Genomic DNA, 52,708 nt, shown 5'->3' on the forward strand with positions numbered 1-52,708 from the left:
TGTATACTTGTATTATGAACTTTGGCCATTGACAGGAAACAGGGAGGAATCATAGTTGCAGGTCCTGGCAAGAGTAACATCTCATACATTCACAAGGCACGTGTAACCCTCTAATTTGATCCATCTTTTATTTATTGGAATTTTCTTGATAGCTCAGCTGCAGCTCATCCTCCTCAATCAAACAGAGTATTCTTGGTCTGTTTCATATTATTTAATAAGCATGTTCACATTTTTCTGATATCATTCTCTAATTGTATGAAAATGCACGGCAAGCAGGACAAAGAGGCAGGGGATGACCCAGACATTGAAGATATATTAAAAGCATGTTGCTTGTGAATGTTGGCAGTGAGGATCTTCTCTTTTCTTCCTATATGTAATAGATGTAGGATTTATGGACACGAGTATAATTGTATAAATAAAATGTAAGGAAAATAAAATAAGAACGTATATGTAACCAAAACCCCCCCTTAAAAAAAGTCCCTTGCCCTGAATTTGTAACATGTTCGATCCCGGAAATAAAAAAAATCTCTTGCCCTATCACTTAGTTAGGTACTTCGGTAGCTAGATTTTACTACCCATGTGATGCATGTTGAGGTCATTCATTAAAGGTTATTAAAATTGATCATAATTCCACATTCAGTGCTGTCATATAACACAATACACTTCTCAAACTATGCTTCAAACTCACTGTGTGTCCAATTTAAATATATTTACCATACTTTTCTACGAATGACAAATTTCATCATACAAATTCAGTAACTAAATAGTCATTGGACATCTTCTATGATGAAATTAAGAGTACAACACGGGTTGTCTTGATTATGAAGTAAATTTCTAAACAACTCTCTATAAACATTGGTAATAATAGTAACTATTTCTTTCCCTTCATTGTCAGGCAAGAATATCTTCAATCCACCAATTGTTCTCACTCATGATAAAACAATATATAATTGGTCATATGTAAAGACTGGTTTCAATAAATATAACCTGATATATTTTAATAATTGACCTTGATTGTTATTTATGGTCATGGCAAAAGAGTAACAGGGAACCAAATGATGCACCAGTTGACTTGCATACAGAGTTGCAACTTAAATACTCAACAGATCACTAGTCAATAAAGAGCACATATAATTATTTACTTGAATAATGCTTTCAATTATTGGCCCTAGAATTGCCCTATTATTAAAGTACTCAGTGCTAGATATATTATCCAATATATTAGGATAAGTAGACATTACAATTCCTTCCATAACATTTTTGTATCCATCAACAAATGCCTTGGAATTTTAATATCGGCTGCTCCATCAACTACTTGGCCTGATTTTTTATCACTGACATTCAACAACCATTTTGAAAATTTTTTCAACAAATCATTATCTTTGGTTGAAGAAGATGAACATAACCACATATTTTTTGCCAAATTGAAAATTGTGCAATGATGCCAAAGGGGTGAAGAGCTTATTAAATTATAAAAAAAATATTTTTTATAAAAGGTATTTAAAAGAAGATTTAAATGACAATGAAACCAAAAAAACGCAATTGATATGAAGAATACCAAAACAATTGATAATGTTTAAAAATTCAGTTGTCTAAAGTTCACCGAAGCCATCAAACTCCTGATCTTCCATGCAAACTAAATATAAACTAAAGTAGTTAACTCCCTCACTTGGTGATCATGAACGAAGATAAGAATTCACTTGATTAAATATATCTATTGTTGGAGCCAAAATTGCTCTTTTTATGAAGAACTTAAGATCAAAGTAATTCCCAAACAACTCTAAATAGGCAAAAGATAGTCTTTCTTTAACAAGATTTAAGAAATCAGTTATATCAATAGTTAGGGATAGTATTTTAATCTGAGAGGTCCCATCATGTGGTAACCTCAAGGTACCATCACCCAAGACTTACAAGCCACTCTATTTCAACCTCGTGGCTTTGATTAGCGTCAATCTTATGTGTTGCACGGTTGTGAATGAAATAGTTTTATGATCTCTCATTAAACCCAAAAAAAAAAAAAAACAAAGAAGAAGAACAAAAGGAAATAGAGCTGACCAATTGAACTTATGTTAGGTTTGAATGTTTAACTTATCCACCAATCAAACCTAGCAACATTGGAAATCATGATGGAAAAGTGTGTAAACACTTTAATTCTACTCCATCAACTTGAACAAAGATTATTTATGCAAAAATTAAATTGATAAAACTACAAATATATCAATATAAGTTGAAACAGATTGTTAGAAAATTAATTTTTACATATGATCATATTACAAAACAATGTAGTTTACATACTCCTCAATTCTTCTAAGCCTTTATTGCACGATGATTAATGAAAAGAGTTTCAAGAAATTTGATTGAACAACAAATCTAGCATAAACAAACTATGTTTAATATCCGTTGAAATAGATAGATAGTAGTACTTTATTCAAGTATGAATATGAATATTAAATATTAAATGAAGAAGCTTGATTAATGTTTCTCATAAACATTATTGGAACACCAACTTTTAGAATGACCTTGTGAGGAGGCATGCTAGAACAGTTAATAATATTTAAAAACTCATTTGTGTAAAGTTCATTGAAGGAATTTGACTCCTAATTTCCCATGCAAATTGAATTTGAACTAAAATACTTAACTTCCTCTCCAGGTAATGATGAGCAAAGAAAATAATTCACCTTATTTTCAATTTCAATTGTTGTCCCTAGAATTACTCTTTCATGAAGAACTCAAAATACATGTAAAGAAAAAGTATTGTGTGAGCATGTTAGACCTCTCTTTTAAAATTCTATAATATATATCTCTAAAATCAATTAGCTAATAACTTCGCACGACATTTGAAAAAGGAAATCCTTGGAAAACGAAGACAAGTTATAAAGACGACTGCTTTAACATCTCAAGCAGGTCTGATGTGTAACAAATAATGAGGAAATACTGGGAACATTAAATCATTGGAAAACTATGCCCATTTTTAAAAGTCACTATCCTTTTTTTTTCCCAACAATAAAGAGCCACTATCTTAAACATAGTAACACGATAGGAAAAAAAAACCCATAAATGCAAACATTAAATTATGGAAATGATTAGCCATCTGCCATTTGCCAATTTATAATTAAGGATGACTTCCTTATACATTTCTTTTTCTTTTTTTGCCAGCAACTTCATTATACATTTCCAAAGCATGGAAAAACTTTAATTTATTAATTACAGACTATACGCTCATAATTAATGATCACCATTAATGATTATAGAATATGAAATCAATTCATCAAATTATCAATTATCAATTATCAATTATCAAAATTACAGTTTTAAATTTTGAAATTATCAAAGACAAAAAATGAAATTATCAATTATTAGATTACCGGTTGTTAATTTATCAAATTTCAATAAAATATTAAAAATAGAAATTATTATTATAAAATAGTTTTGATAACTTCTTTTGGGGAAAAAAAAGTTATGCAAGGTCAAACAATAAAACTTGATGATACATACGCATGACTCATAAATTGAAAACATTTTCATTGATAACACGCTCGAGTATGGTAATTGTAAGTAATAATGGAAAATATAATATAGAAAAGTTGTGATTATATATGATTAATTAATATAGATATCTGAAGTTTCGCATACAACTGTACTCAAACGCATAATTCATGAGTCATGAAGTTGTGACTATAAGGAGGTCGTATGTCAAATGCTTGAATAGTAAAAGGCTGCAAACATGCACCTGATAAAGATCAGAGATCACCATCATCATATACGGGTACCCCCCTTTTTATACAAGGGAAAGCACAAATGAGAAACAATAAAATTAACTCAAACTATCAGCACCAAAGAAATCTTCAATGGAGTAAGCAGCAATATGATGAAAGCCAAAGGGAAAAGACAAGGCTCAACAACAGAGATTAAAACTTGTGGAGAAGGATAGACTTTGAAACCAAGTTGGACTTCATGCCATAGCCACCAAGAGACGCTCCAGCAGAAGGGCACCTAGACCAGAACCAGTGCCTCCACCCACAGCGTTGAAAACCAGGAAACCTTGGAGATTAGTGCAGTTGTCTTCAAGCTTTCTGATGCGATCTAAGCAAAAATCAACTATCTCTTTCCAACTAAAACAAAACCAATGTAAGAATCTGACATTCCCCGGAGTGACAATTGCTAAAGAGGAAAACTCCTAAAATGAAAGAAACGGGCAAAGTTGGCGATATGTCCCAGTCCTAACTTCATCAATGACTGTTGGCTCAAGATCAACAGAAACTGCATGAGGTACATGCTTTCCAGCTCCAGTTTCACTGGCGAAGGTGTTGAATGCGACACCGCCTCCACCCATGGTCTTATCACTCGGCATCTGGCCATCAGCCTGAAATACAGATAAAAAAAAAAAGATTAGAATATCAGGGAACACGATGCCGAAAACCAAGTGATTAAGGCATCACATTAATCAATTGCATTCACTCGGAAAGTAGTACAATAAAATGCGAAGATAATGTGCCAACAATTTAAAATCAATAAATAAAACCAAGCAAGGAAATCTAAAATCAAATCAAAACACATATTAACCACATAGCGGCAAATATAATTTCATGAATCAGAAATTCTGTCATCGTACATAGAGATCTGTGATATATCTGATAACAAAATCTTAAGTATAATTTGTCAGGGGCTTCCAGGATATTTGTAATGCCATAATCTCAAAAGCAGGGACAGGTATATAAACCAAATTATGGAGAATTTCAGTGTCTTCAGGGCATTGGGAAACACTCAGTCCACCAAACTTGTGACGGATATTCCAATCAACATAAAATTGATGCTCGCACATAAAATCATCTCTCTTCCAATGAAAGTATCCAACTTTTTTGGAAAAGATCCACGCCTACCTCTCTTTAAAATCAGAATCAAATGAGGAAATGGAAAATAAGAATACAGTACAGGCATAAAATAGACAGATAACCTACAGACCGAGTGTAAAAAAATGAAGGAGTGAAGTAATCAACATGAGCCGAAGCTACTTGAGAGATATGTCTGCGAAGCATTATATTTAAAAAATCCTGGATCAGCCAAAAATCCAGGAACACAATAGCATAACATCCATGAACATAATACTTTAAATTTGCCCTAGATAAAAAGACATAAATCCCATTTTAAACATAAAAAATAAAACAGAAATTAATTTTTAAGTAAGCCCGGGGATGCAGCTGATGGCTCGTTAAGATCAAGCATGAGACGATGATGACGCCTCAAAGTTCCTTTGAAGTACTCCACGAGATCACCATCAACGTCGAAAACAACTTTAATTTGGTACAGTTGAAGTAATTCTTGAGGAGTGAGGACCTTATCGACAGCAAAAAAATAGAATAAACAAAAATACATATATTTTAAAAAGTCCCCCACCCAGAAGTCACCGACAGTCAATTTCTGTAGGTTACCAACATCCACATAAGCCCAGCGACATCGAACAAAAATTATAAATGAAAGGGAAAAAGTTAGAACAAATAAACATGTGGTATACGAGACTTTGGTTATAATAAGGGATGGGAAATAGGAAATAGAAAAGTCAATAAGTGCAGTAAAAAACATACCACTCCGTTTTTATACATAAAAGAAAAAAATTATATCACACGATTTAAAAAAATTAATTAATCATAATAATTATTCTGAAAATAAAAAAATTAAATCAAAATGTCCTATGTTAATCAATATAAATATGTATTAATTATTTCTTGCTAATATAAATTATGAGGGATAATTTAAAAAATGTATAATAAATGCTTATTGAAATATGTGATTTCACTTATATAAAAAAAATAAGTAAAAATGAGAGTTTCTTTTATAAATAAAAATGGAGTAGTATTAATTAGAAGCTTTTCCATTCTCATTGATTCAATGAGAGAAACGACAGGAGAAGTCTTGAGAGCAGGCATCGGGACAGATACGGGAGAAACATTATACGATAAAAGCCCCGAAGAAACAATCCCTAGAGCGAAAAGAAGTTAACCCGAACAAAGCACTCGAAGATACAATATAATCAATATAGAGTGATAGGATTACGAGAGGATATAAATTTCAAATTTCAAATAACCTTGAAACGGCGTGATTCAACCAGTGGAAAGGACAAGTCCAGATGGCTCGGGACATAGTAACACGAGAAGCAGATGAAGGGAATAAATTTTGCTTAGGAGGGATACTAAAAATGAATAAAATGGCAGGAGCGCAGAGAACGTGACGAATAAGTGTGGGGAAGTTAAGAGACGCGTTTTGGAATTTGAAAACCACCTAAGGTTCATAAAAAACTAGAGCGGGAGGGGAAAAAAAAGGAAATCAAAATATCAAAATACTAATCAAATGAGGAGGGAGGGGTAAAAAATATACGAATGAATGTTAACACAATATGCCATTAGAGTGAACGTATAAGGGTTATCTCAGGTTTAAACACTAACATTAAAAATTTATTGGTAGATGCAATTAAGACTTGTGAAGCAAATATGCTTAGGCTACTTGAGAGTAACCCCTCCCAAAGAAAAAAACAAAAAAATGGCTCAGTTGAATGATGTCTGTTTGCTTAGGCTGTAGAGTTAGAATACTAAATTCTAAAACTATAAATTTAGCACTTACCCATTGAGATTTATGTTAATTCAACAAAAAATAAATAAATACCTCTTGTATAATGATCTATTATATGATTCCTATCACAGGAAGGGGCAGATCCATGGGGAGCAAAAAAAATGCTATCTTTTATTGGTAAAAAAATGTAAGAATTAATTTTGGGCCCCCAACTTCCATTTAGGCTTTTATTTTGGCCCCCCAAAAATGTGTTTCTTTATTTGTCCTTGATAATGTATACCTCATCAGATCTAACTTCAATGGGGTCTAGTATATACAAAGTGGCTGCCATGTCATTGATTTTCAGCAAGAAAACTAATCATCTCTATTTGGTCTATGTCAATAAATATTGGCTTACCAAGGAAAAAAAATACAAACCCTATATTTGTTTTTCATATGTACAGTCAGCGCCTGCTCCCAATGAATCTTACAATATCACCAATAGATTAAAATGGATGAATTTGTGAGCGATCAAATTGGGACTTCACAATGAGATGACAATTTTTTACTTTCTTAAGAGTGATCAAAATGGATGTACACAATGATAAATTTCATCTGCATATACTCTTAGAAAGGGTGGGACTTCACTCTAAAAAATTTTATGGAAGTTACTGAACATAAACAAATAGGCAAGTTTATATTGTCTAAAAGATCGAATACACCTCACAACTATTAGAATCACTTGTGTTTGTTGTGGGTAGGATAAAAATTTCATACCTTGTTCAATGGGGTACTCCTACATTTGATGTTGGCCATGCTTTTGGAATGATGGCTGTTGTTTGAGTCTCATTAATTAAGGTATTGCCATGTCACATTTGCCCTATGTATCTACTTTGCAAGTAAAAATTCATTAGTGGTTAGTAATGAAGAAAAGTAATCTTTTATTTGACAGTTAATTGAGACATATAAAGCTACATCATATCTATCACATCTAGTTAATTTCACCTATGTATATCTTCAAAAAAAGCAAACTAAAACTATATTTCACAAAATTGGTATTATCACATAAACCAATAAAATAAATGTATAAGAAATCATATTTCTTACATGAAGCAAAAGATAGCAAGCAAATTAAGATAGTAGTAATAGTTTTATAGAAAATTTAAAAAGTCACTGTCAAAAGCTTAAATGACATATCACAAAAATGGCAATGGTTGAGAGGAGAGAAAGCCTGCATTAATACTTTAAGTAAAAGTTGGAACTTAGCATAGGGAAAATATATTATTGTGTGCAGAAGCTAATGGTAACTTTGAATGAACATTCCACATTAAAAATTAGAATAAAACATTTATTTTTAATTAGGGAGATACTAAAGTGCATACTTACATTTCAAAATTAGTATATAACGATTAAGAAAACTCTATCCAAGTGTGTTTTAAATCTGAACAAAAGTTGAGAAGATTGAGTAAGAGAACTTGGTTTGGGTGTTATCACTTCACTATAAACCAAATTCCATGCAAAGCTCTTTCCTGTAAAAACCAAAATCTCACTCTTTATTTCTTTTCCAAATAGCTATAGCACAGTATCTTTTATTTTAAATTGACATATAAATTTAATCACCAATTATCACAAATAAATCATTTTAAAAGACAAGGTATTTTGTAATAAAGCAAACCATTCAATTTCATAATAGTGAAAATAAGAGTCAGCCAAAACTCTTGCACAAAAGAGGAAAATAACAAAAATTACAAAGAAAGAAGAAGTGAGATTTTTCTTTTTTAAATGGAGCACTTTTCACACTAATTTTTGAATGGAAATTTATCATTTAAATTTCTTTATATCTTTAATCAAACTTGCATGCTCTCCTATTTTGAAACATCACTCTCTCTACTTTTAAACCTTTGAGCTAAAGTACATTGAAAGCTAGTTAGCTTTTACTGAACAAAACACAATGATTTAACCTGAAAAACACATGGTGTATAAATATAACATAACATGCTTTCAAAATATTTTATTTCATTTTGGTGTATAAATATTAACATCTTTAAAACTTATCCATATTGTTAATTATAACATCTCAAGTTTCTAATTTGAAAACCAATTGCTGATTAAGAATAAATTAATGAATTAATTAAGTTAATCATATTTTTGGGTTGTTAATTAACATTCTGGTTCATGAGTAGCTTCAAGATCAATCTAGGATGGAAGTTTGATCAAATTAGGTTTAAATGGCATAAGGTAATAGTGTAAGTTGCTCATTATGCCACATATCGCGCTTGTGCAAACACGTCACGGCATGTGGCATAGCTTCAATATTAAGAACTCATGGATCAATTTGAGAAACCAGAAGGAAGGTTGGGGTTTAGGGAGCTCAAAGGAGAAAACAATATGCTTTGCTAGGGATTCAATTTAGATAAACTTGGAAGCTAATTTAGACTTTCAAACTCTTTAGTAATCTTCTTACTCCTTTCTTCTACCTCTCCATCTCATCTTTCATGAAATTTGGGAGTGTGAAGAGTTTATATGAGTTGGAGAATGTAAGGATCCATGCTTAAAGGCTTACGTGTGATTCTAATAGTCTAATTTAGGTTTCTTAGATTTGGGGCAAGTGCTTTTATGAAGTGTAGTAGTTGGAGGTTGGAATTTGATTAAAGCCCAACTAAATTTTTAGGTTTTGAAGTGGTACAAGTTAATTAAAGGAATGATTTAGTTAAGAGGAAGTTTAAGGAGATAGGGTGAGTTGGTTATAATTTTCAATAGCTCAACTGCTGAAGCTATGAATTTTTGGGTAGCTAAATTTAGTAAAATTTAACTAACACTATAACAAAAAGGAGAATAAATGACGGTTATTTTTACTTATATATGACGGGTATGAACCATCATATATAAGCGTGTCATTTATTCCCATCCCCTTTAAATGATGGTTATTTAACTGTCATATATAGTACACAATGTGTCATAATTATTAGTCCCGTCATATAAACATACCCCTGTTTTTGCCTTTTTGAGCTTAACATGACAATAAATGACAGTTGTTGATAATAACCGTCATATATGAGACCCCAATATATGATGGGTATTATCAATAACCGTCATATATTGGGGGATCAAATATGAAGTTTATATCTAACAACCGTCATATTTGCTTTTGGGTAGCTTTTTTAATAGGGGTTGCTTCTATGTGACCCTTACAACAGTAGACATATATATACTATTATATATGAATTGCATGTATATCATAATTGATGTAAACACAAGTTAAAAAGGAAACTTATAATTAACAAGTTCTATGTTACTTGTATAGAATAAATTAAACAATAAATATTTTCATCAACAACCATGTACAATAACTGCATTCACAGCAACAACACCAATTAAGCTCTAATATTGTCATAACGGATAGATAGTATGATGATATACAAGGAGACCACAATTCTCTCACCAAAGAGAGAATTAGTAATACAAGTTAACATAAAAATATGCGTGTCAGCAGATAGATAACAAATTAGAAGCATCTTTGAATTAATATGCAAACACACTCAAGTAGATGATGACCTCACACTTCTTTCCTTGCATGCATCTTCAACACTTTTGCAGGGTACCTTCAGCCATGGTATTCCCTCTAAATCCAAGGTCTATAGAATTGCCCTCTAAGGTTTCATTGACTAGTCTGCGTTAGAATCAGCAAAAACGAGCACTTTCAAGAAAGTTTTCCATTTAATAAACATATTGAAGCCATGAAGAGTGAAATTCTTCCATTAGTAACAGTATCATGAGAACAAGATTCTAATTGGTATTCATGAACAAGATAGCAAAAAACAAAAAATGCAGATTTTCATAATTTTCACTATATACAGACTTCCTTAAACATAGAAGGTATGACTAATCTTATGTGTATGGGTGCATGTTGTTTATATCTACTTAAAATTAAAAATGACAAGCTCATAAACATGATGAATTGTCAGCGTGTACATCAAACTTGAGCATACTTTGAAATTAATTCTTATCAGCATATGTATGTACAAAACTAATATATATCTGTTACATGAATTTTTAGGAAACTATATCAAAAGATTTAATGATGTTTCATTGAATTACTTGTTGTAATCTATTTTGAAGCAACCTTTTTATTTATCGATTTTCTAATCTAACCCCAAAATTTCATTTAAACTGCTATATATATATATATATATATATATATTCAATTTTGGTTTTCTAACCATGTTTATTATTGATAAATAATCTCAATAATATAAAATTAAGGGTGGTAAGGTTTATGCAAAGAGCAAGGGTTTAAAACCGCGAGATGCAATTAAAGCAAATCAAAATTTCCCAATTTAAATTTTTTCCCAAAGTAGATACAACTAATTTTATTAACCTCTAAAAAAACATGAACGATCCACACATGCTTTAGAAACGTAGTATCATCTGAAAGGTACCTGGGTTTTCTTATTTGTTATACAAAATTATGTGATCCTTGGATGTCACTCACTTGTATAGATCAATAAGTCTTCCCCTCATGTCAAAATGGCCCTGACCTTGTTCTGCACATAAACATTAGTCACCTAATAGAACTCAAAATAAATCAGCTGTAGCAATTGATCTAAAACTCACAGTAAGATCACAAAAATGAGAGGGGGGAAATTAGTGTAGCTAGATCTAGAAGGAAAACAGAAAAAAAAAAACCCTTGAAGAAGCTCAGGGGTAAAGCACTTAATTAGATTTGTCGAACCCATAATGGTCGTGAGAAGCTTGATGGAGATCTTTGGTCCTCCTAAATGGAGATGCTGTGGCAAATCTATACACAATGGCAACGGTGGCAGTGATAACGTTAGGAGGCGAGGTGGGGCTCTTCGATAACGATGAAGATGGAAGATGATAATGGGTTTTTGGGGTTTCTGAGGAAAGAAGAAAAAAAAACCGAGCAATCACGTTTGATACAAAATTTGATTTTATATTTTTAAAAGTTAGAAAATATGACGGTTAAGATCTTAACTGACATATTTTGGTGTTCAAATATATGACCGTTAAGGTATTTAACCGTCATATATTCTATTATTAATTTTATTTTTTAAAAATTTAAATTTTAATGTGTTATATGACGGTTTTATAAATACCAGTCATATATTGTAAAACATATAAATGACGGTGATTTAAAACACCTGTCATTTATTGTCTAACCATCACCCACCTTACCATTATTTGACGTATTTTTTTAACTGTCATTTTTCTTAGCATCTTATATCCAGAATTCTGTAGTAGTGTAATGAGTACTTATAGTGAGTTAATAAACTAACATATAGTACTTTATATTATAGATTTTGGCAATTGAAACTTTCTTGAAGGTAAGGAAGTGGTAAGAGCTTGCGTTGGCCACAGGTGACCCTTTTTATGTCAAAAGAGTTGAAGTAACCAAATAATTCATGTTATTTATTAATTTGTTTAACTATTTACGAGAATAAAGAATGTTATTATATATGTTAGTAACATAAGTTAGAATTCTAAAGAGAAAAGAAAATGATTGTAGAGAAAAATATTATATTTCTTATGATTGTATTCCTAACTAAATGATAAGAAATATAATTATGGTAAGTATGAACTATGTTATATATGAAAGTATGATAGTGAATTTGAATGTGTGTAAAAGCCATGATTATGATATTGCGAGTGTGAGTTCATCCTAGGTAGAGTAGTATTTTAAAACCATATAATCGAGCTAGTACCATAAGATATCCAGATGTTCACGACATGATTATGAGCTCCTTAGTACCTAGAACCGTGTGTTGGAGTATACAACACCCTAATTTTGTGTGATAAGAGGAATCTATAGTTTGGAAGTGGGATAAAACATCTTTAGCCAAATAGTTTCCTATGAAAGGTGAGCTCAAATCATTTTATATAGAATTGGTCTAGTTGGCAGTCTACGGATTTAGTCAGAAGCAGATATGGAGGTTTGGATGGATAATATAATCATGCATGTAATATTGATTATATAATTATGTTTGTATAATGGCAGGTGGTTATAATAATGTTTTATTTGCTTGTTTATGACTTTACTTATTAACAAATAGTTGTGGATTATTTTGGTTGCTGATACTTTATCTCACGTCATGGTTGCTTTCCACGAGACTAGAGACGGAGAGGAGATAAGAGAAAGAGTTAGACAAAGAGTAGTTGTCTACTATTAGCAATGCTTTTATTTTAAGTTTTGTGTACTGAATGTATATATAATTATATGGTTGCTAATTAGGAATTTCATGTATTTTGCATGGTTCTTACAGGAGTTGTGTAATCAATATTTTAGCTCGAGAATGCATGTTAGGATACATGTGTAAGGGCTAAAGTATTAGTACAAGCACTAAGATGGCATAATGCATGTATGGTTAAATAGCACCTGTATTATATATTGTGGTATTTTAACCTAACGTGTAAGTTTATAAGACACTATAGAAATATGCTAAAATAAGAATACAGGTGTATGTTGTAGTGACTAAATATGATGTGTGATGATGATTTACCAAAATAGTGATTATACATACACAAGTATTTTAACATTGGCCCTGCTATGTAATATCGAGGTATTAGGTGGATAGATCTTATGTTTTATGTAATATTATATGATTGTTTGTTTAATTAGGTGTATATTGGTCCATTAGATTTAATTTAAGTCTTAAGTTAGGCTAATAGTATAAGGTGTGAGATTTCAGCACTTTGATGCACTAATTTTGCTTTAGAATTTAACTTTTGGCATTTGATTGTCCAAAATTCTCATATGATATTGGATCATAACAAAATTTATACCATTAGTTAGATTATTGAATAAGTTTCACATGAGCTCTTAAATCACTCCAATCAAATATCGAATGTTAGAGGCAAAAAGGACACATGTTCGAAGTTCTCATCGAACAGTTGTCATGATGGCATGTTTATGTAAGTCATAACACATGGCATAGGGGCTAAATTACCTACTTTGTGCCATATATAACAGCATATGGACCCTCATGCCCTAGCATATGTGCCAGAATATGCCAAAAGGACATTCTTAGCCTTGTTTTCTTATAGGTTGTTCCCATTTATGTTTTCTTGCTTCGTAAACTTTTAAATATTAATAAGTTTAAACTCAAATTACATATTTGAAGAGTTTTTTGACTGCTAAATATTTTCAATTATATAACGAGTATTCAATTGATTTAACTCTTCTATTATTACAATAAGTTTAGGAGAACTTAATAACTCTTAATTATCATTTTAGGGTGATTGATTGCAGTGATATGTGATAATGTTAAAGCAGACATTACATTAATCACAATAGCAGTGGAATCAATTTGATGTGTGTTCATTGATGCTATAAATTAACCCTCGTAAGAAAACACATTTGACTTGTACCTACACCTCAACCAGCATAAAAAAAAACTAAGCATACTATATAGCTTAAAACAGGCCAGTTGCTATTGTTTTTATAGTCAACTTGAAGCTAGGTTATATATTTTGATTACTATCAATACTGATTTGTCCCTTCATCAAGCAATATTTGATCATAGATAACATAAAATTTCACATATGTCAAATTGATAAAGTAGATTGAGTAAAAAAAAAGAGCTTGAAATATTGAAGAAACAATGAGCAAAGGTTGAACCTTTTTAAGCCCATCTTAGCATAGGTAAAAAATATATAATACCAATTGTCATACTCAAAAATGCGATGTGGACGGCGTGTGAGAGAGGAGGTTCGGCCTTCAGGGTGAAAATTGGTTGAATGGGAGTTGCCACTAAAATTTTGAGAGAAATATTGGAAAACCAATTAAAGGAGGTAAGGATGGTATGTGAAATCAAAAAATAAGTTCAAAAGTTAATTGAGTGTGGGAAAGGTGTTAGGCACCCCATAACACCTGTTTGTTAGAACAATTACCTAAAGTTAATTGCGCTAAATTAATATAATTTTAAAGTTCTTTTAATTATTCATTTCTTCTTCATATGTTTGATGTAAAATGAAAATAATTAAGTGAGAAATATTTATTTATTTACAAGGGAGGACTTGACTCAAAATCAGACTTTAAGGCCTACGTACCCTGTAATGAGGATCAAAGTCCATATAATTTGGGTTTATAAGTTTGTTGGTGAAAATATTTTTTAAAAAGAAATTAATTAAAAATAATTCATTATTTTGCAAATAAATAATTTTTTAAAATTTTGATATGTATGTTTTAAATTGCAAAAAAGTAATTTAATTTTAATTATTTTCTTAATTTTTGAAATTTTGGAATAAAGAAAAGAAGTTTAATTTTTTTATATTTTATGATTAAAAATTTAATCGTTATACCTGCAGAGCCTTATTGACTTATATGATAATACAATTATTCTATATATCTGAAAAGATTCTAAAATTTTACATGATAAAAGAATTTAATAACTTAGTTTATTTACTTAAATTTTTAAATATTAATAATATATTTTAAGCATATATATTTTTTTTAAAGACTCTTAATCATTATACCTGTAAAGCCTTATTGACTTTTATAGTTATGCAATTATCCTAAATATTTACGGAGATTCAAAATCCTCACATAATAAAGGATTGAATAATATGTATTTTAAGTATATTTTGATACATAATTATACAATGTATATTTTTAAATATAGAAATCTTAATTATTATACCTGCCAAGTCTTATGGACTTATACAGTAAGATGATTATTCTAGAGGTCTATAGAGATTCAAAAATCTCACATGACTAAAAAATTTAACAGTTATTATTTAAATATATTAATTTAATTAATTAAATTTTTTAAAAAAATTATTATTTTATTTACAAAAATTATTTATTTATTTACTATATAAATTGAGAATCATGACATCTACGAGGACTTATTATCCTACACAATAATGTGATTAATTTTAGTCTCTATAAAGATTCTTAAAATCTCACATGAAACTTAAATATCTTATTGAATCAAATTATAAAAAGAGAGTTAATTTTAATGATAGGCCATTGGGACCTATATTTAATATATAAATTTCGTTCTCATACCTGTGAAACCTTAATGATTTACATGGTATGTGATCAGTTTGAATGCATTGGTGATTCTTAAAATCTCACATGGTAAATAATAAAACATATTTTGATTTCATAGTTTTAAGAGAATTAAAAACCAAAGAAATATTTTATCTATAAATATAGATCCATATCCTATGTGCTCTTCACTCAAGAAAGATAATACAAGCCTCTTGATTACAATAACATATATGTTATAGTGTATGCGTTTGAATAGGAGCCACCAACAGAAAAATTGTCATCTTAAGCATCAATGATTTATACATCTATTTTCCCATCAACAGGCTAAAAGTATAATAAAATTTGTGCCTTTTTATTCCTTAACATATAATTGGCTGCAAGCATTTATCCAAAGCATGTGACCACTGTTTGAGAGTAAGATTTCTCTAAATTTCAAACACTCTAAAAGCAAAAGGCATATGGTGTTTTCCTTAATGAGTTCCATTTGTTATGATTAATTAATGAAATATTAAGGGGTCTAAAGCTTTAGGGAATTACATATTTTGGCAAGCAAGAATAGCAAGATTAGAGAAATGCCCAACCATCTAAAACTCATCATAGCTCATAACAACCTAAGAGATCTAACACAGACAAAACCAAATCATGATTAATATCACAAATACCTAAACATGGAACAAGCAGATTAGATGCTTCAAATGCCTAAGTCCATAATAAAGGATCAAAAATTTCATCACCGTATATCCAAATGTCTAACTTCCTGTATCATTTTTTTTAATTAATATGTTATACACCCATAAACACACACAGTACATCAACATAAAGAGAAGGATGAACCTAATATCCTTCTTAAAGCCATCATCAACCTATAGTAAGAAATTTTGATAAACGTCAAACAAAATGTTTTCAACCTTTTAATCCATATATCCATTCAAATTCATAACCCAAAAAACAACGATATTCCTATGGTTAAGCCATACAAGAATATAAGTAAAATCTTTGCAGTGTTCATATGCAAGAATGCTCCTAGAAACACAAAACAGAGCCAAGAATTCTAATAAAATGCAAGCAAAAATCAAATGCAAAACATTTCAAATCTAAAAGCAAACATATTAGAGAACCTGTGCAGTACCTCTTCCTCCTATTGATATCTCAAATTTGCCTCTCTGTTTCTGCTCGGATCACACTTGATTTCAAAAATTTTCTCAACTCTCTCTCTAATTCTCTCAGTTTACTCTCCCAAAAATACAAAGCTCTTGAGCTCTCATTCCTCTCTAAAAACCTAGCTCTTTTAAAAAATTTAGAAATCCCCCCAACCCTTCAATCAATCTCCAGAAATTCCTCAATCTTCGGTCTCCCTCTCAGTTCCTTCTCCAAAAATCCTCTAGCTCAATCTTCTTTTTTGGTCTTCCTTTTACGTTCGGTCCCTGTAACATCCCAAAAATATTTAACCTAAGATTAATTAAGTTAATCAAGGGCAAGTTAGTAATTTTGAAAAAATATTTAAAGATAAATAATTTTTGTTAGGAGATTATTGTTGGATTTAATTTAAAATAAATCCAAATCCTAAATTATAATTTTAAAAAATAAAATTATTATTATTATCATTAAAAGAGAAAAGGGATATGAAATGAAATTAAAAAAAATAAAATTGGGAACAGACTTCATCCGTTTGTGCATGCATGTGTAATGGGTAATATTATATAAAAAAAAAGAGGAAAGGGAGAAGGGATATAGACGTTGAGGTGTGTGTGTGTGTGTTTAGTCTATAAAAAAACAAAAAAAAAGAACAAGAGAAAGAAAAGGAGATGGGAGGCGGAACCGTGTGTGAGTTAATATGTATATATATATATATATATAAAAGAAAGAGTGGTGTGAATTCTTGACATGGAACCGACACTATTTTAAAAACAAGCCAACACAACTTTTTGGCTTTTCATTTCCTTCTTTTTCCTTTTCATTCTACATCTGTGCACAGAGAGCAAGTGAGAAAGAGAGAGAGAGAGATCATCGCCGATGGGAGCTGATTTAGAAGGTAAATTTTTATAATAGGATATTTCAGTTGAGATTTCAAGTATTCTAAAACTATGTAAGTATTTTAAATATTTTTCTTAGTTAGATTTTCTCTTAAATTTCTAATTTGTAGATCATGAGAAACTTAGAATTTGAAATAGGGATGAATTTTGATAAGTAAATCTAGTTATTGATAGTGTAATAAATATTTTAGAGTATTATTTTATTGATAGAATTAAAATTTGAGACCTTTGAGTTTATCCCTAAATCTTTATAGCTAAATTTTTGATTAAATTTAAAAATATAAATTGATTTGTTAATGTTTAGATGATTATTTAGGATAAAAAATAAATTATTATGACTATAGAATAATGATTCAAGGCTTGAGATCAAGTTTGTAATTTTTGAATATTTTTAGGTGAGAATTTTTGAAATAAAAAAGAGAATTTTGATATTAAAAAATTATTTGAATGATGTTTTTAGCCAAACTTCAATGAAATTATTCTAAAGAAGGCTATTGAACTAAGTAGATAGGTTCAAATATATGAAATTGAATTTTAGAACTCAAGAGGTTAAGACTAAAGTCTTAAAAATGAAATAAAATAAAATAAATATTTAGGTGTTAGAATATAAGTAAAAATTGTGTTAATAATATCATTAACACATTGTGATATGATTTAAATGTAGATTAATTGTTATTAAGCACCAATCAAGCTTGGAAAAGCTTTGAAAGTGTTGTAATTTGAGAGGTAACCTTTGACATCTCAAAGGTTGAAGTAACCGGGAGAAATCTATTTTATGTATTTGTATGTTCATTAATTATTTATATTAGTGAAACAAAAGAATATATACATATGTATGTATGTATATATATATATATATATCTCTAAATTTTAAAATGATTGTTTGTAATGCATATGTGGCTTTGTTGAGACTCTATGATTTGTGATCAAGTTAATTGTGACTTGGTGTAAGTAATGATATTGATGGTTGATGATGATGTGCACACTCTTGATTATAAATTGTGGATTATGCATAGTGATGAATTATATATAAGCATGTTGAATTTTATATGATGCTAATGTGGTTTATATGGTAATATAAAAGTTGATGCAAGAGGCATGATTGAAAAATGATGATTCTTGATACTTGTTGAGCAAAAAAGTTTATGAGCATGTAAGATAATTATTAATTATATATGTGTGTGTGTGTGTGTGTGTGTGTGTGTGTGTGTGTGTGTGTGTGTGTGTGAGTTTTTGAAATACATTTTCTCACGAGCATGATCATATGGCAAAAATTCACCTTAGTGAAGGAGTTAGCGGTTATGCAAAATCTATATGGTACTTAGCTACTAACCAATAATCCTAGGGGTTATAGCCGTTACTTACCTTGTAAGGTATTGTAGTATTGTTTCTATTAAGAGACTTGACTTTACTAGCCTACCTAGAGTTTTGGGTAGAGTTAATTTTGGGTATGACACCCTATAGTGTATGATTTGGAAAAAAACTGTATTCATAAGTGAGTAAGGTAACCCTGACCCAATAATCCCTCACGATATAATTAAAGTCTCAGGTAGTCTCACCATATGGACGATCCCTTCTAATTTTGGGCCTACGAATTTCATGTCGGAGGAAATAAGGGGGATATGAGGAAGATATTAATCATTCATATTATTATTATCATGTCATTTAAGTGATTGATGGCTATGTTGAGAATATGATTATAATTGTGGAAATGATAACATGTAGTAAATATGCGAATAATGTATATGTAGCCATTTGTACAAATTTTATACTTAACTTTATTCTTGAGATTATTCATATGAGTTAGATGTTAATGTGATTAACATGTTATTAATGTGATTATTTACATGGTCACCTTGATAAATTTATTAGCCACTTGCATTCATGATTAATTATCATGAATTTATATAACTTAGATGTACCTTGGTTATTGAGTAAATTACACTCACTCCTTTCTTTTAACATATTATAAGAGCTAGCTCATTTGGGAAGAATAGAGGAAATGAGCATTAGGCCAAGTCATAATAATCACTTCTGTAGGCCTGTCTCTTTTTATTTTGATATGTGTATTTAGTTTATGATATTGTCAACTAGGATAATATATTCTTGATCCACTTGTATTATGGGTTTTATGTTGGGTGGAAATGTATTTTGAGCCCTTGAGAATGTGGTTTGGTACTTATGTTTATATTAATGGGTTAAAATATTTATGCAAATGGAAATGGTTATTATCTGATTAATTTGAGAACTTGAATGTTGTTATGGAATTTCCTTATGTTTTTTATGTCCAAGGGTGAATAATTGATATTAATTATATGTGAATGAAAAGAGAAATTCATGTATATGATGGGCTATTGATGAATAGATGATATATAGAGTATGATGATTAGATAATAGTTATTGTGACAAATGTAATTGAGACCTTGGCCTCTTGCTACTAGTTATGGAAGGGTTTGAGTGGCTAAAGTGTTATATTGTAAATATGTATATATGTATTATGGAGTAAGGCATAAAGAGAAAATAAAAGGGGAAGCTTTTCTCCAATGTTGATGTGTTTCCTTTATCATGCTTCCGTATATATCTAATTGAATGATATGAGTTTTTGAAATATTTTAAAGACTTGGGATCCCTTTGTTTTGAATCGTTTGTGAAAATACATGTTAAGAATTTATTTAGGTTATTTTTATATTGGATAATCCTTTTAGGTTAGTCTTTGATTAATTATAGTTAGTGTGATAATCTAAATTCTAATTTAGGACGCCCTTTACAGTCCTAGGTCTTATATAGAGACTAGAAGAGATGGACGGTTACTCACCGTTACACACTTCAATCTCAAATCGTTGTCTTTGTCTTTTGCCTTTTCCTTTCCTTTTGCTGTATTTTCATCTCTACCGTGTGTGTGTCTGCTCTGCTCTTCCTCTTTTGCTTTGCGTGCGACTGAAAGCCTTTAGGGCTGCTCTCTGCATTTCTGCTCTCTTCTGCCCCTTTTTTCTACATGTTCGTGTGTGCGTGACTCACCTATGCTCTCTGCTTCCTTTACTTTTGACTTTTTCTTTCTTCTCCACCCTATTTTGTGTCCATTGCATTTTTATTTTGCGCTAGAGGCAAAGCCCTTTAAGGCTGTGATGAAACGCTGATGATTCAGTGTTTCATTCGGCCCCTCATATTTATTATTATTTTTTCTTTTAATGCCCTTTTTTATTAATTAATTTTAGAAATTAGATTAACAAATATATTTTCATAAATGGAAAACAACAAGATTTAAGAATATTGAACTCTCAAAAAATTAATTCTCATGATGTTCAAACTGTTGAGATAATTTGGGAGAGATTTTTTAAAGACTTAAACAAGATTTTTTTTATTTTTAAAATTGATTCTGAAGATATCTTCTTTATTTATTATTATTATTATATATATTGAAAATATAATCCTAAAATTTTTTTTGTATTTTTTATATTTTTTTGGTTATTTTAATGAACTAAAAGAAATAATTTCCTAACCAACAAAAGATTATCTAAGTTAAAATAAAATTAAACCCTATTAATGAAAGATTTTTTTATCTTATCTACATTATTAAAATTTTTTTTTTTGAATTTATCATTATTTTTGTTAAATGTAAAAAGTACCTGAACAAAATATAGTGTTCACATCAATGACTTTTTGAAATGCAATTCCTATGCCTTCTTCCATAAACCCCAATGCATTCCATCAAAATGGCGCTCTCTTCCTTCATCCATTGTCCGTTCTTGTACTCATTTGCTTCTCCTAACTCCATTGTTTTCATCTTTGAAACTTAGAGAGAGAGAGAGAGAGAGTGAGTGAGTGTGAGTGAGTGTGGTGTGTGTGTTAAGCTTTTGCACTAAAAATTGGGCTTTTTCAAATAATACCTTAGACAAGAGTTTTAAGTGACTTCTTACCCTTGAGTTGCTTTTGAAGGGACCGACTAGCTTGAGGTGCCATAAATAAACAGGGATGGGATTAAAGAGCTCTAGCAAATGAAATTTAGGAGTTGAGGAACAAGAACTTTGAGGTTCTAAAGGAATAAGAGAAATCAACAGGAGTAAGAAAGCCATCACTTCAATCAATGGCTTTGTATCTAATCGAAGGTCTTCACTATCAAGCACATATTGAATCAGTATAAACCTATTAGTAGTATTGTCATATGTATATTTAAATCCTCTTGAGTCAAGCATTGAATTTCAAAAACTCTCTCTTTGATTTCCCCCTTCTCTCAACTCTCAACCTCTCCTTAAAATAGGAGATGAAGAAGAATGAAAGAAGGTTTTCCATTCCAACGACTACAATAGACAATAACAAGAATAGAGGTGTGATTTCTGGCAACGACGCATTGAAGATTGAGATTGAGGAGCTTAGGTTTTCAAAAATTTCTCTTTTTTCTTATTGTGATTTTTTTGCCCGTGTTTAAAGTGGTGAATATGAGAATCAAAACATTAAATCTCAAAGATTCAACAAGAAGATAAAAAAGAGAGGGAGGGAGGGAACTTCAAAGACTGAGGAAGAAGAAAGAGGGAAAGGAATAGAAGGAGATGAAATGTAGAGCAACGCTTGTCAAACTAAGTCGCTGAAGAAAATGCATTAGGTTAATGTTTCTGTAGGTTGGGAAGAGGAAAATGCATTCAGTTAATGGACCAACAATTTTTAGGCCTATTACAATTAACAAGACAAATCATCTAAAAAAATGATCAACTTGTTTTATGGAAAGATGAAAATGCCTGTTATCTTTGTATTGAAAGAAAGCCTAGTCCAAAAAAGGATGAAATTTAATGTTTTCATGAAATAGGCTTCTTGGACTCTTTTTGTCACATAAGGAAACATTCATGTCAACACAATTTATTAGAAATTATACAATTCATTTTAAATTAGTGCAAGGTAGGATTAGGTCAGAAAAAAAAACTAGTCAAATCATCTTATCAAATTCTCTTTATCTAGTCTATTTGAAATGGGAGAGGGATCTCTCCATTTTTTCCCTTCCACTTCTCTTAACTTTCCCCATTCCCACCATTCAAATTATTTTATTAAATAATTTTTTTAAATAATGAAATTAATGAATAATAAAAATGAAGGAAGTGAAGGAAAATGGGGAGAAAAGAAGTGAAGAGACTTTTCTTACATTTGAAATAAACGTTTCAAAATGTCCAAAGGCAATTTCACAGGTGGCATGTTATATGAAAAAAGGACAAATTAAGAAACAAACAAAAGAGTTACTATGGCTCAGGATTCCTAAGAGAATAGCATTAGAGATATGTTGATGTTGATTTCATAACTCGCGGAGTCCATGTGCAGCCAACGAAATTGAAAAACGAACAGACTTACTGTGACAAGAGGACAAATGTAATGCAATGATCAAAAAAACAGAATTGCAATTAGTTTTGTTAATTAAAAATGCCTTTTTATTATTTAAATAAAAAAATAGTCTACCCCTCTACTATCACGTCAGACCATGGGCGGAGGGAAGGGTTTCCTTTTTTATAATAAAAAAAATTACGACGTTGTTTAACAATTTATTTTGAGAAAAAATAAAAAAATATTTCATGATGTATTTTTAAAAAATATATTTAAAAAAATAAAATATTTTAAAATATTTTAAAATTATTATTTTAAAGAATAGAAAAAATATTTTCATAACATATTTTACAAAACATTTTCATGACAATAAAATAAAACCAGTATCCCTATAATTTATAAGTCATTCCCTGGCTCCTTACATTTTATCAAAATGATAGATAATGTGACATGTGCCTGCTTCGGCAGTTCTTAAATGATATTCTCCCAGACAAGATAAAAGAAAAACGTTTGCCCTAAAATCGCTCGAGTTTTAGTTTCCCGCTCATCCGCTGGCAGATGAAGCGCTAGGGTGGAGTGGGAAGCAGAGCCAGAGTCGGCACAGGCAGTGGTTATGGCGGACAAGAAAAAGCGCCGTCGTGCAGAGCCATCCGACGACGGAGAACAGCTTCCCTTCAAGAATAAGCTTAAATCTGATTCATTTATTCTCCAAATCCTCAAGGACTTCGGCAATTCTTCCTTGTCTGCTTCGGCTTCTTCCTCTAAAGCCCTAACTCTTCAAGATCTCTCTCTTCCCTTCGCCTGCCGCGAGGTCACCGACCTATCCCTCTCCTCTGTACAGTCCACCATTGAGTCCCTCGTTCTCGGTATTGCTCGATCTATTCTTTCCGGCCAAGGCTTCTCCTTCGACGTTCCGTCTCGCGCTGCAGCTAACCAACTCTACGTGCCCGAGCTCGATCGCATAGTCCTCAAAGATAAAACTTCCCTCCGCCCCTTTGCCAACATATCCACCGTTCGCAAAACCGCCATCACGACTCGTATCGTCCAGCTTATCCACCAATTGTGCCTCAAGAATATTCATGTCACCAAGCGTGACCTCTTCTACACCGATGTCAAGCTGTTCCAGGACCAGACCCAGTCTGATGCTGTACTCGACGATGTCTCTTGTATGCTGGGTTGCACTCGTTCTAGTCTCAATGTAGTTGCCGCCGAGAAAGGGGTTGTTGTGGGTCGTCTTATTTTTAGTGACAATGGGGATATGATTGACTGTACGAAAATGGGCATGGGTGGGAAAGCCATCCCGCCCAATATTGATAGAGTAGGGGATATGCAGAGTGATGCTTTGTTTATACTCTTGGTTGAGAAGGATGCAGCCTATATGAGATTAGCTGAGGATAGATTTTACAATCGGTTTCCTTGTATAATTGTGACAGCGAAGGGGCAGCCTGATGTTGCCACCAGGCTTTTCTTAAGGAAGATGAAGATGGAGTTGAAGCTGCCTGTGCTTGCCCTCGTGGATAGTGATCCTTACGGGTTAAAAATTCTGTCAGTTTATGGCTGTGGGTCGAAGAATATGTCCTATGATAGTGCGAATTTGACGACCCCTGACATAAAGTGGCTAGGGGTAAGGCCGAGCGATTTGGATAAGTACAGGATACCTGAGCAGTGTAGATTACCGATGACTGAGCAGGATATTAAGACTGGGAAGGACTTGCTAGAGGAGGATTTTGTCAAGAAGAATCCTGGCTGGGTTGAAGAACTGACACTGATGGTGAAAACTAAGCAAAAGGCGGAAATACAGGCTTTGAGCTCATTTGGCTTTCAGTATCTCACGGAAGTTTATTTACCACTTAAGTTGCAGCAGAAGGATTGGCTCTGAGCGACGCCTAGCATAATGGTTAAGTCGCTGCTTATCGTAACAAGTTGATGTACTTTTTAATCAGATGTGCATTTAATTCAGTGTGGCAATGCTATAGGATTTTATTTACAGTTTGCATTGCAAGAGAATGAGTGGATTAAAATTCTCTTTCTTCAAAATTGATCAATAATTTCCATTTAGAAATTGTGTCAATCTTATCAGTCTTTGATTTTCTTTTCTACTTGGCTGTCGAATTTGCTGGGGTGATGTTGGCCAAAAAAAAAAAAACAAGAATTTGTTGAGGCGATTTAAATCCCACCATTTCAAAGCTACACACTCTCCACTCTTCTCTGCCTTTTCCTTTTTCTCACCTTTACTATACTCCTGCATTTACACTATTCAAACTGAGCCAGGGCTAACTATAACAAATTTCAAAGCCAGAATTTGTGGCTGCTTGAGGCTGACTTTGCTCAATGCCTTCTAATCCTTAACATAGGGTCGCTATAGGAATGGAGATAAGCACAAGTGCAACTGGTGGTAGAATGTACTGGAGGAATGAGTGCAAGATATGGTTTTATTTCATACATCTGCGGATCATCCATTGTCGGACAGCTCTTATTTTTTGGTTATAGATACATGTACAGTGTATATGTACATATACAGGTTAAATAAGTCGAGCCAGGGGCAGAACTGAGGGGAAAATTGGCATATCCAACATTTGTACACTTTGCTTTTAAATTTCTAAGCAATTAAGAGTACATCAGATCCTATTATTGCTTGTTTTTCTCTGCAACCAGTGGTATAATGACCTTTTGGTTACCTTCAACCTTTGTAGAATTGATGGTCTCCTGGTCTTGAATTGCACTGATATGGGTAAGATATCCTTTCCTGGTATGGCTTCCAAGTTGGGATTTAGCATGAAATGATTATCAAATTTTGCGGTGTCATTTGGCGCAAATCTGGTTCTGGCTGGAATAACTTCAAGCCCCAATTCATCCTGAAGAAGTTTTGTCATCGCATCTTGGACTAATAGTATGTGTTTGGCTGGAGTAGAATCTGCTTTAGTAGCTCCAATGATGATTAGAATATCATTATTTACTGAATGTCCTGGAACCATAAAGACCATAAGTTAGTGTGGGCTTGCTCTATCATATTAAATTGTGTCCTTTTTTTGTACGCCCCCTTCCCTAGTTCACGTAGTTAGGAATAGTACACAGACAATATGACCGTGCAAGTTTGCATTCAACATCTAAGGTTTCCGTTCATACCTAAACCATAGTTCTCTTTGATCATTCGCAGAACAGCAAGAATGACCAACCGAGCTTCAACCTGTTGATAGAAAAAGTTTGACAACAAAAAGTTGAGTTGTGATTCATTGAAATCAAATAGAATTTAAACTACCGTTTGAAAAACACCTATAGATCATGGCATTAAATAAAAAAAATGATAAATAGGTCTCAAGAGGACTAAAAATTAGTCCGTGCCAAACTTTACGAATTTTCAAATTTAACTTTCAATTTCTTAATTGTGTTGTGATAAATTTATAATTTATTTTTTAAATTTTAACATAATTAAAGAGTAAACAAATTTGTTTTCTCTATTAAAATTTCAAATATAAGTTATAAATTTATTACAATGAAGTTATCAAAATAAAGAATCGAACTTGCAAATTCTTGAAATTTAATGCTTGAAATCTAACTTAAATTAATTGATCCCCTTGGAACATCTCTCTCATTCTCCCTTGAATAAAATGTTCTTTTAAATCTGCAGTTAAAAACATCGTATCTTTTAGCCATGCTCAAGATAGATTAATAAAGATAATGACAAAGCAACTAACAAGCACCTTGGTGAGCCCTTGCACATCAATTGCTAGGATGTCTGCCACCCTCTTTTGCAGGTGTGCTGCAATTTTCTCAAGAAGTATACTTTGAGGTCTCTCTAGTTCAGATTTGTTGCTGGAAGTAAACTCTCCTTGGTTGTGTCTGTCATCTCGTATTACTCCTTCACACCACTCCTCAATCAGTTCCTGGAGATAGTAATCTTTGGGTTTGTACCTACAATATGTTTGATATTTAGCTATAAAGTTAAAGTAATGTGCTAATGCCCATCTCAGGATCTTCCCGGTCAATCCCCAACATAAATAGCCACGCGGAATCACTTCTCTATGTCCAAGTCATTGTATGCTAAAGTGGAAGCATATTAGGACATGCTATATCTATACTAAGCATAATGATCAATCTAGAGATCATTGTGATAATGAGAATTCGGAATATCACAACATTAGTCAATCATAGAGAGAATAAACAACTAAAAGAAATATTGAAGCTGACTCTGGCTGGTTAATCTGATCACTTCATCAATCATTGGCTAGTATGATTGTCCTAATGAGGAACCTGCACTAATTCTATCACACACTTGATTTGGTAGAAAACATGAAAACAAATTAAAAGGACGTGGTATTGGAGTATTTCTGCCAAATGTGCAAATCCAAATCAGGTTGATCACATGAATAATTCAAAAGTTACAGCATCTCGGTCACATTGACATGTCTTACAACTATTTTGATCCTAGATAAATTTATAATGATTTGGAATAGCAATGACAATATTTAGGCCTCAATAGCAATCGATTATTTTATAAAGCTTCGGGCACGCCCAGTTTGAAAATATGAACATAGCAATCAATACCCATGATGGATAGATACCTGTGGGAGGAAGTTAAATTTATTCTTCTGGTAACATTCCCAACCTCAATCCTCCGTACGCATAAAATACAGGGAAAAGTTGCTATTCAATGTCAGCAAGCACGGGTGATTCAGGATTCAACCAAAAATAATGGGCTGTATCTTCTTTAAAAGCACCCTCTGAAGAGCCAATATTTTTACAGAAAATGCCAACATGTGACCAGGATATACATATGACAGATACATACAGCTTAGAAAAGGGAGTCAAAAAGGCAAGTTTTTATTGTCAGTGTCCAAGTTAGCTAACATACCCTGATTTCCGCATATCCTGGTATATAGCCAAGCATTGTTGCACTTCATGTAGAGAGCCATATTTAGTGCGTGCTCTTAGAAGGGTAGTGTACGTCACCTGACAAAATTATAAACAAAATAAAAGAAGCATCAATTTGATGAAGCTTTCTCTCTTGCTTCAAACTGTATCACTAATAACTTGTGATTGCAATCACATCATCTATCTATTTACATATATTAAACACCTTCCATTACTTCTTGAAAACAGAGAGTAAGTATTGTTCACAAACATTATATTCATCTTTAGTTGGTCTGTAATTTTGGACACAAGAATTCAAGAGCACCTTTAGCCAAATTGAATTGAGTTTGTAGCTACAATAACAATTAATTTACCATTTGCCAAGAATAGAGCCATCACAACGGTTGGAACTCACCAAATTTGGATGTATTTCATATCTTTTCATTTCTTCATACAAAGATAATGCTTGCTCAAAATTCTTACTTTCCACGCAAACCTGCCATCCAAAATGCACAATTTAGTCATGTTTAAGGCCAAATGATGAGGATGGTTGAAAAATGACCCTTGCAAAAATAAATTGTATAGGTCAAATGCGCAATATGTACAAGAAAGCTATAAACTGAACTCATTTTGACAGAAAAGCTTTGAACCTTAATTGCAGTTGTATATGCAACAACATCAGGTTCAATCCCAGCATCACGCATAGTTTTCAAAATCTGCATTGAAACATAATCAAGTCATCAGAGAACTAAGGGCATTTTGATACCACTGATGGTGTATACAAATCATTTCGGGAGATTGGATGCTACTCTCGATTCTGCTTGTGATATTTCAGGAAGCTGACTGGTTACTAATGTTTTTAGAATAGAGAAAGATAAACCTCAATGCCCGTAAGTCCATAACCAGTTTCCTTGTCCTTTCATTTTCATGGTTGTGATAAATTTCGATGTCACTATCATTTACCTTGTAGCAATAGCACTACATCTTGTGGAGGAATTTCCTGTTGACATTCTGGAAAGCTTTTGTGTTTATATGTTTCTTTTCACTTGTCTAACCTTTTTTCCCTAAATTAATGGAGTGTTACCTCTATAGCATATAGGTACTAAAAAACAAGTTAAACATAAAACCGATACCCGATAAAAAAGAAGTTGAGCATTGTAGGACAAATATGATTTGGTTGACAAATATTTCATTTATATCATCTTGGCGTGGATAAATAGCTCCAACGGTAATTAAGAAAAAAAATCAACTACGATAAAAAATGTATCATTTTGTAAGTTGTGGAGTGTTTCCAGACTACAAATCCTAATTCAGCCTGCATCACTCATGATTATACGTTTTCTTGCCAAAAATTGTGCCAAACAGTTTCTATGATATGAAGTGACTAACACTTTACCTCAAGAGCACCCTCTATATTGCCTGATGCTCCGCATATATCTATCAAGGTTGACCAGCTTATGTGATTAGGAGTCAGACTTACAATTTTCATTTCCTTGATTAATGCTTTTGCACGGTAGTAATCAGTACCACAGGCCTTCAATAAAATATTATACGTCGTTGTAGTTGGTGTAAAAGGGAACCTCTCAGCAAAACTCAATATATGTGAATAAGAAATGCCATTAGGCCCAGTAGGTGACGACAGGCTATCTCCATGCTCTAAAGTGATATTGGGGCCTCCGTTAATGGACTGCAACATCTTATTTCCCTTCCAGGACTGGAAAAGGCGAAAAGCCCTGTCATACTGGCAAGCTTCAACACATGCATGTAAAATGATGTTGAAACACTGTGTATTAGGTTCACAGCCAGCCAAAAGCATTTCTTCAAATAATTGGATTGCCTGCTCCACAAGCCCCACATGTGCACAGGCATTGATTAATGAAGACCATGCAATGGTATTAGGGGAAACTCCAGCAGACAACATATCCTGTTTGATTTTTAAGGCCATTTGCCACAACTTAACATCTGCAAAAACCTAAAATTAGGCGTCTGGTCAGAAGATGCCAGATAATTTGAACAAATATTAGTTACATATTCAGAGAATGTAGAAGAAATTAGGTGCTGAAACATCAATAGGATCACGATGATTCTCATCTATTTTAATATACCTTTATCATCGTGCTGTAGGTGAAGACATCTAATTTCAGCACGCCCACTGATTCCAAATGTTTAACTTCCCTATAAATTTCTTGGGCAAAGTCAACTCTTCCAGCAACACAACATGCCTTCAGCAGGATGTTGTAAGATGCCAAATCTGGCTTCAGACCAAGATTCTGGATTTGTAGAATGTATTAGCTAAGATGAAGGCAAAGAAACTTTTGTGCGCGTCAATTCTTAACATGAAAAATAAAGCATATGCTGTCACTTGATGTTAACTGATATTAAAAATCTAATCAGCCTTCTTTTCTCTCTTTTTGGAAATCAATATCAATACAAAATATTAAATCTATAGTAAGCTGCACTGTTCTTAAGTTATGACAATGAGGCTCACCTTGAACCTTTTTCAATACGTGGAAAAGCGTGCTAGTTGAATTAAAAAAAAAACAGTGACATAATTCAATTGACCAGTAATCATTAATGTATAATATAAAACTATAACACACTGTGCTATTTATAAGTCATGAAAATTATAACTCGCCACAAACTTTAAGCAAATGCATAGGAAGACGTGTTTAGTTATGCATAATAAGGAGCAGCAAGGGCAAGGATTCCCTTGCACAAAATTTTCGGAACCTCTATTATATGTGGAACTTATATCATTAAAAGACTAGGAGACATTATTTTAAAGTCATGAGATTTCAGCATTGAGTAAATGATAGAATCCTAAGCTTGATAAAGCATATAATTATATAAAGGTGTTAAGAACACAAGTATAAGCAAGCATATGAGCTAAACGTCCATCTCTGTTCTTTTGCTTTCTTCTCTCATTTTGTAGGATTGCATGTATGCATGGGTGTGGGTGTATGAACGCCAGAAAGATGGGAGAGACAGACATTACCTGCATATTCTTATATAGATCCAACGTGTAATTAAGATCATGGGCATTCACATTCATAAGACTGTTAAACACGTATATATTTGGATTGATCTTCTGATTGAGTAAATCCTGCACCAGAATGCATGCAAATGGAGGGTGAGGTAAATATCTCAGAAATATTGAGCACTACAAACTTCATTTTAAACACACATATTTGTTGTTCACAGGACAATTGAGTTGAAAAGTTCAAACTTCATTTTGAAATTCTTTAGACAAAACCTAAAGGAAATACCTCCACCTTGATATACTTCAGAGTGAATTATAAAACTCAGAAGTCCTCAAAAGAGAAAACCAAGTAAATATTATGTAAACTGATTGGGAAATACCTCGTATATACACCTAGATTTCTGGTAATCCCCACAAAGACCGCAAGCATCAATTATTGCTCGATATATGTACATATTGGGACCAGTCAAGTTTTTCTTGGATGCTTCGTAAGCTCTTAGTGCAGAATTTAAATCCCTCATTCTTCCAAATTCAGCTATAATGGTGCTGAATAATATCTGTGCATGTGGGAGAAGACATGCATACCTACAAGATGTGATATAATCAGACAGTGGCAAATAGAGAAACAGTCAACATATGAAGCACGCCTTAGGCCGTCAGGAAATAGTGCAATATGAATAACAGGTTTAATAGAGAGAGAGAGAGAAGGTGAAAAACAGATGAAGCAAGGTATTAATTAAGAATATATGGATGCTCAAATTTATGCCAACAACGTGGTTAACAAAATAATAATTGCGTATCTCCTCTAACCAAATAAAAACGTACCTCACAGCTAGTTTTGGTTGATGATTATGAACACATTGTCTTATCATGTCTGATGGATGAACTAGTTCTCTGATTGATAACTGGAAACCTGGATGAAGAGATTTAAATGTTATTTATTACGTCCAGAAATCCCAATCATTGCGAAGCAGCTCCACACTGAAGTAAGGTTAGGACAATGTAGCTGAATATTTTAGAACTCGTGTATCTGAACTACTTGGCTGAATTGTTTTTTTTTTTTTTTTAGTTATCTACCCAAATAAAACCATGAGTCCAGAGATGAAGGTATAATCAGTATAAATGACACATTAAAAGCATAAAGTTATCAAATCAATAACCAATAATATTCATGAAGCTGAAAGATATGCCAAATCATTTTCTGTATATACGTTCAAATTCTGGATACCCTGGAAATTTCCATCAAGTATGACGGATAAATTAAACCGGTGACAAAATAATTACGTGAGAGAACCTCCATCAATTCAACGGCTTCCTCGATTTGCCCGCGCATCACGATTTGATGGCAATCCTTGCCTAGCAAATCCATGGCAGACCCGTCAACTCGAGCAGACAAAGAAATCCCAAGCTCCTGAATTTTCTTCAGAGTGTCAATCACTTCTCGAAGTCTCCCGGCTCGAATGCCCACTTCAATCCCTTTCGCGAGGAGCTCAACGCTCAGAGCTGGAGCAAATTGTGACGCATTCAGGCCGGAATCAATCCCAGCCTCGACAACCATTTCGAAATCTTGGAAACTCGCATCTTGGGCAAATTTGGAGGCGAGGTGGACATAGTGTTTGAGGGGGATTTGTTGGTGAGTGCTGGGAACGGACCAAGAGGGTGTAGAGAGTGAAGAGGAAGAAAATGAGGATAGTGGAGAAGATTGTTTATTAGAAGGTGAGAACTTGGGAAGCGAAGACTTGTAGGGCTTGGTGGGGTGGTTATGGTGTGAAGGAGAAGATGGGTTTGGGGGAGTGACAGTGGAGGAGCCAAGGATGACAAAATCTCTCATTCTTGGCCAACCGTTTGTGCTGTGTATGGAGTTTGGTGATGAGAAAATGAAGCTTCCATGGCTTTTGATACTTGGATTGGATTGCATTTGAATGGCGGGTGTTCTCGTTTCGGACATTTGTCCTTTGGAACGTTAATATAAATTATAAATTATTAATTAATTAAAATTATTGAAAAATCGAAAGTTGCCTCAACTCAATGTGCCAACATTGCAGTTGTCATCCTTCCTCTAAGGTTAAATGACAATTTTATTTTTAAATTATAGATTCAAGAACGATTTAAATCTTAAGACTTTATTTGATATGTGAGTCTAAATTTTGAAGGATTGTCATTAGAATTGAGATTAAGAGTGAGAATAAGGTTTTGAAATTATGTTTGATATTCAGGAATATTGGTAAGAAATACTTTCTCTCATTTAATTTTTTAATTAAACATAAATTATAAAAAAGCAACAATACCCTTAAAATAATAAAAACAATAAAGAAGCCCTAAAATGCGATCCTCCCCATTCAGCCATTTTGCTTCTCCTTACTAGATGAACTTCTACGATAGCAAAGTGGAGAGATCTTCTACTCCCATTTCCAATCATCAAGCTACTTGAAGAGGGTTTTGGTTTTTAGTTTCCTAAAGTTGAAACGATCAAAATAAAAGGAAGGAATGAGGCCTTGCTTAGCATCCAAAGAAGCGGACACCCCTCTACTCAATTCCTTAACAGTACTGATGGAGTAAAGAAGATGAAGAAAAGCAAAATCCAGAAGAGAAGGAGATGAACGAAGTAATAGTACCTGATGGCATGACGATAGATATGGATGGAATGACAGGGAAGATCAATGGAGGAAGTCTCTTGCAGCACGGCAAAAAGATGGTGCTCTGAGGTATGATATGGTGATGAGGTATCTAGGGCAAATATTACAGGGGCACTTTTGTCCAAAAATTATTATAAGTAAGGATAGTTTTGTCATAAAAATTTACAAATCTAGGTCTGATTTCTCAATACCAAGGAGGTAAGTTTGAGAAATCCCACCTAAATGGGTTTAAGCAAATCCAAGTAAGGCTCCAAGTAAGGCTCAATACCTTGTACTGAACATACTAAATTAGGTGTTTCCCAATACCAGTCCCATACCTAACCTTTCATTGTTACATACCAAACATAGCCTAAATTCATATTTGATACATTTTTAATCTTAAACAATTAAATTTGAAGCAATTCCTCCTATTAAATAATATGAGATAAAACGTTCGTTAAATTTTTTAAAGTGGGCCCAATTGTTACCATTTATTTCCTTCTCTCCTTCTTTACTCTCTTGCTATCTCTCCTCCTACTACTACTTCATGTTCTTCTTGTTTTGGGATAGCCACCTAATGCCATCCTCAACTAAGATTATTAGACCTCTTAAATTCGTAATTCCCTAAACTTTGTCTGTAGGTCAGTGTCTTTATTGAAAGAGTTGACCAATGTCTCTTGCGCTAACCCATTAAAAAGGTTTCCACAAAAGGTCAATGATGGTTCTTTAAGTTGCAACAAGCTCATAGGTCTTATCCCTTACACCTTTGAATACTTGAAGGATTCTTTGAGCCCTTACCTCTTATCTAGCTTTCAGGGAAAATCTTGACATTGCTAGGGAAGTTAAACTCATCGACTATTAACTTGTCTCACAACAAACTCTAAGGTGACGCCTCCATGCTCTTTAGGTTTAACATCTCTCTGGAGACTTACTCAAGTTTGATCTATCCCAAGCAAATGTCCTATAGTGCTTGACATGGTTGGATCTAAGTCACAATCACATCTACGGGAGACTACATGCAGGATTGAAAGCATTGCAACTTCAGAAGTTAGGTGGAGTTATAACTTGCTATGCAGCCCTATTCCTATAAGTGGGAGCTTACAAAGGATGGTTCAATTTCAGAAGATAGAAGAGGAGGAAGAGCGAGAGAGTGAAGAAGGAGAGAGACATCAGTGATGGGGCCTATTTTTGACAATTTAATGAACATTTATCTCATATTAACTATGAGAGACAAATTGCTCCAAGTTTAATTGCTCAAGGTTCAAAATGTACCGGATATGAGTTAAGGGTTTAAATCATTCTTGAGCTTATAGTTAAAGGCATTTAACTTTATATTATACTGTCATTAAATCTTTGTAACTTGTAAATTATGGATGGTATTATTATAATACATCCTTTTATTATATTTTTTATTGTTGTTGATTGCCAATTTGTTGATTTGTTGCCTTTTTAGTGATATGATTCGTTTATTGTTTATGTTGATATATTTAGGCTATAATCAACTTTAGCTTTTAATAGAGAGATAGTTTAGATGTTAGGAGTTTGATAACTAAAAGATACTCCATCTATCCTAAATTCTAAGACACTTTTGAGAGAAATTCAGTATTCTAAAATATAAAACACTTTTAACAAAAATAAAATTTCATCAATGATGCATTTTTGACATTACCCTTCACATTATATTCTATTTCTTTAATATTATTTCATAAGTGTAGAATTAAATGAAGGATATTGGTATGTGTAATTTTGGAAGTCTGTATTTTTTGTTTTGAAAAAAAAATAAAGTTATAAAGCATATTTAATGAATTTTATTGATATGCGTGATTTTATCTAAAAGTGTCTAATAATTTGTGACGGATGGAGTAATATTTTTAACATGCATTTAGATTATTGACATTCACATGATAGAATTATTCATAACAATCAAACTATTAGTTGTTTTTAATACTATGTTGGATTGTTTAAAGTTAAACCATGACTTGAGATGAGTTAATCACTTCAACTTGTTTTAATCATCATGTCCATTTGAAAAATTTAATTCTCTAATGATCACGAGTCAAATAAGGAATGGTCGTGTCTTAGTAAGTTATACTAATAATCATGTTTTTCATAGAATTTGCTGAGATTATATCAATTAATGAAGATTTAAGTAGGATTAAGTTATAAATATGCCCTCGAAGTTTCCATGCACGCGCACTTTTTAGTACAACTATTAATTTGACATCGACTTGCCATGTTGGCAGCTACATGGCATATTTTAATAATTAATTTTGTTAAAAAAAATCCAACTGAAATATGAAATTAGTTCTTCTTCTTCCTTGTCAATGAACATCATTCTTCTTCTTCTTGTCCTTGTAACTAGCAAGTCACGAGTTCGATAAGTAAGGAATCAATATCTAGCACTAGAAAAGGGATTAGCTAAAAATCAAGCACTAGATGAGTATAACGAAATCAAGAACCAGAGAAAGGTAAGGCAATACTAAAACACAATTAAACAAGTCAAGTCTAAAAATTGAATATCCAAATAAAAAAGCAAACCTAAATTAGAAAGCAAGGAGAGAGAGGAATTTGAAGAAAGGGATGAAACTGAAATTGAAAAGACGAGGAAAATGACATATCAGTGTAACATCCTAGTTTTATTAGGAATCTAATTATAAGAATTTTAGGTTTGATTGACAAGTTTACAATAGAATTTATATGTTCTCATTAAGGTTGAATTTAATAACTAAATTTAGGACAATTAATAAATTAATGTTTTATTGAGTAAATAAATTGCGTTTGAAGATAATCTTAAGGAATTTGGGGGGTATTCTTAAGGAATTTTTTAGAGGCTTTAATAGGGTTTCAAAGTATATAATCCTAGGGCACATTTTTGGCTTTAGATCATTAAGATAAATGTGATTAATCTTCATTCTACCTCCTAATCTTCCCATCTGACAATGGGTAATGTTTAAGTTTCATTTTTAAAGATACCTAACTATTAAATATGAATTTTTAGTATTTTTTAAGGTTAAATAGAGTTTGTGTAGGTAGTTTTAGTATTGTTTATGATTATAGAATGATTAAATCTAAAATCTTAGGTTTGAAATTGACACATTAATAATGATTTCAAATTTTTAGGGTTAAATCTGTATTTAAGGATAATAGTAAGGTTAATATAAATAAGTATGATGATTTAAGTGTATGGGTGGTGTTAGGGTTAATGAAATTAATTAACTTACTTAATGAAATTAATTAACCTAAACCTATGTTTAGTATGTGATTACGGTCTAAGTCATGTTATTAGTTATAATTAGATTATATTAATGATAAGTATGATTATGTGTTGCATAGATTGTGGTGGTGACAACTCAAAGGGTGGCCATTTGTGTGTTGGGAGAAACTTAGCTTGCAAGGAGTAAAGGCAACCACTCTAACTTATTTTTTATATGTGACTTGTGATCAATGATGTTAAGTTTTAGTATAAATACTTGTGTTATAAAAGCATGTACACTGAAATTAAATATATATGTTTTGGAAAATTTGTGTTGCCAAGTGAGGCTATGTTATGCAAAAATATGTTTTGAACTAAAACGTGTACTTGAAACCATGTGTGTTTTGAATCGTATCGCTAGTGTGTAAGGATTAGAGTTGTGTGTTGGACGATTTTACTAGGTAATATGCCCCCATTAGGCCTAATGAGCGGTAGGTATAGATTAGACTAGCCTACCTTTAATCGGGTGAGTTAGAGTATCAAGCATAGTATAAGAAGGATATAAGGTGATGTCATGCAAAACTATGAAATCTAAGATGATATTATGTCTTTAAACTTGTTTTTGCTTGCTCACTTAGCAATCCATGTTATTAATTATGTGCTTATGTATCATAGCATTTTAGTTTTGTTATTATGACCCTTATATCTTATTCCCCATGGTTAACTATTTTTTAAGGAAGAGTTTAATTGGAGAAGTATATGAGGCATAGTATTGGTATGTGGAACACCATTTAGTTGTAGGGCCTCATCTTTATGTCTAACATGTATACTTGCCAACTTAGGGGTAACCATATAATATAATGAGAATGTGACTTTTGTTTTAGTACAAATGCGTTTATGCTAGCCATGACAATGGTTTTTAATTCTCATGGTATTATTTAAGATATTTTGGTATGCGATGATATTATGAGGCATTGTGATTAAAAGTTATTTTTGTTCACCTTTGACTACATTGGGTGGTTGCAACCCAACTATAGATATATGTTTGTGCTTGAGTAATTCTATACGTATATGTGTTATTATGTGTATGTGTGGTGTGATCAAGTGTTCCACACCTTAATTAATGGTTTTGGTAGTGGTTTAGAATTTTTAGAAAGTGTGATAATGTGTTTTAGAACCATTGGAAGTTTTAATGGATAAGATCTTCATATGGTGAAATTTGTGTGCCAAACTAAAGCCATTGTCTAGTTTACTAAATAAATTTCATGTGAATACTTAAATTACCTAATTTGGACATTTGTACTGTAAGTTATGCAAAGTTAGAGTTGGAAAACTAAAATTTGACAACTTCACTGTTACTGTCACTATGTAATGCACCGCAGTGCATGTACTTTCACCTCAATGCACTGCACTTCTAAGGTCTTGTGCCTCTATGTCATCTGTCTTGGCAAGGACAATGTGCATTATAATGAACAACCTTATTTTGACAAATATGCCCTCATGTTTTATTAAATTATATAGAAAAGCCCTTTTACCTTGTTCACCATTTTTACTTTCTTTTAATTTGTTTTTGGATGATAACGCCTCTTGGGAATCATGCTTCCTCGTGTAAAGCATTTTTGAAAAAAATATTTGATATTTGTTACTTGAAGTTTCGAGATCTTATTCTTGTTATTTATAAATTATTTGAGTTTGAGTCTTTTATTACTATAGTAGAACCTTTTATACCATAATAATTGATTTTATAATACACTTGAAATTATAAGAAAAATTGTTTTTCTACCATGGTAAGCTTTCATTAAAAAATTTCACTCTTATTTATCATAGTAGATTCTTTCATATCATGATAAGGTTTTGAAAATAATAATATTCATTCTCTCTACTAGGAAAGTCTTTTATTCACCATAGTTGTGATTTAAAAATATACTTGACTTTTGATTATTATGGTAGATGCTTGTCTATCATAGTGAGGATTTTATTGGTTATGTTTCGTATCTAAATAGAAATAAACTTGGCATTTAAGTGAGGGAAGTTTCAATCGGCACTAAAGAAGAAGAAATACATATGTAAACTAGATTTTCATGGGTTTTAAATTTTAATGACGAGGCAAACCAAATTTTATGTCATTGATGTTGTATATTTTGTAATATTATGAGGAAAATATATAGGTTGTAGATCTACTATGGTTATTTGAATTAAACATATAATTTTAGTAATACAAAATATATAATAATAAATATACTTTACTATGGTAGGATAGATTATACTATGGTAAAAGGGATTAAAATCATTTAATAGCTACTTGTATATTAGAAAAGATTTAAACCCATTAGAATGCGGTATAATCAAACAAATTCAACAGGGTCCTAAAATTACAAACTTTTCAAAACCTATTAAGGCCCAAACACTTAAATCAGAGTTTCAAAAACATTTGGAAGCATAGGATACCTTTCAGTTTGAACCAATAATGAAAAAAGGGTCCAAAACACATTTTCCCCTAATTTAGGAGCATTCACTACAGCATAATCTCCTCTGTGCCATGTGCCATGGCATACTGCCTAAAATTTGACAGTAGAATTACTCTCATGACACAACTCATTGGGTAAAATGCTAATACGCCACAAGCATCCGTTTGAAGTCTGATTGGGGTGATCTAAGTATTCACAAAAAGTTTATTCAGTAAGCTAGCTAATAGCTCCAGTTTCATTTTAAAATTATATCATATCAACATATTAAATACTCAGAAAAAAAAAGAATACTCCCTTTTCACACATAAACAAACCCACAGTGTCAAAAACCCTAACCAAGTGCTAAAAGCTTTCATAACCACCTAGATCAAACTTTGACAACCTATGAAGTACACCATAACATATATTTATAGTACATTTCACAGTTTTACCCCTCGACCCTAATTCATTAAAGACCATGGGGGAGACATAATGGCTTAAATTCATGAGATATTCACATACATTCATTAAGACAGTTATAACTATATTTGCACCAATATTTAGGCCTTGTTTAGACAACCAAAACTCACACACAAAGCTTAAAGCATTAAATACAACCAAATTAACACATAAATCGTACAATAGTGCAAATAACAAAAGAATTGTCCTAGCTAGCAATATCATTGTCAAAATACACATATAAAAGCTAAAGTAAGAGTCTTATGGTAGGAATGTGGATTCTTAAGCCTCCAAGGCCTTTTCCTATTCTTCTCAGAGCTAATGCTTATAAAATGTATAAAAAGAGTGAGTATTACCACTTAGTAACCAAGGAAGCTCTAAATTATATACATGCAAGTCAAATCAATTGAGGTATACAAAATGGGCATTAAATATACATTGAGTTCACAGGCATTATCAGAGCACATGATATCCAAAAATGTATGATCAATGCTCCTTATTTCCTCCTTAACTGTCGACTAAATCTATAGGCTAACAATTCAAACAAGATTGTGTTCGTGTAAATAGACTAATTTAAGATCACTAATCATAAGGAGTTACTCAATCAAAGGTGCTATACTCATTCTTGGACCACGTATTACTACATTTTTGAATCCCTGGGGTGTCACAAGTCTTAATAATGCATCCAACCCAGGGTGATGTTAAGGACTAAAGGTCTAAGCAAGCTACACTTACACCCATTTTTGGGCGAGATTTAGGAAGACCCAACCTTAAACTAAATCATCAGGGCTACCCATGGTGTTGGTTATATTCCATATGGAAAAAAAAGTACTAACTCATCATAAGGCAAACTCTTGCCTAACATATGATCATTTAACATAATTCATCCACTCACAAGGCATATGATTCATCATTTCATCATCTTTGATCTCATTTATTAGCAACATGTTTAAAAATTCTATTTTTAAATAAAAAGTATCATTTCAACTTTGATTTCACTCCCTTACAGTTATATGTAAGGCACACTTGCATTTAAGTTCAATAATGATAAGTCAAGTTTGCTAAGCTATAAAATACTTTTATCATGTACAAAAACAATCAAAAATTAATATAACAAGCAATTAGCACAGGATAGAATTCTCTCGGTTCCTTAAACCTTTAAGAACTCAAAGGTTACCTTAATATAACTTGCTTCCTGAGCTTGTTATAAGCTCGAATGACATGTCTCACTATCAATTATAATTAATAACAACCAATATTACTAATAATCAACTTAAACACCAATTTCAACTCCCAAACTCATACTCTAACAACCCAAATTTCCTAACTACAAGCTTAAGTCCAGCCTATGAGTTTATCAACTCTCATGAACTTCATTTAGTTCCATTAGCTTTAATAACAATTAATATATCACCCCACAACTCTAACTCTTACATAAAGTGACTAGGGTTCATCCAAAACCCTATACCTAAGTCCATGACCTTGTAAAATCTTCAAAATTAGGTTTATATATGTTAAATAACTCTCATTAATTTCATTAGAACTAATGAGCTCATACTCATAGCCTCGATTTTTAAAAATTCATCACTCATGAGAAAACTTAACTCAAAAGATGTGTAAAAATGGAAGAGAAGGGAAAAGGAAAGTGTAGACAACTTACCCAAAGTGATTAAAGACTCCAAATCATACCCAAGTGCCTTATGAGCGAAGCCTTAGCATACCAAGTCACTATCATCTTTCCTTTTCTTTCTTTTATAGTCATGTTTCACAATTGATTCTTTTAAAATTTCAATAATCTACTGTGACAGATAGCACGGAGAGGCCCAATTCGGTCTTGCTCTCCCTTTTGGGCCCAGGTGGCCTAAAACACCTTTAAACTCAAATCCAAAGGCTGCATCCATCACAAGCAGGCTTCTTGGCCACCTTTAATCTTCAATAAACCATTAGATACTTGATTTTACATAAATACCCTTGGTTAATTAATTTTATCTAAGAATTAAAATTTAAAATGTTACAGATGTTACTGGGAATATTACCTCTTGAACTAGATTTGGACGCGCTGCCCTATTATCTCCATCCTTTTCCTCTTAGATTTTAACCCCTTCCATTCATTCACTCCTTGATCATTGCTATTGAAGGAGGAGCCCATGTGATTCATCTCCATCCATCCTTCACTCCATCCTACCTTCTTCACTATGTATGAGATGTGGTAGGGGTAGGTTGGAGATAGGTTTGACATTAATGGAGGTTCAAGACTCAAGAAATGATGATGGTATTCTAGTTACTCTCACCCATATGACTAGAGGAATAGATATGGGCATTGAAGACATGGCACTTTAAGGTAGGAAGCTAACAATCAAATTTATCAAGTTAACAATACAACTTGATCAAATCCTAATTGCAAGGCGACATTGTATTAAATTGAAAAATGTTAGAATGACATTGTGCCAAAAAAAAACTTAATAGTACTAGGTGTGCCTTCATGGAAATTTCAAAAATAAATTTGTACTTAACCCATTGAAGCATCACCTGGGGTTAAATCTTTACATGATACAAATATAATTGTTACAATATTGCAGCTTCGAACTTCATGCCATTTTTAGCAAAAATAAAAAATAAAAAAATATCAACACATATAAATCTAAAAATTAACAACAATTTCAAAATTCAAGTTAACAACCAAGTAAAAATTAAAGGTGGTCACTTATAATAACTTTCAGTGAATATGGAAACTTAAATTAAAATTATTAAATTCAAAAATTATGAAAATTCAACTTGTGTTTTTCCAAACTCAACTTTAATATGGTCACTTCAATTAAATTCTTTTACTAATTTAGATTCAAATATTATAAAAAAATTACATGCGTTTGTTTATTTGTGAATTTAAAGATTCATAAAAAATCTTAAATTTATTTGGAAATTTATATATGTTAAAAAGATTTAGTTTGTAAAATTCAAATCAACCAGACATGAACATGAATTGTTTAGACATTTTTAAATTTTAAACAATAACGATTGCCGATTTACTTTATCTATTGTTTTTTTTAACCTTAGCCGATTTACTTTATCACAGTATATTAATTTGTAATCGTTAGTTAATACTGTTATAAAAATGTTGGATAAAATTTATTTCAAATCGTGAATCGGGAGATCATAATTATAATCATACATTATAAAATAAAATAAATATAAAAAAATTATATAAACAGTAAATTTTAAACAAAAATTATTGTTAAAACTAAAAACAAACATTTAATTAAAAAAAAGATATACATTAAAGAATGTAAAGGAGTCAAAAAGTTATGCTGGTGGAGGAGAGTCCCAGGCCCATTAGGATTAAGTAACGTGGAAGTCGATGAAAGAGGGTCCCAGGCCCATTAGGCTAAAGCCACAGTAGTCTGCCCATACTGACATACACAGACTTCAGGGGTACATCGGGAATTTCGATATTTCGTAAGCTTCTCGACCTCGTCCGCTCTCCCAAGGGACCAAACCCTAACCTGACACCCTCTTCCCGGCACATCGTACTACAACATCTGTTCATCTGCTAAAGCCCTTCTCCATTGTAACATATTAGAACCCTGATTTTGTACATATTGTTCTTCCCTATTTTCTGGAAAATCGAAGCTTCTTTTTTGGATGCTGATCAGAGATGCCGCCTAAGCAGCAATCGAAAGCTGATTTAGCAAAGAAGCAGAAGATCGTAGAGGATAAAACTTTTGGTCTAAAAAACAAGAACAAAAGCAAAAATGTCCAGAAATACGTTCAGAGCCTCAAGCAGTCCGTGCAGCCGAAGCCTGATCCTTCCAAAACCGCAGCCAAGGTCCCGATGTTTTTCAAATTATTTCCTTCAATATTTTCCTTTGCAATGTTTTTATTTAATATTTTTACAATTTCTAATCAATTGCATGCATCTTCCACTTTGTCAATTGGGTTGTGGAGCAATGTATAAGCTCCAAAATTTGCGACATGGTTCTACCCTTTTTGGACTGATTGTGTAACGATAATAACAGAAAAAGAAGGAGGAGGACAAGGCCAAGGAGAAGGAGCTAAACGAGTTGTTCAAAATGGCTATTACCCAGCCTAAAGTGCCAGTTGGTAAGAATCTTGAACTTGTATCCCTTTGTATATTTAACCATCTTTTTCTCCCGAATAGATTTAGTTAGTTTTATGGAAACTAATGAGAGCATTGTGCCAGGTGTTGATCCCAAGTCCATAGTATGTGAGTTTTTCAAAGCCGGACAGTGTACCAAGGGTTTTAAATGCAAGTTCTCTCATGATTTGAATGTTCAGAGGAAAGGGGAAAAGATTGACATTTACAGCGATAAGCGTGACCAGGGTATTTTGCATCGAACTTTAGTAATGATAGTACGGGTTTTGTCTGGTGTTTTGGACTTTTGATATTGAAAAATTTCCTTCATTAACTTTTTTGTATGGTTATCCTAGAAACGATGGAGGATTGGGATCAAGAGACCTTGGAGAAAGTGGTGGAATCAAAGAAAACCGAGTATAACCAGAATAAACCAACTGACATAGTAAGTTTCTTGGGTTTCGTCTGAACCGTCACTGTCATGATTGTTTGAGTCATCTCCTTTCAGTTATTCAATTTGGTTTTGGCACATTAATGTAATGTTAGGTTCAATTGAGTGGAGGGTTTTAATGAAGGGGGAGGGAAGGGGGATGGAGGGGTTTTTATGTTTCCTTGTTTGGATTGGTTAGAAGGGAGGGAAGAGGAAGGATTTTAATATTATGTTGTTTAGTTTGGAAGGGGAAGCGAGGGATAGACTATTATAACCTAACTGTGTCAAATTTTAGTTGCTTCTTCCCTCCTTCCCTCTCAGTTGGAAAAACAGAATGGTTTGTTTGGATGCATGGTTGGCAAGATGGAGGAAGAAGCTGAGTTGAACTGAACATGATTTTTTTAAAAGTTAGGATAATGCCAATCGTGGAAATACATAAATTAGAAGTTAATTTAATCATAGTGAAATTTAATTGCAGCCCTCCCCTCGAAACCTACCCTCTTCTGGAAGGGAGGGAGAAAATCATTAAAAATTACCATCCCCTTTCCTCCATTTTTTCTAACCTAATGAAGGGGAGCCAAATCCTTCCAACCAAACATGCCATAACGGTCATGCTGCACATGTTGGGTGAAAGTCATTTTTTTCATATCATATTTGCCATTTGACATGCAACGCTTGTTTTCATTTGTGTATTCTGTTCAGGTCTGTAAACATTTTTTGGAGGCAGTGGAGAAGAAGCAATATGGTTGGTTTTGGGTCTGCCCAAATGGTGGTAAGAATTGCCACTATAGACATGCCCTTCCCCCTGGATATGTTTTAAAATCTCAAATGAAGGCCCTGTTGGAGGAAGAGGCTGAAAAGATGCCAATTGAGGAGGAAATTGAAGATCAGGTAAAAAAGGTTTTCTTGCGTAGGTTATGCCATTTGATATTTATCTAACATAATATTTCATTGCTTTAGCGCTCCAAATTACAAACTACTACTCCTATGACTCCTGAGTTATTCATGCAATGGAAGGAGAAGAAGATTGCAGAAAGAGATGCCAATTTGGCTGAACAACAGGCAGAGAGAGCTAAGAATGATCGCATGAGGTATGCAGCGTCATTTTACTCCCTTGCACATGTGATTTTGTATATATGCGCCCAACTATTCAAATTGATGCTCCTCCTGAAAGCCATTTGTGAAAGCTGATGGGCTTTAACTTTTGGCGTCTTTTGCTGATCATGTTTTGTTATTTCCCCTTTCATTTGCAGTGGTCGCGAGCTATTTTTGTCTAATGCTAGCTTGTTTGTGGATGATGTGGAGGCATATGACAAGTATCAAAGAGAGCCAGAATCTCGTGATAATGAACAGAAGGTTGGTTTTCTTCATCTGTATTTGTTTATATTTCGTTTGCATTTTTCATGGAAATGGGGAAGCAGCCTTTGTGATTCCAAATTTGATACTTATGATATTTAACTTCTTGAATTGTAGCAGTAACATACTAGCATGCGTTATAAATGTGTATTGATCATTTTAATATATTAACTTCTTATGGTTATAGTATCCAGCATAATTTGATAAAGCCTTTGTTTTTTTTTTTTTGGGTAGCTGGTCTTTGGTCAAGCTCTGTTTGGGCTATAAATTTCACTTGAATGGGGTGAGGGTGAACTAATGGGGATGGGAATTTAACGCCAAATGTTCTTGTTGATTTGTTAATTTCTTTGCTTGATGTTTTAGATGCATCGTCGCAGGTTGTCTTGGAATTTGTTGTGTTTGCTCTTCATTACTTCAAAGTGAATATGTATTATAATTTAGCTAGATTTTAATTGCCAAAGTATCTTGAAAGACCAGTGGTTAATTTATTTCTTGGGTACTACCTGGTGCTTTCATAGTGTTGACACAAGATACCTATCTGTAATAACGATCCGTAGAATAGAAATGATCAAGGTTAATGAACAACTGATTGTAAAGCTTGGACGTCTGAGTAATTGCCCTGTCAAATCAAACTTCCAAAAAAAATAAATAAATAAAAACCTACGCGATGCATTGGTTGCTGGAAAGGGTCCAGGATGATAGTGTGTTAATTTGGTCATAGAGAAATGTGTGCTCGTGGAGAAAAGGAGCGTAATATAATTCACATGCCTACTGAAGCTCATGATGCAAGGGCTTCTATATATTCCAGGGAAAGTGATGGCTTCCAGATTTAGTTGTCTTTTCTCAATCTCCCACCATTTCTCACCCTCCCTTGCTATATTAAATTTGTGATTAATTTGAGATGTACGAATTAAGTGCATTTTTCTTAAATTGACTGTATATCCTGTTGTGTTTTGTTCAGCCACAGGCAAATGGCGATGCTGATGGTGGTCCTAGCACCTCAACAGCAACTGGTGCTGAGGCTGAAGGAGAAGCTAATGCTGAAGCAATTGATGAAGATGATGATGATGATGAGCTAGACATGGATGAATTGAATGAGTTGGAAGCAAGTTTATCAAAGACATCAATCCAAATAAAGGAGCCCGGAACTGAAGCTTAATCCAGGAACCAGTCAATTTCTGCATGAGGTATATTTTGCCCCTGCTGCGCTGTTGAGCATTTTCTGTCTCCACCTTGCAATTGTTCCTTCAGGAAAGTTTTTCTAAAAGAAGCGCTAGATAAAAGAATGAAATTGTTAGCAGCATCACTATGAATAATTGGCAGTGATGTATAATTCGTTCTCTGCAGTCAATCTTATTGGACCTCCTATCAGACATTTTTGTCGTTTGAAAAGAGGTTAGTCATGTGCAGAGTGTCTTAAGTCTTGATGTTGAGTGTCCTCATCTGCTCTATGCATGTAATTTTATCTTTCGGATGGCCATTGAAGCATAAACCAGAATTGGATATTGCTCACTGTATGCTTTGCTTCTCTTGGGGAACTGAAAGAACCCATTTGTTATGGGAAATTCACGATTGGATGAAGAAAACGTGAAGAACTAACATACACTGGACAAAAATAGAGGAAGAACTAGGGTTAGAACAACGCAAGAACGTGAACTACATGGTATGTTGTTACGTATGGTTCTGCTTCGGCTCGTCAGGAGTGCATAAATAGGAGCGATAATGTATACCTTGTTTTGGGCTCTCAGCGTTATATTTTGGAGCCTGAAAAGAGAGTTGAATTGTTCGGCGGTGTAAATTAGCCAATTCGGTGACTTGCTAAGGAGTTTTGCATGCGTGTGTACTTTCATATTACTACTTCATACTTGGTGTTTAATGATCCCCACTAGACAGAAAATGGAAGATGTTACAGAAATTGTGATGGAAATACTCCCTTGGATCAAGGGATAAAAAAAGAGCACTATATCCTGTGTACGAAAGCTACAGAAGAGCAAGAATATTCAAAAGCGAGACAAAATACCGGTTGGCATGCCGTTCGTAGGGTGGGGGACTACGTCTGATGTTTTTTATACTACCAATATTTTTTTTTTGTATAATCATCATTTCATCGTCATCGTCATCGTCATAATCAGATTAAGTGAAAATATGGCATAATTATTTAAGGTATTCAATTTTTTTAGGTGTTGGATTAGATAATAGTAATGGAACCACGATTGACCCTCGGAAGACCTTTATTTTCATGAATCAGTTTTTGTTTTTTTCCTAAATATGTATGGGAAAATGATAATTAAGGATTCTTTAAGAACATTAATCACAATTATGGATCATAACATTTTAAAATTTTAGTTAAAAATTATGGTCTTTAATTGGGATAAAAAAATGTAGTTTGTAAAATAGAATTTACTAACGTCGTTTGGAAATTTATTAACTTAACTTGAGAAAATTATTAATGTATATTATGAAAATATAAAATCTCACTTAAACATTAATTGTTTAATAAAAAGTGCAATTTAAAAATTTAGTAACTCAATTTGAAAAATTTTATAACATGTATTGTGAAAATATGAAACTTCACTCAGGAATCGATTATTTAAAAAAAAATCGTCACTTGAAAATTTACTAACCAAATTTGGAATAACATATATTGTGAAAAAATAAAATCTCACTTGAGAATCAATTATTTAACAAAAAATGACTTGTTCAAATTGAGATTTTTTATTAAATAATCAATTTTTAAGTGAGATTTTATGTCTTCACAATATATGTTAAAATTTTTTTGAGTTGAGTTAGTGAATTTTTAAGTGACACTTTTTGTTAAACAATCAACTTTTAAGTGGGGTTTTAAGTTTTTATAATATACGTTAGCAATTTTTTAAGTTGGGTTAGTAAATTCTCAAGTGACGTTAGTAAATCCTACCTCACAAACTATTTTTGACCTTTATTATAATTTTAAAATGTTATGGTCCTTAATTCAAATTAATATTCTTAGAGGGTCCTTATTTATCATTTTCCCAATATGTATTCTTTCTTGTTCAAAATATAAGTATTTTTTTTCAAGTTCAAAATATAATTTAGTATTTGTTAAAAAAATTTATTTTATTCCTTATATTTATTTACCTGAATTCTTGTATTTATAAATTTATGATTTTATTTTTATTCATTATAAATTGAAACTAAGAATAAAAAAAAAAATAATATATATTTTCATGAGTATAAGGATTTTATTGATATGCTGATTTTTGTAAAAAAGAACTACTTATATTTTGGATCAAAAGAAGTATATTAAAATGTACTTAGGAAAAAGCTAGATATTCTTTTTAAAAATTATGTAGTGAATTGAGAGTATTATATCTTCACATTTTTTAGACCAATTAGAATATCTCAAAACAAATAAAATAGGAAAAAATTGGTGAAAATAACCTAGTTGAAATTGAAATTGGTCCCAAGGCACAAATGTCATTAAAGGACCAAGGTTATTATTTTATTCATTTAACTACTTCCTTATCTGACTAAAATATCCTTGTGTCTTATTCACTTCTCATCGTGTCTGCGTTTCCCTTTGGTTGTGCCCATTTGTTCAGGTCATCATCGCATTGCCGATAATTCCTTGATCAGTGGTGTTGCCTTGTCCCATAAGTCGAGATGGTATTAACCTCCATTGTAAAATCACTAGCTAAGCTTTGACGAGGCAACTCTGATGTAGGCTAAATATTTTTTCACTTCCTCACTACCAAGTGGTTCCCATCAAACTCACCATCGATTTCATTATCCTCTTCCTCTTATTTCAAGTTTATTGCTTTTGTTTCCTCTTCATTTGGTTCTCAACCATCGCCTTCCTTCGAAGGCAAAGTTGAGGAGAGACTCACCATTTTCGAACACAACAAGCTTGAAAAGAAAAAGCTTCAAAACTCATCCTATCTCATACCTTTCCTTTCTCTTAGTGCTATTTTTCAAGTAAAGCTAAGAAAAAAAATAAGAAGTGCTAGTTTTTTTTTTTGATAAATTATCTTTCAGGAAAGCAAACTTTTGAAGTTCTTGAGTTTTATGTGGAATCCTCTGTCATAGGTTATGAAGGCTGCTGCTATAATGACAATTTGCACTTATATGTTTAGCTTTCAAAGTTCTCATTGTTAAACTTTCCAAAAAAAACTTCTTCGAGCCTCTTATGCTTTTGTTATAAAGGACTTTAATTGTTCCTTAAACTTTTGTATATAAGGGAAGCCCCTTGAAAGGGCAAGACTTTGTGAGTATCATCACTCTACTTCTCATCAATTCAACAATTAGTTTCATTAAGGAAAATAATGCAGGTAATGTTGTAGCCTCTCTCATGCTCGTCTTGCTCTAAAAGTAAAGGTGTCATATTTAGCATTTAATTCCTTTCACATTAATGGCTGCCAACTCTAATTTAGCCTAATTATTAGTTTAGTCTAGTTTTCTCTTTCTATTTTTCTTTTTTTTGCCCTATGAAATCATTTTCCTTATAGTTTTATTTCCAAATTCTATATTGTTCAGGTTCTTTAAGACAGTAGGTGGAATGAGCAAGATGGCTCAATCCTGGTTCTAGGTGATATCATCAGCATGAAACTTGGAGATATAATACCAGCAGATGCTCATCTTCTTGAGGGCGAACCATTGAAAATCAATCAAGTGAGTTTTCTAGTTGTTTTGTCATGTATGTAATATCCATTTCAATTGTTGCATTCCTTTTTAGTTCATTTGTGAATTCAAATGAAATTGCCAATTTAGATGTGATATCAATTATAATTTTGAGCCTTGAATTGAGTAAGCTTTTCTTTAAAACATGATTTCATTGTACATGGAAATTCTTTGTTGATCCTTCTTATTCAAGCATTATTGGTGGTGTCAAAATTTCATTTTTCTTTAAGAATGGTATACATTGCCAAAATCTATTGAAAATTTCTATCTAATATTGAGTTGCCAAAACCATTCTCAAGTACCATTATATGCTTCAGTAAATTTTATTGTGCTATTTACATTCTTGTTCTGAATGAAGAATGCATGTTGTTAACACATGCTACAATTTATAACATGTGATCATAAATAATGTTGTAGTTCATCTCATCGTACTTTCAATAGTTTGAAAGAATCTTTGAAACTATGCAACTGAGACCAATTTCATTTTTTTTCTTTTTTAAATATTTGATTCTTCTACCTTGAAAAGAAGGTTTTCTATATGTCACCCCATAAAATAGTGATCAATTAATGCTTGAATGGCTTACTTATGATGGCTACTAATTTTCATCTCAAGCATAATGGTTTAGACATACAAAAGCATGAGGTTTTATCTGGAGAGGAGAAAAAAACAAGTTCAAGTTAATAAACTCTTGCATAAGTCTCATAAATCAAGTGAACTATAAGGAAATGCTGATTAAGAAATTCTTATGAAAGATTGAATGAAAATTTGATTATATTTTGAAGTGTACTTATGATCATCTTTCTTATTTATTTTTTGTATATGGTAATGTTGTTCACCACAAGTGCACGGGTCATAACAAGTAATATAATGAAAGTAAAGTATTGTTCCTTTGAAGATTTATTCAAAAATAATGATCAAACAAAAGACTAAGTGAGTTCAATTAAGTTGAGCCAAACATAATTAGATGAAAATGATTTTTGCAAACTAAAACACTAGAAAATAAAGAAACAAATTGATTTATAGACTTTCAACATAAATTTGAACCTGAGATTATTTATCTCTCTTGTATCTCACAATACCAAAGTTACCTTCTCTCTTAAATGCTTTTAATAAAAATAAGTGCTAACCTAGGGCTCTAAAAATACTTGGACAAGCTCTCTCAAGTTATGAACAAGTGTTTAGTTAAATTAATTGCCCAATCTCTTGTTACAATTAATAAAACTCAATTTTAAACATCAACTCTAATGTTGCTATACAAGGCTCGCAAGTATATCTCTATCTTACTAGCAAAACCATTCATTCAACATGTAAATATTAAGTTCTTGCATTATTTTACCCAAGTTCTACACTCAACTTAGCCTTCTTAAACATCAAGTAAGTAAACCCAATATCTAAATGGTGGCCAATCACTTAGAAGCATTAAGAAAAAAGTAAAATAAATACATACATATCATTAATCACAAAAAGAGAGGAGGAACATAGTATTAATCCATACAGGAGTTCCAAATAACCTTAGAACAAAGCATTTAGTGCACATAATAATCTAAAAGAGACAAATACATAAAATACTTGGACCCATATCAGAATATAAGAGAGGAAAGGGAAGATGAACAAAAAAACTGAAGAAAATGAGCTTCAAATGTCTTTAAAACTCTATTCTCTTAGACCTAACTCTTCTAATACCCAAACCCTAGCACACAAGCTCCACATAGTTGTTCAAAGTCTAAAGAAAACATTTTGGATTGAGTTCTTTGTATATATATGTCCTAGCCAACCAATTTTTGATAAATAAAACGCAGCATTTTTACGACAGCGGCGAAAGTTGCGAACGAAAGTCACAACTTTGGAACGACTTTGGTAGTTTTACACTGTTTTTGCAGCTAACAAAAATTATCCATTTTGTGCTTGATTTCTTCATCTAAAAGCCTTTCAAAAATATTCACAAAGCTTCAAAAATGCTTTTAATCAAAACTTCAACCAAAATAACATGAAATTAGGCCAAAAATATCAAATCAAAATCAAGAATATAAACTCAAAATAAAATGCACATATTTCTAATTTGGGCAATAAAAAATATACAATTGAGCCAAAATGGATTGGAATTTAAGAAAAATGTGATGAAATAACATGAAATTCTAAATGTTAACAGATAAGATGTAATTCAACATGGATACAATATTATTATTATCCTCCATAATATATTTTTTGGATATGGGGTGCCCTATGATCTTTGTTTATCTTTTAGATTGTACTTGACAGAAAGAGAGACCAAACCGGATGAAATTAAATTTTTTCATTGAAATTATTTTTATTCATTCTCCTTCTTCATATTTACTTATTTTTTAGGGATAATCTAGTTGTCATCCATGTTACATTGTTGAATCTGCATCATTCACATGTTAATTGGCTTGCTATACAATGTATAATACTTAAATAAGAGGAAACTTATTGTGAGTGTTCCCTTATTTATTTTTTGTATGGAGTAGGATGTAGTTTAATATGAGCATGATATTGTTCTTACTTCCCATAATATATTTTTTTGATTTGGGGTATCAGAACTAGAGTGTGTAAGAATTTTGGCTTAGGGTACAAGTGTTCTAACTTAGATGCAAGGTTTCTGACTTAGGATGCAAGGCTTATAGTTTTGGTGTAAGAGGTAGGTATGGCTTGGGTGCAAGGCTTCTGACTTAAGATTATGTGTTATGGCTTAGGGTGCAAGGGATCTGGTTTAGGATGC

The 52,708-nt window shown here is 32.4% G+C and overlaps 4 protein-coding genes and 1 pseudogene across 8 annotated transcripts in view; 3 read left to right on the forward strand and 2 right to left on the reverse strand.

Annotated features, from left to right (window-relative positions):
- Positions 1–540, forward strand: part of LOC129294321 (thioredoxin-like protein AAED1, chloroplastic) — a 3,570-nt gene extending 3,030 nt beyond the window's left edge. For both annotated transcript variants that reach the window (XM_054932592.1, XM_054932583.1), the window contains 2 exons: positions 36–96; positions 277–540. In XM_054932592.1, the coding sequence (XP_054788567.1) occupies positions 36–96; positions 277–336 (121 nt within the window). In that variant the 3' untranslated portion in view covers positions 337–540. The remainder of the gene's footprint in view (positions 1–35; positions 97–276) is intronic.
- A 3,151-nt stretch (positions 541–3,691) lies between these two features.
- LOC129291967 (tubulin alpha-2 chain-like) lies at positions 3,692–5,415 on the reverse strand (annotated as a pseudogene).
- Positions 5,416–23,362: 17,947 nt separating this feature from the next.
- LOC129311193 (DNA topoisomerase 6 subunit A) lies at positions 23,363–24,964 on the forward strand. The gene has a single exon (XM_054953297.1). The coding sequence runs from the start codon at positions 23,507–23,509 to the stop codon at positions 24,770–24,772; it is 1,266 nt and encodes a 421-aa protein (XP_054809272.1). The 5' UTR covers positions 23,363–23,506; the 3' UTR covers positions 24,773–24,964.
- A 343-nt stretch (positions 24,965–25,307) lies between these two features.
- Positions 25,308–32,647, reverse strand: LOC129311185 (pentatricopeptide repeat-containing protein At5g02830, chloroplastic). 3 transcript variants are annotated; one of them, XM_054953263.1, is made up of 12 exons: positions 32,009–32,647; positions 31,550–31,637; positions 31,105–31,309; positions 30,740–30,847; positions 29,850–30,014; positions 29,141–29,716; positions 28,395–28,460; positions 28,160–28,240; positions 27,746–27,843; positions 26,595–26,805; positions 26,020–26,080; positions 25,308–25,858 (listed from the first exon to the last, which is right to left on the reverse strand). In XM_054953263.1, the coding sequence occupies exons 1-12, from the start codon at positions 32,640–32,642 to the stop codon at positions 25,512–25,514; spliced, it is 2,640 nt and encodes an 879-aa protein (XP_054809238.1). In that variant the 5' UTR covers positions 32,643–32,647; the 3' UTR covers positions 25,308–25,511. The 3 variants fall into 3 exon arrangements, with proteins under 3 accessions (XP_054809238.1, XP_054809246.1, XP_054809257.1); XM_054953271.1 differs by having other exon boundaries at positions 32,019–32,156; XM_054953282.1 differs by having other exon boundaries at positions 31,953–32,093.
- Positions 32,648–42,871: 10,224 nt separating this feature from the next.
- LOC129305017 (zinc finger CCCH domain-containing protein 21-like) lies at positions 42,872–47,176 on the forward strand. Of its 2 annotated transcripts, XM_054944925.1 has the most exons (9): positions 42,872–43,261; positions 43,452–43,536; positions 43,637–43,777; positions 43,885–43,973; positions 44,661–44,849; positions 44,919–45,049; positions 45,212–45,314; positions 46,276–46,501; positions 46,662–47,176. In XM_054944925.1, the coding sequence occupies exons 1-8, from the start codon at positions 43,091–43,093 to the stop codon at positions 46,471–46,473; spliced, it is 1,107 nt and encodes a 368-aa protein (XP_054800900.1). In that variant the 5' UTR covers positions 42,872–43,090; the 3' UTR covers positions 46,474–46,501; positions 46,662–47,176. The 2 variants fall into 2 exon arrangements, with proteins under 2 accessions (XP_054800900.1, XP_054800893.1); XM_054944918.1 differs by having other exon boundaries at positions 42,873–43,261; positions 46,276–47,176.
- Positions 47,177–52,708: the final 5,532 nt, after the last annotated feature.

Source organism: Prosopis cineraria, unplaced genomic scaffold (assembly GCF_029017545.1).
Source record: "Prosopis cineraria cultivar Desert tree isolate PC_DT_omini unplaced genomic scaffold, ASM2901754v1 PC1, whole genome shotgun sequence".
NCBI lineage: Eukaryota > Viridiplantae > Streptophyta > Magnoliopsida > Fabales > Fabaceae > Prosopis > Prosopis cineraria.

Excerpts from the sequence above, each read along its gene's own strand:
- LOC129305017 (XM_054944925.1), top strand. The coding sequence starts at position 43,091 with ATGCCGCCTAAGCAGCAATCGAAAGCTGATTTAGCAAAGAAGCAGAAG. Across the intron at positions 43,262-43,451 it reads CTTCCAAAACCGCAGCCAAG|AAAAAGAAGGAGGAGGACAA; the intron begins GTCCCGATGTTT and ends CGATAATAACAG. Across the intron at positions 43,537-43,636 it reads CCAGCCTAAAGTGCCAGTTG|GTGTTGATCCCAAGTCCATA; the intron begins GTAAGAATCTTG and ends GCATTGTGCCAG.
- LOC129311193 (XM_054953297.1), top strand. The coding sequence starts at position 23,507 with ATGGCGGACAAGAAAAAGCGCCGTCGTGCAGAGCCATCCGACGACGGA.
- LOC129311185 (XM_054953263.1), bottom strand. The coding sequence starts at position 32,642 with ATGCAATCCAATCCAAGTATCAAAAGCCATGGAAGCTTCATTTTCTCA. Across the intron at positions 31,638-32,008 it reads ATTGATGGAGGTTCTCTCAC|GTTTCCAGTTATCAATCAGA; the intron begins GTAATTATTTTG and ends CTCTTCATCCAG. Across the intron at positions 30,848-31,104 it reads AATCTAGGTGTATATACGAG|GATTTACTCAATCAGAAGAT; the intron begins GTATTTCCCAAT and ends ATTCTGGTGCAG.